This window comes from Ranitomeya variabilis, chromosome 4 (genome assembly GCF_051348905.1).
Source record: "Ranitomeya variabilis isolate aRanVar5 chromosome 4, aRanVar5.hap1, whole genome shotgun sequence".
In the NCBI taxonomy this organism is placed as follows: Eukaryota; Metazoa; Chordata; class Amphibia; order Anura; family Dendrobatidae; genus Ranitomeya; species Ranitomeya variabilis.
In genome coordinates, this window is record NC_135235.1 from 303,036,898 (window position 1) to 303,108,986 (window position 72,089).

The following is a 72,089-nucleotide window of genomic DNA, read 5'->3' on the forward strand; positions in this document are numbered from 1 at the left end:
TCTGCGGGCCTTCATTAGCCTGTCTGCGGTCCCTCCTTGCAATACTCCTCCACTGACCACAATGTTGCCTGTGTATCCATGTAACCGATTTAAAACTGCCTTGAGCCTATTTTTATTTATTTTAGGCCTTCATTAGCCTGTCTGCGGGCCTTCATTAGCCTGTCTGCGGTTCCTCCTTGCAATACTCCTCCACTGACCACAATGCTGCCTGTGTATCCATGTAACCAATTTAAAACTGCCTTGAGCCTATTTTTATTTATTTTAGGCCTTTATTAGCCTGTCTGCGGTCCCTCCTTGCAATACTCCTCCACTGACCACAATGCTGCCTGTGTATCCATGTAACCGATTTAAAACTGCCTTGAGCCTATTTTTTGTTATTTTAGGCCTTCGTTAGCCTGTCTGCGGTCCCTCCTTGCAATACTCCTCCACTGACCACAATGCTGCCTGTGTATCCATGTAACCGATTTAAAACTACCTTGAGCCTATTTTTTGTTATTTTAGGCCTTCATTAGCCTGTCTGCGGGCCTTCATTAGCCTGTCTGCAGTCCCTCCTTGCAATACTCCTCCACTGACCACAATGCTGCCTGTGTATCCATGTAACCTATTTAAAACTGCCATGAGCCTATTTTTTGTTATTTTAGGCCTTCGTTAGCCTGTCTGCGGTCCCTCCTTGCAATCCTCCTCCGCTGACCACACCAATGCTGCCCGTGTACCCCTGGAACCTATTTAAAAGTTCATAGAGCCTATTTATATATTTTATTTAATATTAATAAAGCCATGATGGACTACGCTGTACCACGCTACAAGCTAACCAGTCGACACTTCTTTTGCGAGAAAAGCCATCCCAACCCTCCACCAGCATGTAAAAGACCGCATTGTCCATGCACTCTGGCAATCTGTGAGTACAAAGGTGCACCTGACAACAGACGCATGGACCTGTAGGCATGGCCACGGAAGGTTACGTGTCCATTACGGCGCAATGGGTTAATGTGGTGGATGCATGGTCCACAGGGGACAGCCTACTAAGTCTGTCTGCGGTCCCTAATTCAAATTGTCCTCCACTGTCTAAATCTGAGCTTCAACCTTCTGGCTCTCCTTAAGTGCTTTTTTAAAAAAAATTGGTGTTTGGGGCCTAATACCTCTGTTTGCCGCTCCCTGGTGTTCTCCTCAACTGAATAAATCTGAGCTTTAACCTTCTGGCTCTCATTAAGTGCTTTTTTAAAAAGAAATTGGTGTTTGGGGCCTAATACCTCTGTTTGCCGCTCACTGGTGTTCTCCTCAACTGAATAAATCTGAGCTTTAACCTTCTGGCTCTCATTAAGTGCTTTTTTTAAAAAAAATTGGTGTTTGGGGCCTAATACCTCTGTTTGCCGCTCCCTGTTGTTTGTCCTCAACTGTATAAAGCTGAGCTTCAACCTTCTGGCTCTCATTAAGTGCTGTTTTTTTAAAAAATTGGTGGTTAGGGCCTACTAACGGTGTCTGCCGCTCCCTGGTGTTTGTCCTCAACTGTATAAAGCTGAGCTTCAACCTTCTGGCTCTCATTAAGTGCTGTTTTTTTAAAAATTGGTGGTTAGGGCCTACTAACGGTGTCTGCCGCTCCCTGGTGTTTGTCCTCAACTGTATAAAGCTGAGCTTCAACCTTCTGGCTCTCATTAAGTGCTGTTTTTTAAAAAATTGGTGGTTAGGGCCTACTAACGGTGTCTGCCGCTCCCTGGTGTTTGTCCTCAACTGTATAAAGCTGAGCTTCAACCTTCTGGCTCTCATTAAGTGCTGTTTTTTAAAAAATTGGTGGTTAGGGCCTACTAACAGTCTCTGCCGCTCCCTGGTGTTTGTCCTCAACTGTATAAAGCTGAGCTTCAACCTTCTGGCTCTCATTAAGTGCTGTTTTTTAAAAAATTGGTGGTTAGGGCCTACTAACGGTGTCTGCCGCTCCCTGGTGTTGTCCTCCTCCTGAGTGTTCTCCTCCTCCTTGGTGTTCTCCTCCAGGTTGCCTTGTCTGAGCTTCAACCTTCTGGCTCTCATTAAGTGCTTTTTTAACAAAAAATTGGTGGTTAGGGCCTACTAACGGTGTCTGCCTCTCCATGGTGTTGTCCTCCAGTGTATAAAGCTGAGCTTCAGTCTTTAGGCTTTTGGCCTATAGTAGCAGATATTAAACTGCATTTGGCCTACTAGTGTGGTTGGGCCCTTAAAACAGTGTCTGCTGCTCCTGGGTTTGCTACTCCACTGAACAAAGCAATGCCGCCTGTTTAGTCCTGTTACCAATTTTGAACTGCATTTAGCCTACTTTATTCTTTGGCCCTATATCTGTGTTTCCTCCTCATCCTGCCCATTGCCCAGCCACTGCTAGATGAGTCTGCTGGTACATTGACCTAGACCACTACATTCCCCTTGCACTCTACACAGCCAGAATCTGACCCTGCTGAAAGTAAGGTTCCCCTTCCCGCATGTTATACCACCTTACACAAGGACAAAGAGGAAGGTGCAGATGAAAGTGCAGGTTCCTTCATCAGGTGGGGGGGCATACTCGTTGGCGACGTCACTGGCACAGGGCCCCTCAGAGTACGCAAAAGTGTCGCTGCTGGTGGGAGGCGCCCCCGCCGTGCAAACACACCGCTGTACTTTGAGGGGCCCTGTGCCAGTGCCAATGCCAACGAGTGGGCCCCCCCCTGCTTGCTTAGGATCACAGCACTTGCAAACTTGACATACTTACCTCTCACTGCTCCACCGCCGTGACGTAGTCCACGTTTCCTGGGCCCACTAAAACCTTGAACCAGCCCTACCCCCCACAACTTTTGCCAAATGACCCCCAATTTCCAATGCCCAACTATTATTATAAAGTTAATTAAGATTGACAAGCTTCAGAAACAAGAATGGATGTTTTGGCATTAAAATGGGCACTGTAGGAGTTTTCCTGGCCTCCACTCACTGTCGACTATGCTTCCCCATTGACTTGCATTGGGTTTCGTGTTTCGGTCGATCCCCGACTTTTAGCGATAATCGGCCGACTGCACTCGATTCGACTCTGGACAAAGTCGGGTTTCGCAAAACCCGACTCGATCTTAAAAAAATGAAAGTCGCTCAACCCTAGTTATGAAGTCCTGTTATTGGCCTAGTCATCAAATCTAAGTGTAAACCTTTAATAGTCAGCCTAATGTTATGATTTTCATAATTAGTTCTTAAAGAGTTTTATTTTATTTTTTTCATAAATCAATACGAGACATGCAAATAAGACACTTAGCAGTATGTGCTATTAGAGAAATCTGCTTGGATTGATCTTTTATTGTCAAAATTCTCGATTCTTGGGTAAAACCTGTCTTCAGTGAATATAGAGTTTTCCTTTAGTGAGATAGGAGATGACAGTTGGTGCTCATAACGTTCTATGGAGTACTGTAACTATCAGTAGTATCTGTCTTTGGCTCCTCCATCCATAGGGTTTTATAAGAATCAACTGTCATCTCCGATCTCAGAGGAAAAGAGGAAAAGCTGTCTTCATTGAATACAGGTTTTACAAATTTTATTCATGAATTGATAGTGAAAAATCAATCTCAATCCGGAAGGAGAAAGAAGCAGATTTCTCTTATAAGATATATTTTACATGTACTTTTGATTTATTAAATAAAAGTGAAAACAATGGTTCATCATAAATGAATTAGATGGAAGTTTCATTAATTTTGCGATTTTTCAAAAACGTCTCATTTTCATTATGAAAAATGTACTATTCATAGAAGGAAATGTCCAAAAATTGAGCCTACATGAAATGGCTGTATTTCCTTTAAGGTTTTAAGACAGATTATAAGATCCTACAAAGTGTTCATTTAGAAAAAAACATTTTTTTTTATTCCAATGATGATAATCCATTAGATTTACTGAATTTATTTAGGAGGGGAAAGCATTGGAAATGTGGAGCTCATGGAGCTTTTTCAGCACAGATTCCTGACTGAGCAGAAAGACACACTTGGTAGCAATGTCATGATGGAGCATTTATCAGATTTAGAAGTAGTTGCTGCCGCACCTAGATAATTTCCTTGGAGCTTAGAGGTTCCTCTGAATTGGAAGGTGGAGGTCAGTCACATTGTTAGAAAAACTGTAATCCTACCTAAGCGCGGGCAATCAAATCACACAGCTACAATGTCACCAAAATACACAAGATTTGGCTGGAGTGAGATAAGGAGCTCAGCTTTTATGTAATTCAAGGTTAACAAAACCAGTCGTGTAAGTTTCTGCCCCCCCCCCCCCCCCGTGCTGGACCAGAAAAAAAATGCATCAGCTGAATCAAACTCTAAAAATGGTTCTCTATGAATATTTGAAGAACTTTATTAAGAGAGAGACATGAATGCTGAAAACATAGCAATTGATTAAAGTCAGGGCTCCAGTTTTGAACATTGTTTTAAAAGTTGGATTCATATATAAAGTGGAATTACCGGAAATTATTTTCTATCTACTGTATCAGACAATATCTTTTACTCCATTCACGAAACTATTTTTACCATCATGCAAAGGTTTTTGTTTGTTTGTTTTTTGTCTATAGAACTTTACACTCCCTGCTGGTTCAGTGTCTGATATGTTAAGATATGCAATATGGTCCATTTACATAAAGTAACCACAGCCCTTGGGCTATGTGCACACGTTCAGGAATGTCTGCAGAATTTTCCTGAACAAAACCCGGACATTTTCTGCAGGAAATCCGCATTCTTTTTTTTCGTGTTTTTATATCTATTTTTGCTGATTTTTCGCGCTTTTTACCGGAGCGTCCCTATGCAATAATATAGCTGCAAAAACGCAAAAAATCAGCAAAATTAATGAACATGCTGCGTGTTTTTTTTGCGGAAAAAAATGCAACATGTGCACAAAAATTGCGGAATGCATTAAAAATGATGGGATGCTTATGTATGCATTTTTTAGCATTTTATGTTGCTGTTTTTAATCTGATTAAAATGATACCTGGGGTGAAGAAATCTGTGTTGTGGTTCTTGTGTAATCAGTGTTAGAAGTTTTCAGCTAATGAGATGCTCATGCTTGGGGTGGGACTGTAGGCAGAGTCTTATCTTCCTGCTCTAGGCCATAGAAACCAAGGAAAGACCTGCCCACAGGATGCCCCGAAGCACAGTCTGTCTCTATGGTGAGAAACAAGTTTGTGCATAGGGCCGGCCTGTAGGCAGGTCTTTCCTTGGTTTCTTTGGCTTACAGCAGGAAGATAAGACCCTGCCTACAGTCCTGCCCCTTAGTATAATAGGTGCAAACTTCTAACACTAATAACTCAAGAACCACTAGACAGATTTCTTCACCCCAGGTATCAATTTAATCAGATGAACAACATGACAGTGACTGTAGGTTACTTAGCAAAATCCTGCTGACAGGTTCACTTTAAGTTACCTCCAGGTAGCTATGCTCTAAGGTACGCAAGCTCTAAGGTGGTTTACTGGTGTGCTTCAAAAAGCCAACCAGAATGCACATGTCTGCAAACTGTCATATCTCAATCAATTCACTTTCTCAGGTTGTCATTGTCACATATTAGGAGGGATTTGTGAATTTGTGCAGTCCCAGGAATCCAATGTTAGTAAAGGCCATATAGAACATTTATCAAAGGGGTTGTCTCAGTAAGAATATTAATGGGGTATTACTAGGATATTATCAATGGTGATCGATTAGTAAGGATCCAGCTGCCAGCAATAGAACTAAGTGATTTCTCCTGATGAGATCTTCTGAAGGCCACCTTGTCACATTGATTTGGAGGCCATATATTTAGGCATTGAATACCATATGTCAGCAGTGCAGCCGAGTGGAGTTGATGGGAAATATGTGGTGGAATGCTTTTCTTTAGCAATGTAAGTCAGTTCGAGGGGTTAGCTCAATTATTGATCACTGCCCTTCCCCCAATTTCCAGAATCAGAAAAACTGGTAATGAAAAGGGTTGGCCACTTTATTTTTAGCTCAACAAATGTGTTGATAAATGATGACATAATATTGGGATCCTTCTAAATATCTATAAGCATTAGGTTTTCCGCTGTTTGTGTAGCACCACCAGAGTTCCTCACAGATTGCAGTTCTCTTGTTTCAAAATAGCACATGATAGATGTTTCCAGGCCTGTTCATCAGCCTCCTTCAATTAAAAAACAACTTTCATGCTGTATTTGTAATATTTTTCTACCTTGTACACTGTTAGGAAGTCCTCACTTTAATATATACAACAGCTGCAGGCTTATGCCGTAGGACTATCCTGAATAGACAGCAGATGACACTGTCTGAACTGCTACAGTTTGCTAATACTGTACAGTATGACCTCTCTGTGGTTGTTTGTTTTCTCCTGTAATTTAATGTCATGGTTTCCGTATGTTTAAAATAAAACAGTTCATTCTCCCACAATGTCTGAGTGCTGATGATTCTACTTAAACAAGTAACAGGTTATATTGCCCCAATCCAAGAGCACAGTACAGGTTGGAAAATAGACTGATAAAATTAATCTCCCAAAAGTTCTAATCTCCTGTATACAAGTAAGGAACTCAGTATATACAAAGGCAAGATGGAAAATGGCTATCAACTCAAAGCTTAAAGAGGTGGTCCAAAGGAAAAGTCATTTTGCTCCTAATTCTCTATTTGATGCTATCATCTAAGCTATTTTCTAATATACTTGCTTTAAAAAATCCCTACCGTTTCCCTAACTACACTATCTAAATGCTTGAAAAGCATATAGGGAAGACATAATATGCAAATTGGGGAGTAGATAAATAACTATAGGTCAAACATATTGTGTGTATAGATAATATCCCCAATGTATATATGGACATATGCAGGACTAACTGCTAGATTCAATAAGAAGCAAGCTAGATAAACAAAAACAGCCTTATAGTCCAAGTAGATAAATAACAAAAAATATTTATTGATTAAAATACCGTATATACTCGAGTATAAGCCAAGAATTTCAGCCCATTTTTTTAGGCTGAAATTGCCCCTCTCGGCTTATACTCGAGTCATACCCAGGGGTCGGCAAAGGAGGGGGAATAGCAGCTGTGTTATAATACTCACCTGCTCCTGGCGCAGTCCCTGGTTCCCCCGGCGCCGCAGCTTCTACCTGTAGTGAGCGGTCACATGGTACTGCTCATTACAGTAATGAATATGGACCCCACTCCACTCCCATAGAAGTGGAGCCGCATATTCATTACTGTAATGAGCGGCACCATGTGACCGCTCACTACAGGAAGAAGCTGCGGCGCCGGGGGAACCAGGGACATGCCAGGAGCAGGTGAGTATAACGCAGTGCGCGATATTCACCTGCTCCTTGTTCCACCACCGCTGCCACCAGCAACCGCGTCTTCCCCGTCCTCTGCACTGACGCTCAGGTCAGAGGGCGCGGTGACGCGATTAGTGCGCGACGCCCTCTGCCTGATCGTCAGTGCAAAAGATGGAAGACACAGCGGCGCCCAGCGGCGCTGGAACGAGGAGCAGGTGAATATAGCAAGTGCTGGGGGCCTGAGAGGTGAGTATGTGATTTTTTTTTTTTATCGCAGCAATAGCATATGGGGCAAATGACTATATGGAGCATCTTATGGGGCCATAAGTAACATTTGTGGAGCATTACATTGGGCAAATGACTGTATAGAGCATCTTATGGGGCCATAAGCAACGTTTGTGGACCAGTATACGGGGCAAATGACTGTATAGAGCATCTTATGGGGCCATAAGCAATGTTTGTGGAGCATTACATGGGACAAATATCTTTATAGAGCATCTTATGGGGCCATAATCAACGTTTGTGGAGCTTTATATGGGGCAAATATCTTTATGGAGCATCTTATGGGGCCATAATCCGCATTTGTGCAGCATTATATGGGACATATTTTAATATGGAGCATCTTATGGAGTCCATCATAAACTGTATGGAGCATTATATGGGGTGTATTTTGTATGGAGCATCTTATGGGGCCCATCATAAACTTTATGGAGCATTATATGGGGCTCCTGATTCAATATGGATATTCAAAAACACTTAACCTACTGATGTCTCAATTAATTTCACTTTTATTATTATTATTATTATTATTTATTTATATAGCACCATTAATTCCAAGGTGCTGTACATGAGAAAGGGGTTACATACAGAGTTATAGATATCATTTACAGTAAACAGGTTTACAGTGACACACTGGTACAGAGGGGAGAGGACCCTGTCCTTGCGGACTTACATTCTATGGGTATCTATTTGTATTTTTGACATTTACCAGTAGCTGCTGCATTTTCCACCCTAGGCTTATACTCGAGTCATTAAGTTTTCCCAGTTTTTTGTGGCAAAATTAGGGGTCTCGGCTTATACTCGGGTCGGCTTATACTCAAGTATATACGGTAGGTAAAAGGCATAGCGGGAGTTACACATACAACAAAGCAACATATAGACAAAGGCCAGTGGACGGCGTGAGGGTTGGTATGTGTATAATATCTAATTGGACAAGCCACCATAAATGGTCATAGACCGATTTGGTTTACCGCACACCATACCAATCAAATTAAACATGTATACATATATAGAGTATATATAGAGAGAGAGAGAGAGCAAGCACAGAGCTAATATTGCCCATACAATTAATGATAAAGGATTGAAGGTGAACATACCACCAGGTCAGAGGTTCCAAGCCGCAAGCCGTCCACAGCCCACCCCAACGCGCGTTTCGGGAATTCCTTCCTCAGGGGGCGTGTCTAAGCTCGATAGTCGCGGGAATATATAGTGGCCGCAACAGGAAATAAGGCAGCGTCACCATTCAAACAGATCCGTCGGTTCCAAACTCACCGCCGGTCAGCCAGCACAGACGAACGTGGGGCCCTACGTGATCAAGTGCCAGGTACACCGTGGGAGCGGAAGAGGCAGTGTGAGAGAATAGCGAGGCGGCGCATGCGCAGAAAGGTAATAAAGCGGCACAGACATATTTTGTGGGCAAAACTAAGGGCAAACAAATTGCAGTTTTTTGTCCATCCGTATCCACAATAGAGTATAGAGCAAACAATTATGAATGGACGTCTGGGGCACCTGTACATACAGCACCAAAATAGAGATAACAAAGCATATAAGTCCGATGTATTGTCAACTAAATTATTGCCCCTATACATTTGCATAATAACAAACATATATTGGCAGTCATTATAGCAGAAGGATATTACAAAATTATTAATATTAACTGTTATCATAGCACAAAAATGTATAGATCACTACCACTTACCGACACCAATAATGAATGCACAAATATAGAGCATAGGTACAAATGGAGCGCCCCCAGACGCAGGGCCGCGGGGCACTCGGTACCGGGCCTCTCTGTCTCTGTCCTGGGGTTGTCACGGTGGCTAGACCCGGTCCGTGACCCTGCTAAGGGGCGTCCAATGAAAGATCCGATGATGGTGCGTGGTGCAGGTCGCGATGAATAACGAGGACACAGGGTTGCAGTCTCTTTACCTCTTTACTGAAGGTTTCAGGATCTGCAATCCAGAGTACTGCTAACAGGGCTGGCTGAGACCGGCCGGTCCGAAGGCACATCCAGAGTTCCCTTTGCAGGTGGAAATCGGTGCCTACCTTCTAGCGCCTGTGTGTTGTAGTACCTCCCTGCTGAGCACCACGGGATAGTCCTCACAACTGTTGTGTCTGTTTCTGATGTTCTTTCTCACAACTCTCGTTTCTATTCTGATGTTCTTCTCCGTCCCCCAGATGATATGGATAGGATGCACCCGTATGACGGGTAGGCCTGGAGTTCTTCTGGGACCCTAGTGTCGCCCCTCTCCCACAATTGCCTCCTATGTCTGCTTAGGTGATTTAGGTGAGACAGCTAACCTATAATTAACTGTCCTGCCGTTGGTTTGAAGTAATGCTTGGAGCCTAATACTTCCTCGGCGTTCCGGCCACCGGCTACGCGCCTCAGTAGGATGTTGCCTCGGTCTTACGGCATGACTCCTACTGGTGTTATCTCCTTTTTGCTGTGATCTCGTTTCTCACTTCTCCACAATAAACCTCGTTTCTTGTCCTTTCTTGAGATACCGCCTCAATGTAGTGCAGGCGCGGTTCCTTAACGTTCTGGCTTGTTCGCTAGGCCTCTGTCAGGATCCCACCCCTGACAGGGACCCCCCTGAATCTTCCCCTGCAACACCCTCTGCCACAGGATTTTGCCTGGTTCCAACCCAGTCAGCTTCTGTCTAACTTTCTATCCAACCCCCAGTTTTACCAGATTGTGAGGAGTGGCCTAATAAATAGTACCCTTTGCTTCCCCATGGAGGCCACACTATGAAGTGTATTGGTGCCTGTGATACCTGGTCAGGTGAACTCCTTCAGTGCAATCGGACGTACCATCACTCCCCTTAGTGGCGGAGCAACAGTACTGCAACGACCAGGACTCTGGGGCGCTGCACAAATATAAGAGCATAGATCACAAACAAGGTATATTATGTCCACATAATGTAAATATATAGAGAAAATGCAAATATAAAGAGGAAGAAGAGCAAGGATCCATAAACAGGATATATTATGTCCTCATGATGTAATTCAAGAACATCTTCTTATTTCTTCATATGACAGGCACCATCAGATATCCAAAAACAATAGCACTAGATACAAAATTTAAAAAAAAGAAATATTAAAATCAAAATGAAAGCACATATATGTGGCAAATGTGGCACAATATGGTGCACAGCAAATAGGCGATCACAGAAATGGAACAAAAGAAAGGTTCTTGTTTAAGCCATGAGGCTGGACTGTAAGTAAAATCCAGATCCAGTGTGACTCCAACCTTACTAAACGTTTGGCTAATTGCCCCCCCCTGATATCGATATGGAGGGCATCAATGCCACGCCACTTCAAATCCTTCCATGCATGTGATGGTTCGCTGTTAAAGGTACGTTGATATTTACTGTGTTATGCACAGGTTGGCTGGCTGACATCATGGACTACAGAGCCAAAGAGAAATCCTGGCTCAACCAGATGGATCAGGTGTTTCTTAATGGTGGGAGTGCTGCACAGCATCCGGGCGACCCTAAATGGGATGACAAATTAATTTCTATTAAGACTATGATCAACAAGCGTTCCAGAATATGGTGGAATAGATCATTTATAGAGAAATATGGTACGTCAGTAATAAAATGATCCCTAGGGGTCTAAGAGTTCGGGTCATTCCATCATACCCAGTTGACGATGAGCAGTTTATAAAAAAGTGGGAAGATACTTGTAGTGAATGCTCATTGACACTTATGCAGCTACTTATTAACCTTAACACTACCAGTATTGCTGAACTGGATGCTTTGATTGATACAGCACAAGCAGAGATACGTACTAACTGTCCAACAGATAAAATTCAACAATTTGACACAGAGCTGGATAAATCAATGGAGTAATTGGCTAAAAAAATCCAGGAGTCCCAAATAAATAAATATAATAGAGACCTCAGGAACTACCAGTTGAATAAAGCATATCTCTGGAGAAATATAAACAACCAAGGCCTCCATAGAACTCCATCCAATATCTCTGTATCATCATTGAGTAAAAGGTCTGATATGTCGTCAACTTCCAAAGTGGCAGCAGGGATGATGGCTAGATCAAGACTGATCACTCATATCATCCGTACAAGATATCTGCTGCTTTTTCATCAATGCCCAAAAATAGAGACAATAAGGTGATTAATTTAAGTCATTATAATTTGTCCAACATTGATAATCAACTCTTGGGTAGGGGACTCTCCTTTTCACCTTCGTCTAAATTTGACACTTTCACAGCGGTGAAGGACCTACATATCTTTGTAAGGTCGTTGCTGTTCAATTGGTACTTTTACAATAATGATTTACAACTGTTATTTCCTACAGAGGAGGAACAAGATGAACTTAGGATCTTGGAGATATTAGCTGTCGAGCACGTACACGAAGGAGGTAAGGTTCCTCCCTCCATACGTCCACGGTCCAGGAGGTTTCCCCCGCTATCATCATGTGCCAATGTCGACCCTTTTTTCCAGGTGGTGACGGAGGAATTCTAAAAAATTCCTAGATCAATTTCACATGACAATTTGTCACGGGAAGAGAGGGGGAGATTAAATTTCCTTCGCAATTTACCGGATGTGGTGCTCAAGCCAGCAGACAAGGGTGGTAATGTCGTTCTGCAGCCCACAACTATGTACAAGAGGGAGACTTATCGGCAATTGAACAATGCAACGTGTTATAAGAAGCTGACATATAATCCTTTCTCTGCGTACTGTGCTCAATTGGACACTATCATTAAATGGGCTTTACAGAACGACGTTATCACCAAGGACCTGGCTTCTGCACTGGTGGTATCTGAGCCCACTATTGCAACTCTATACCTCCTTCCCAAGATCCATAAGAACATCACAACGCCACCTGGCAGGCCGATAATCTCAGGTAGTGGAAACTTCCTGGAGCATGTTAATAAATGGATCGACTTCCACCTCCAACCCTTGGTTGTTAATCTTCCTTCCTTCCTCAAAGACAAAGGGGAATTGTTGCGCAAGGTCGATGGATTGTGTCTAGGGGATGACACTCTACTGGTTTCAGTGGACGTTGAGTCCCTCTATACCAATATTAGACATCATGATGGTATCTCTGCTGTGAGATATTTTCTTGGTACATCAACATTATCTTGTGGTATGAGGGAGCTTCTGTTGGAGCTACTGAAGTTCACCCTCACTCACAACTTTTTTGTCTTCAAGGTCCTTCTACCTGCAGATCCAGGGGACGGCCATGGGAGCGGCCTTTGCGCCCTCCTATGATTGTCTTTTCCTGAAGCTGTGGGAGAGGGACCTCTTCCTGTCAGGCAAACAGGCGTCAATGGACCGCGTCCCTCTCTGGACGTGGTACATTGACGATATCTTCTTCGTCAGGCAGGGCACATCTACCGACCTTGTGCAATTTCTTTCTACCTTGAACAGCAACGACTTTAACATCCATCTCACATCTATATGGAGTGTAAAAAAATAGATTTTTTTGGATGTGACTATCTCAAACGATTTTCTAGGTACTGTACAGATGGATATATATAGGAAAACGACAGCCACCAATATACTACTCCATGCTTTATCTAGTCACCCCAATCATATGATTAGGTAAATTCCAGTTGGGCTGTTTCTCTGTTTACACTGCATATGCTCCTCTGAGGAGGATTTTAAAAAGAGGGTGGATGAATTGAGGGTGCGCTTCTTGGCACGCGGCTATAGTGGTAGGGTAATTAAAAGAGCATATAATAAGGCCAAACTTGCCTCTCGTCAGGATTTACTCTGCAGGCCTAGACCAGAGTCGAGACAATCTGATAATGGTAAAATAAGATTCATCACATCATAAGACTCCCAATCTGGTAGGGTAAGGGGGGCACTTGAAAAAGCATGGCCTATCCTTAGGGTAGACCCCATTATTAGTAAATTCCTTCCGGACAGACCATCCACAACCTTTAGACATGCAAAGAATTTAAAAGATCATCTCTCCAGCAGTCACTATACTGCACCCCATTTGCCTACATTTTTGGACAACTTTCATGCCAGGGGTGGTTGTCTTCCATGTGGTAGATGCATTGCCTGTCCCAACATTGACCGCTGTGTTTCCTTTTCCAACTCTAGTGGCAAAAAAACCTTTGAAATTTGAAAACATATCACTTGTACTACGAGATATGTTATATATCATGCCACATGTCCTTGTGGACTAATATATGTTGGCTTGACAACACGCCAACTAAAGGTCCGCATTAGGGAACACATGCTGGGTATCCAGGTGGCCGCTACTCACACGGACATTTCCATCCTAAAAACAATCCCGCGCCACTTGAAATCCTTCCATGCTTGTGATGGTCTGCTGTTGAAGGTACGTGGACTTGATGCCCTCCATATCAATATCAGGGGGGGCAATTAGCCAAACATTTAGGAAGGTTGGAGTCACGCTGGATCTGGACTTTACGGACAGTCCAGCCTCATGGCTTAAACGAGAACCTTTCTTTTGTCCCATTTCTGTGATCGCCCATTTGCTGTGCCCCATATCGTGCCACATTTGCCACATATATGTGTTTTAACCCTTTCACGACATGTGCCATACTATTACTGCGCATGCCGTGTCTCCCCCCTTGATGTGGGCTCCGGCGGTGAGCCCACATCAAAGTCGCGACTAGGGTTGAGCGAAACGGGTCGTTCATTTTCAAAAGTCGCCGACTTTTGGCTAAGTCAGCGTCTCATGAAACCCGATCCGACCCCTGTGCTTGTCGGCCATGCGGTACGCGACTTTCGCGCCAAAGTCGCGTTTCAATGACGCGAAAAGCGCCATTTCTCAGCCAATGAAGGTGAACTGTTGTGATCCGCTTTTTGGGCTCTCCTAGTGGTGGCTGGTGGTACTGGAGACTTGTGTGTTCTTTTCTGCCTCAGCTCACCTGCTTCCATCAGTTTTGGGAGTTCCCTATTTAGCCTTGCTCTCCAGTCACTTCCTTGCCGGTCATCATTGTAACCTGAGTCTTTCAGTTGCATGTTCCTGCTACCAGTCTGCTGATCAGCTAAGTGGACTCTTGTCCTTTTTGTTTTGTATTTTTTGTCCAGTTTACAGTTTGTCATTTCCTGTTACTGGAAGCTCTTGTAGACTGAAATTGCCACTCCTGTGTCATGAGTTGACACAGGAGTCTTAAAGTAATTTCAGGATGGGTTTTTGAAAGGGTTTTTCAGCTGACCGTGAAGTCCTCTTTTGTATCCTTCCTCTATCTAGTAAGTGGACCTCGCTTTGCTAAATCTACCTTCATACTGTGTATGTCTTTTCCTCTGAACTCACCGTTAATATATGTGGGGGCTACTATCATCTTTGGGGAATTTCACTAGAGGTAAGCCAGGTCTGTTCCTTTCTCTTCCAGGCGTAGTTAGTTCTCCGGCTGGCGCATGGCATCTAGGCAGCCGTAGGAATGCTTCCTGGCTACTGTTAGTTGTGTGGTAGATTTAGGTCACGGTCAGCTTGAGTTTCCATCACCCGAGGGCTAGTCTGTTATTTTGTGTTTCTGATGTTCCCATGCCATTGGGGAATCATGACAGTATGACCGGCCACTGTTTAAGTAATTGGCAGAAGAAAGGAGAGTAAAAGAAGTCTGTAGATTTTTTTTTTTTTTTTTCCTCACATGTTTGCTACTTAGTTGGCTCAGTTGTATTTCTGCTCCATTTACAGCCTTGCCTTTCTCTCCTTCTAATCCTTGAATGGCTCTGATCTCTCCGGTTTAAGGATGGACTCTCAGAGTTTGGCTGCAGGTTTAAATAATCTTGCTACGAAGGTTCAGAATTTACAAGATTATGTTATACGTACTCCTATTTCTGAACCTAAGATTCCTACACCAGAGGTATTTTCCGGAGATAGATCTCGGTTTCTGAATTTCAAATGTAATTGTAAATTATTCCTTTCTCTCAGACCTCACTCCTCTGGAGATCCTGTTCAGCAGGTTAAGATTGTGATTTCTTTGCTGCGAGGTGACCCTCAAAATTGGGCATTTTCATTGACACCAGGGGATCCTGCGTTGCTCAATGTGGATGCGTTTTTTCTGGCTTTAGGGTTGCTGTATGAGGAACCTAATTTGGAGATTCAAGCTGAAAAAGCTTTAATAGCCCTGTCTCAAGGGCAAGATGAAGCTGAGATATACTGCCAAAAATTTCGTAAATGGTCTGTGCTTACTCAGTGGAATGAGTGTGCCCTAGCGGCAATTTTCAGAGAAGGCCTTTCTGATGCCGTTAAGGATGTCATGGTGGGGTTTCCTACGCCCACAGGTCTGAATGAGTCCATCACAATGGCGATTCAGATTGATCGGCGTTTGCGGGAGCGCAAACCCGTGCACCATTTGGCGGTATCTTCTGAAGGGACGCCAGAGAAAATGCAATGTGACAGAATTCTGTCAAGAAGCGAGCGGCAGAATTATAGACGCAAAAATGGCTTGTGCTTCTACTGTGGTGATTCCGCGCATGTTATATCAGCATGCTCTAAACGTACTAGGAAGGTTGACAAGTCTGTTTCTATTGGCACTTTACAGTCTAAATTTCTTCTGTCTGTAACTCTGATTTGTTCATTATCAGTTATTACCGTGGATGCCTATGTGGACTCTGGCGCCGCTCTGAGTCTCATGGATTGGTCCTTCGCCAGGCGCTGTGGGTTTGATTTGGAGCCTCTGGAAGTTCCTATACCTCTGAAGGGTATTGATTCTACACCTCTGGCTTGTAATAGACCACAGTTCTGGACACAAGTGACTATGCGTATGACTCCAGACCATCAGGAGATGATTCGCTTCCTCGTGTTGCATAATTTACATGATGTGTTAGTGCTTGGATTACCATGGTTGCAATCTCATAACCCAGTACTGGACTGGAAAACTATGTCTGTGTTAAGCTGGGGATGTCGGGGGGCTCATGGGGACATACCTTTGGTTTCTATCTCGTCATCTATTCCCTCTGAGGTTCCGGCATTTTTGTCGGATTTTGGGGATATTTTTGAAGAGCCTAAAATTGGTTCTCTCCCTCCCCACAGAGAGTGTGATTGCGCCATAGATCTGATTCCAGGCAGTAAATTTCCAAAGGGTCGTTTGTTTAACCTATCTGTACCTGAGCATGCTGCCATGCGAGAGTATGTTAAGGAGTTCCTGGAAAAGGGACATATTCGTCCTTCTTCATCACCTTTAGGAGCTGGGTTTTTCTTTGTCTCTAAAAAGGATGGCTCGCTGAGGCCTTGTATTGATTATCGACTCCTGAATAAAATTACTGTCAAATATCAGTATCCGTTGCCGCTGCTTACTGATTTGTTTGCTCGCATAAGGGGGGCTAAGTGGTTCTCCAAGATTGATCTCCGTGGGGCGTATAATTTGGTGCGAATTAAGCAAGGGGATGAGTGGAAAACCGCATTTAATACGCCTGAGGGCCACTTTGAGTATTTAGTAATGCCTTTCGGCCTTTCTAATGCACCTTCAGTTTTTCAGTCCTTTATGCATGATATTTTCCGTGAATGTCTGGATAAATTTATGATTGTGTATTTGGACGATATTTTGATTTTTTCTGAGGACTGGGAGTCTCATGTTCAGCAGGTCAGGAGGGTTTTTCAGGTCTTGCGGGAGAATTCTCTGTGTGTAAAGGGTTCTAAGTGTGTTTTTGGGGTTCAAAAGATTTCCTTTTTGGGGTACATTTTTTCCCCTTCTTCTGTTGAGATGGACCCTGTCAAGGTTCGGGCTATTTGTGACTGGATGCAGCCTACTTCTCTAAAGGGTCTTCAGAAGATCTTGGGCTTTGCTAATTTTTATCGTCGATTTATAACTGGTTTTTCTGGTGTTGCTAAGCCTCTTACGGATTTGACTAAGAAGGGTGCTGATGTTGCCAATTGGTCCTCTGCCGCTGTGGAGGCCTTTCGGGAACTTAAGCGCCGCTTTTCGTCTGCCCCTGTGTTGCGCCAGCCTGATGTCTCTCTCCCCTTTCAGGTTGAGGTCGATGCTTCCGAGATCGGAGCGGGGGCGGTTTTGTCGCAGAAAAGTTCCGATTGCTCAGTGATGAGACCTTGTGCGTTCTTTTCTCGAAAATTTTCTGCCGCCGAAAGAAATTATGATGTCGGTAATCGGGAGCTTTTGGCCATGAAGTGGGCATTTGAGGAGTGGCGTCATTGGCTTGAGGGTGCTAGACATCAGGTGGTGGTTTTGACTGATCACAAGAATCTGATTTATCTTGAGTCTGCCAGGCGCCTGAATCCTAGACAGGCGCGCTGGTCGTTGTTTTTCTCTCGGTTTAATTTTGTGGTCTCATATCTACCAGGTTCTAAGAATGTGAAGGCAGATGCCCTTTCTAGGAGTTTTGAGCCTGATTCCCCTGGTGATTCGGAACCTACAGGTATCCTTAAGGATGGGGTGATATTATCCGCTATTTCCCCAGATCTGCGACGTGCTTTGCAAGAGTTTCAGGCGGATAGACCTGATCGCTGTCCACCTGGTAGACTGTTTGTTCCTGATGATTGGACCAGTAGAGTCATCTCGGAGGTTCATTCTTCTACGCTGGCAGGTCATCCTGGAATTTTTGGTACCAGGGATTTGGTGGCTAGATCCTTCTGGTGACCATCTCTGTCTCGAGATGTGCGTGTTTTTGTGCAGTCTTGTGATGTGTGTGCTCGGACCAAGCCTTGTTGTTCTAGGGCTAGCGGGTTGTTGTTGCCCTTGCCTATTCCGAAGAGGCCTTGGACGCACATCTCGATGGACTTTATTTCTGATCTTCCTGTCTCTCAGAGGATGTCTGTTATCTGGGTGGTGTGTGACCGTTTTTCTAAGATGGTTCATTTGGTGCCATTGCCGAAGTTGCCTTCCTCGTCTGAGTTGGTTCCTTTGTTTTTTCAAAATGTGGTTCGCTTGCATGGTATTCCTGAAAATATCGTTTCTGATAGGGGTACCCAGTTCGTTTCTAGATTTTGGCGGGCATTCTGTGCCAGGTTGGGCATTGATTTGTCTTTTTCGTCTGCCTTCCATCCTCAGAATAATGGCCAGACGGAGCGAACTAATCAGACTTTGGAGACGTATTTGAGGTGTTTTGTGTCTGCGGATCAGGATGATTGGGTTGCCTTTTTGCCGTTGGCGGAGTTTGCTCTTAATAATCGGGCTAGTTCGGCCACTTTGGTTTCCCCTTTCTTTTGCAATTCGGGGTTTCATCCCCGTTTTTCTTCTGGTTGGGCGGAGTCTTCGGATTGTCCTGGAGTAGATGCTGTGGTGGATCGGTTGTATCGGATTTGGGAACAAGTGGTGGACAATTTGAATTTGTCCCAGGAGAGGACTCAGCTGTTTGCTAACCGCCAGCGTCGGGTTGGTCCTCGCCTTCGTGTTGGGGACTTGGTGTGGTTGTCTTCCCGTTTTGTCCCAATGAGGGTTTCTTCTCCTAAATTTAAGCCTCGGTTCATCGGTCCCTATAGGATTTTGGAGATTATTAACCCTGTTTCCTTTCGTTTGGACCTCCCGGCATCTTTCGCTATCCATAATGTGTTCCATCGGTCGTTGTTGCGGAGATACGAGGTGCCGGTGGTTCCTTCTGCTGAGCCTCCTGCTCCTGTGCTGGTTGAGGGTGAATTGGAGTACATTATAGAGAAGATCTTGGACTCCCGTATTTCCAGGCGGAGACTCCAGTATCTGGTTAAATGGAAGGGCTATGGTCAGGAAGATAATTCTTGGGTAACTGCCTCTGATGTTCATGCCTCGGATTTGGTTCGTGCCTTTCATAGGGCTCATCCAGGTCGCCCTGGCGGTTCTTGTGAGGGTTTGGTGCCCCCTCCTTAAGGGGGGGGTACTGTTGTGATCCGCTTTTTGGGCTCCCCTAGTGGTGGCTGGTGGTACTGGAGACTTGTGTGTTCTTTTCTGCCTCAGCTCACCTGCTTCCATCAGTTTTGGGAGTTCCCTATTTAGCCTTGCTCTCCAGTCACTTCCTTGCCGGTCATCATTGTAACCTGAGTCTTTCAGTTGCATGTTCCTGCTACCAGTCTGCTGATCAGCTAAGTGGACTCTTGTCCTTTTTGTTTTGTATTTTTTGTCCAGTTTACAGTTTGTCATTTCCTGTTACTGGAAGCTCTTGTGGACTGAAATTGCCACTCCTGTGTCATGAGTTGACACAGGAGTCTTAAAGTAATTTCAGGATGGGTTTTTGAAAGGGTTTTTCAGCTGACCGTGAAGTCCTCTTTTGTATCCTTCCTCTATCTAGTAAGTGGACCTCGCTTTGCTAAATCTACCTTCATACTGTGTATGTCTTTTCCTCTGAACTCACCGTTAATATATGTGGGGGCTACTATCATCTTTGGGGAATTTCACTAGAGGTAAGCCAGGTCTGTTCCTTCCTCTTCCAGGCGTAGTTAGTTCTCCGGCTGGCGCATGGCATCTAGGCAGCCGTAGGAATGCTTCCTGGCTACTGTTAGTTGTGTGGTAGATTTAGGTCACGGTCAGCTTGAGTTTCCATCACCCGAGGGCTAGTCTGTTATTTTGTGTTTCTGATGTTCCCATGCCATTGGGGAATCATGACAGTGAACGCAGAGTGTGGGCAGCGTGATGACATAGGTCCTGGTCCCCACCATCTTAGAGAAGGGCATTGCAGTGATTGGCTTGCTGTCTGCGGCGTCACAGGGGCTATAAAGGGGCGTTCCCGCCGACCGCCATCTTACTGCTGCTGATCTGAGCTTAGGGAGAGGTTGCTGCCGCTTCGTCAGAAGCAGGGATAGCGTTAGGCAGGGTCCACTAACCACCAAACCGCTTGTGCTGTAGCGATTTCCACTGTCCAACACCACCTTCGGTGTGCAGGGACAGTGGAAGCTTTTTTTTTTTTTTTTTTCCCTCAGCGCTGTAGCTCATTGGGCTGCCCTAGAAGGCTCCGTGATAGCTGTATTGCTGTGTGTACGCCACTGTGGAAACCAACTGCTTTTTTCAAAGCACATATCCTCTTGTTCCTTCCTTTCTGCACAGCTATCTTTTTTGTTTGTCCACACTTTTTATTTAATTTGTGCATCAGTCCACTCCTATTGCTGCCTGCCATACCTGGCTTACATTACTGCAGGGAGATAGTAATTGTAGGACAGTCCCTGTTTTTTGTTTTGTTTTTTTTTTGTGGAAGATTAAGATTGGCATTTCTGCTACAGTGCCATCCCTGTGTGTGCCATCTCTCACTGAGTGGGCCATAGAAAGCCTATTTATTTTTTTCCTTGATTTGTGTTCTAAAATCTACCTCAACACAAAAACACTACATCAATCAGTGGGAGAAAAATATTGGCCTCAGTCAGGGCTTGTGTGCCACTCCTGTGTGTGCCATCTCTCATTCAGTGGGCCATACAAAGCCTATTTATTTTTTTGTTTTTTTTAATATTATTAGGTTTCTAAAGTCTCCGTGAAAAAAAAAAAATACATAAAAAAACAGTGGGAGAGTAATATTGCCCTTTCAGCTTGTGTGCCAGTCTTGACTCCTGGGTGTGCCACCTCTCTCTCTCTAATTGTGGGCCATAGAAAGCCTATTTATTTTTTTGCTTTTTTTAATATTATTTGGTTTCTAAAGTCTCCCTGAAAAAAAAAAATACATAAAAAAACAGTGGGAGAGTAATATTGCCCTTTCAGCTTGTGTGCCAGTCTTGACTCCTGGGTGTGCCACCTCTCTCTCTCTAATTGTGGGCCATAGAAAGCCTATTTATTTTTTTCCTAGATTTGTGTTCTAAAATCTACCTCAACACAAAAACACTACATCAATCAGTGGGAGAAAAATATTGGCCTCAGTCAGGGCTTGTGTGCCACTCCTGTGTGTGCCATCTCTCATTCAGTGGGCCATACAAAGCCTATTTATTTTTTTGTTTTTTTTAATATTATTGGGTTTCTAAAGTCTCCCTGAAAAAAAAAAATACATAAAAAAACAGTGGGAGAGTAATATTGCCCTTTCAGCTTGTGTGCCAGTCTTGACTCCTGGGTGTGCCACCTCTCTCTCTCTAATTGTGGGCCATAGAAAGCCTATTTATTTTTTTGCTTTTTTTAATATTATTTGGTTTCTAAAGTCTCCCTGAAAAAAAAAAATACATAAAAAAACAGTGGGAGAGTAATATTGCCCTTTCAGCTTGTGTGCCAGTCTTGACTCCTGGGTGTGCCACCTCTCTCTCTCTAATTGTGAGCCATAGAAAGCCTATTTATTTTTTTCCTAGATTTGTGTTCTAAAATCTACCTCAACACAAAAACACTACATCAATCAGTGGGAGAAAAATATTGGCCTCAGTCAGGGCTTGTGTGCCACTCCTGTGTGTGCCATCTCTCATTCAGTGGGCCATACAAAGCCTATTTATTTTTTTGTTTTTTTTAATATTATTGGGTTTCTAAAGTCTCCCTGAAAAAAAAAAATACATAAAAAAACAGTGGGAGAGTAATATTGCCCTTTCAGCTTGTGTGCCAGTCTTGACTCCTGGGTGTGCCACCTCTCTCTCTCTAATTGTGGGCCATAGAAAGCCTATTTATTTTTTTGCTTTTTTTAATATTATTTGGTTTCTAAAGTCTCCCTGAAAAAAAAAAAATACATAAAAAAACAGTGGGAGAGTAATATTGCCCTTTCAGCTTGTGTGCCAGTCTTGACTCCTGGGTGTGCCACCTCTCTCTCTCTAATTGTGGGCCATAGAAAGCCTATTTATTTTTTTCCTAGATTTGTGTTCTAAAATCTACCTCAACACAAAAACACTACATCAATCAGTGGGAGAAAAATATTGGCCTCAGTCAGGGCTTGTGTGCCACTCCTGTGTGTGCCATCTCTCATTCAGTGGGCCATACAAAGCCTATTTATTTTTTTGTTTTTTTTAATATTATTGGGTTTCTAAAGTCTCCCTGAAAAAAAAAAAAAATACATAAAAAAACAGTGGGAGAGTAATATTGCCCTTTCAGCTTGTGTGCCAGTCTTGACTCCTGGGTGTGCCACCTCTCTCTCTCTAATTGTGGGCCATAGAAAGCCTATTTATTTTTTTGCTTTTTTTAATATTATTGGGTTTCTAAAGTCTCCCTGAAAAAAAAAAAAATACATAAAAAAACAGTGGGAGAGTAATATTGCCCTTTCAGCTTGTGTGCCAGTCTTGACTCCTGGGTGTGCCACCTCTCTCTCTCTAATTGTGGGCCATAGAAAGCCTATTTATTTTTTTGTTTTTTTTTAATATTATTGGGTTTCTAAAGTCTCCGTGAAAAAAAAAAAATACATAAAAAAACAGTGGGAGAGTAATATTGCCCTTTCAGCTTGTGTGCCAGTCTTGACTCCTGGGTGTGCCACCTCTCTCTCTCTAATTGTGGGCCATAGAAAGCCTATTTATTTTTTTGCTTTGTTTAATATTATTTGGTTTCTAAAGTCTCCCTGAAAAAAAAAAAATACATAAAAAAATAGTGGGAGAGTAATATTGCCCTTTCAGCTTGTGTGCCAGTCTTGACTCCTGGGTGTGCCACCTCTCTCTCTCTAATTGTGGGCCATAGAAAGCCTATTTTTTTTTTATTTTTTTTTTATTAGTATTTGGTTTCTAAATTGTCCCTGAAAAAAACATTTTATCTTATTTGGTTTCTAAAGTCTCCCTGAGAAAAAAAAATAAAAAAATTAGGTGGGAGAATAATATTGACATTAGTGCTTGAGTGACAGTCCTGCGTGTGTGTCATCTCTGTGATTTTGTGCCACAGAAAACAGAGTGTGTAACATTGTGCCTGATTTTCCTTGTGGTCTCACCAACCTGTTAAGGGATATAGAAATCATACTGAAGTTATAGCTCACCGTGTAAGTTGTTTGACAGCAACAAATAAAGTTACTTTGGTTAATTTTTTAAAACAATGAGGAAGTCTGGTGCAAGAGGTCGTGGCCGTGGGCGTTCATTGTCAGCTGGTAATGATGGTAGTGGTAGTGGAGCATCAGGTGGTCGTGGGGATAAAAATATTCCACCTAAGTCTGGAGCTGTGGAGCCAGTTTCGTCGTCTGGCTACACAAGGCCTCGAACGCTCTCTTTTCTGGGAGTAGGAAAAACGCTTTTAAAGCCAGAGCAGCAACAGCAAGTTTTGGCTTACATTGCAGACTCAGCCTGTCGCTCTTTTGCCTCCTCTTCTGAAACTGGTAAATGTAAAAGCAGCGCGTCGCTTGTGGATGTTCACGGTCAGGGACAAGTCGCTTCCTTGTCCTCCTCAGCAAAAACTACAACAAGAGAGAAGGATGCAGCAGGCGACACAACGGGTCACTCCATGGAGCTCTTTACACATACCGTCCCTGGCTTAGAAAGTGAAACACTTAACAGGCCATGCCCATTACAAGTAGATTCTGACATGGAGTGCACTGATGCACAGCCACAGCCAGAGTACTATGCTGCTCCTTTGACTCAGACCACCACATTGCCCTCTCAGGGTACAGATCCACAATCAGACCCTGATGAGACTATGTTGCCCCGCCACGAACGCTATACCACAGACCGACACAGTGACACAGACGAAGTTGCACACGAGCTCGAAGAGGAGGTAATAGATGACCCGGTTGTTGACCCCGATTGGCAGCCATTGGGGGAACAGGGTGCAGGCAGCAGTAGTTCAGAAGCGGAGGTGGAGGAGGGGCCGCAGCAGGCATCAACATCGCAACAGGTTCCATCTGCCGGGCCCCTATCTGGCCCAAAACGCGTGTCAAAGCCAAAACCTGTTGGAGCACAGCATTGCCATCCGGTTAAAGCTCAGTCTGCAATCCCTGAAAAGGGATCCGATGCTAGGAAGAGTGCAGTCTGGCATTTTTTTAAACAACATCCAATTGATCAGCGCAAAGTCATCTGTCAAAAATGTTCTACTAGCTTAAGCAGAGGTCAGAATCGGAAAAGTCTCAATACTAGTTGCATGCATAGACACTTAACCACCATGCATTTTCAACCTGGACTAACTACCAAACGTCCCTTAAGGTTGTAGCACCCTCGGCCAATGATGCTAGTCATCAACGCAACATCCCTTCCGTCACTGTAAGGCCACCATTTTCCGCACCACCGGCAGTATCTGTGCAGGTTTCTTTGCCAGCCAAAAGCAGTCAGGGTCAGGGAATCACCAGTTTTGTAGGCGGAAATATTGCATCTAGGGCACCGGCGGAAACAATACCGTCTCCAACCGTCTCTCAGTCTGCCATGTCCACCGGCACACCCGCAAGTTCCACGATCTCCATCTCTCCAGTTCAGCTCACACTACATGAGACTCTGGTTAGAAAAAGGAAGTACTTATCCTCGCATCCGCGTACACAGGGTTTTAACGCCCACATAGCTAGACTAATCTCGTTAGAGATGATGCCCTACCGGTTAGTTGAAAGCGAAGCTTTCAAAGCCCTGATGGAGTACGCTGAACCATGATACGAGCTACCCAGTCGACACTTTTTTTCCAGAAAAGCCATCCCAGCCCTGCACCAGCATGTTAAACAGCGCATCGTCCATGCACTCAGGCAATCTGTGAGTACAAAGGTGCACCTGACTACAGATGCATGGACCAGTAGGCATGGCCAGGGACGTTATGTGTCCATCACGGCACACTGGGTGAATGTGGTGGATGCAGGGTCCACAGGGGACATCAATTTAGGGACAGTTGTGCCTAGCCCACGGTCTAGGAAACAGTTGGCTGTAGGCGTTCGCACCCCCTCCTCCTCCTCCTCCTCGTCCTCCTGCAGAAGCTACAGCTCTTCCACAGACCGCAGTCGGCCAACCACTCCATCGGCAGATGACACTGTTGCACACCAGTTGTCCCATTATGGGCCAGCTACTGGCAAGCGTCAGCAGGCTGTATTGGCTATGAAGTGTTTGGGCGACAACAGACACACCGCGGAAGTTCTGTCCGAGTTCTTGCAACAAGAAACGCAGTCGTGGCTGGTAGATCTTGAGGCAGGCAAGGTAGTTAGTGATAACGGAAGGAATTTCATGGCTGCCATCTCCCTTTCCCAACTGAAACACATTCCTTGCCTGGCTCACACCTTAAACCTGGTGGTGCAGTGCTTATTGAAAACTTATCCTGGGTTCTCCGACCTGCTCCTCAAAGTGCGTGGACTTTGCTCACATATCCGACGTTCGCCTGTACACGCCAGCCGTATGCAGACCTATCAGCGGTCTTTGAACCTTCCCCAGCATCGCCTAATCATAGACGTTGCAACAAGGTGGAACTCAACACTGCACATGCTTCAGAGACTGTGCCAACAGAGGCGGGCTGTTATGTTTTTGTGGGAGGATACACATACATGGGCAGGCAGTAGGATGGCAGACATGGAGTTGTCAGGTGTGCAGTGGTCGAAGATACAAGACATGTGTCAAGTCCTTCAGTGTTTTGAGGAATGCACATGGCTGGTTAGTGCAGACAACGCCGTAATAAGCATGAGCATCCCCCTAATGCGTCTGCTGATGCAAAGTTTGACACACATAAAGGAGCAGGCGTCTGCACCAGAGGAAGAGGAAAGCCTTGATGACAGTCAGCCATTGTCTGGTCAGGGCAGTGTACAGGACGAGGTAGCGGGCGAAGAGGAGGTGGAGGACGAGGAGGATGATGGGGATGAGTATATTTTTAATGCGGAACCTTTCCCGGGGGCACTGGAAATTGGTTGCATGTCAAGGCCGGGTTCTGGTTTTTTGAGGGACACAAGTGACGTAGATTTGCCTGCAACTGCCCCTCACCCAATCACAACCGGAGATTTGACAACTGGAACTTTGGCCCACATGGCGGATTATGCCTTACGTATCCTAAAAAGGGACACACGCATTACGAAAATGATGAACGATGACGATTACTGGTTGGCCTGCCTCGTTGATCCACGCTATAAAGGCAAATTGCAAAATATTATGCCACATGAGAACTTGGAACTAATATTAGCAACCAAACAATCAACTCTTGTTGACTGTTTGCTTCAGGCATTCCCAGCACACAGCGCACGTGATCGTTCTCACACGAGCTCAAGGGGGCAACAGACTAGGAGTGTTAGGGGTGCACACATCAGAAGTGGCGTTGGACAGAGGGGTTTTCTGACCAGGTTGTGGAGTGATTTTGCTATGACCGCAGACAGGACAGGTACTGCTGCATCAATTGAAAGTGACAGGAGACAACATTTGTCCAGTATGGTTACTAACTATTTTTCATCCCTTATCGATGTTCTCCCTCAACCGTCATTCCCATTTGATTACTGGGCATCAAAATTAGACACCTGGCCAGAATTGGCAGAATATGCATTGCAGGAGCTTGCTTGCCCGGCAGCAAGTGTCCTATCAGAAAGAGTATTTAGTGCTGCAGGTTCAATATTAACCGAAAAAAGGACTCGTCTGGCTACCCAAAATGTTGACGATCTAACATTCATTAAAATGAACCACAACTGGATTTCGAAATCTTTTGCCCCACCTTGCCTGGCCGACACCTAGCTTTCCTATGAAAAGCTCTTGCCTGTGGACTACTGTGAATTACTTTTCTAATGTCTAATTTGCTGCAGCTGATTGTCCAGCATACGACATGTTTACACCTCCCTAAATGGCCAAACTCCCCACACGGGGCCGTGGTATCGCGACTTGGCGCAAGCATCCGTGAGACTGCTGTTTGTCTGAAGAGGTGGGTGTACTCGCTTTTGGTCGACGGCATTGCTACTGGGTTCCTCATAGTACAATAAAGTGTCTCTGGCGGCGGTGGTGCGCACCCAACGTCAGACACACTGTTGTAACATGAGGGGCCTTGAGCCTGTAACGCCGGCCACAAGAGAGTTCACCCACCCCCAGGTCAAACATTGCTCTACCACTTCCACAGTTATCTCTCACACTTCCACCAATGTTAAGTCTATGCGCTGACATCCTTCCATACCTGCCACTGACAATACCATTGTGTTGACATGTATGATGGTACTTAACATAGTCAGGGGCAGTGTCCTCTATTTACCACAGTAAATACTTTGCGCAAAATTAGTAGGTCTGAAACAACGCAGAGGATCCCACCCCTGAACCTAATGATTGCACCCTTTAGTGTTTTTGTTTTGTTTTAATGCGAGACATTCACATTTAGTTGTTGTTTTGGACTACTAACTGGCAGACACTCATTACAATCGGCCTCCGTTGACCAGACCACTGCTGCCCGTGTACCCCTGTAACTAATAATAAAGTGCCTACAGCCAGCCCAATTTAATTATATTAGGCCTTCGAAGCCTGTCTGCGGTCCCTCCTTCCACTAGGCCTCCACTGACCAGACCACTGCTGCCCGTGTACCCCTGTAGCTAATAATAAAGTGCCTACAGCCAGCCCAATTTAATTATATTAGGCCTTCGAAGCCTGTCTGCGGTCCCTCCTTCCACTAGGCCTCCACTGACCAGACCACTGCTGCCCGTGTACCCCTGTAACTAATAATAAAGTGCCTACAGCCAGCCCAATTTAATTATGTTAGGCCTTTGAAGCCTGTCTGCGGTCCCTCCTTCCACTAGGCCTCCACTGACCAGACCACTGCTGCCCGTGTACCCCTGTAACTAATAATAAAGTGCCTACAGCCAGCCCAATTTAATTATGTTAGGCCTTCGAAGCCTGTCTGCGGTCCCTGCTTCCACTAGGCCTCCACTGACCAGACCACTGCTGCCCGTGTACCCCTGTAACTAATAATAAAGTGCCTACAGCCAGCCCAATTTAATTATGTTAGGCCTTCGAAGCCTGTCTGCGGTCCCTCCTTCCACTAGGCCTCCACTGACCAGACCACTGCTGCCCGTGTACCCCTGTAACTAATAATAAAGTGCCTACAGCCAGCCCAATTTAATTATATTAGGCCTTCGAAGCCTGTCTGCGGTCCCTCCTTCCACTAGGCCTCCACTGACCAGACCACTGCTGCCCGTGTACCCCTGTAACTAATAATAAAGTGCCTACAGCCAGCCCAATTTAATTATGTTAGGCCTTCGAAGCCTGTCTGCGATCCCTCCTTCCACTAGGCCTCCACTGACCAGACCACTGCTGCCCGTGTACCCCTGTAACTAATAATAAAGTGCCTACAGCCAGCCCAATTTAATTATGTTAGGCCTTCGAAGCCTGTCTGCGGTCCCTCCTTCCACTAGGCCTCCACTGACCAGACCACTGCTGCCCGTGTACCCCTGTAACTAATAATAAAGTGCCTACAGCCAGCCCAATTTAATTATGTTAGGCCTTCGAAGCCTTTCTGCGCTCCCTCCTTCCACTAGGCCTCCACTGACCAGACCACTGCTGCCCGTGTACCCCTGTAACTAATAATAAAGTGCCTACAGCCAGCCCAATTTAATTATGTTAGGCCTTTGAAGCCTGTCTGCGGTCCCTCCTTCCACTAGGCCTCCACTGACCAGACCACTGCTGCCCGTGTACCCCTGTAACTAATAATAAAGTGCCTACAGCCAGCCCAATTTAATTATGTTAGGCCTTCGAAGCCTTTCTGCGCTCCCTCCTTCCACTAGGCCTCCACTGACCAGACCACTGCTGCCCGTGTACCCCTGGAACCAATTATAAAGTGCATAGAGCCTATTTTTTAATTTAATTTAATATTAATAAAGCCAGGATGAACTACGATATACCACGCTATGAGCTACCCAGTTGACAATTCTTTTGCGAGAAAAGCCATCCCACCCCTCCACCTGCATGTTAAAGACCGCATTGTCCTTGCATTCTGTCAATTTGTCAGTCCAAAGGTATACCTGACAACAGACACATGGACCTGTAGGCCTGGCCACGGAAGGTTACGTGTCCTTTGTGGCTCAATGGGTTAATGTATTGGATGCATGGTCCACACAGGGGACAGCCTGCAAAGTCTGTCTGCAGTCCCTAATTCAAGTTGGCCTCAACTGAATAAAGCTGAGCTTCTACCTTCTGGCTCTGATTAACTGCTGTTTTTAAAAAAATTGGCTTTTCCGTCCTTCTAAAGGTGTCTGCCCCTGCCTGGTGTTGTCCTCAACTGAATAAAGCTGAGCTTCAACCTTCAGTTCCAAACATACAACAAAAAACTGGTACAATACAAAAAGTGGCCTCCAGCTACAAAAACTTTCTCCTACAAGTAGTTAACTGACAGTTTTTTTTCCAGTGAAAACACAGATATGGCATCCAACGAGTGTTGTCCTGTCTCGTCTTCTTTATATTATTGCCAAGAAGCTGCAACTGAATAAAGCTGTGCTTCAACCTTCAGTTCCAAATTACCATTTTTAAAAATGCAATTGGCTGTTCCGGCCTACTAAAGATGTCTGTCTGCCCCTGCCTGGTGTTGTCCTCAACTGAATAAAGCTGAGCTTCAACCTTCAGTTCCAAACATACAACAAAAAACTGGTACAATACAAAAAGTGGCCTCCAGCTACAAAAACTTTCTCCTACAAGTAGTTAACTGACAGTTTTTTTTCCAGTGAAAACACAGATATGGCATCCAACGAGTGTTGTCCTGTCTCGTCTTCTTTATATTATTGCCAAGAAGCTGCAACTGAATAAAGCTGTGCTTCAACCTTCTGTTCCAAATTACCATTTTTAAAAATGCAATTGGCTGTTCCGGCCTACTAAAGGTGTCTGTCTGCCCCTGCCTGGTGTTGACCTCAACTGAATAAAGCTGAGCTTCAACCTTCAGTTCCAAATTACCATTTTTAAAAATGCAATTGGCTGTTCCGGCCTACTAAAGGTGTCTGTCTGCCCCTGCCTGGTGTTGTCCTCAACTGAATAAAGCTGTGCTTCAACCTTCTGTTCCAAACATACAACAAAAAACTGGTACAATACAAAAAGTGGCCTCCAGCTACAAAAACTTTCTCCTACAAGTAGTTAACTGACAGTTTTTTTTCCAGTGAAAACACAGATATGGCATCCAACGAGTGTTGTCCTGTCTCGTCTTCTTTATATTATTGCCAAGAAGCTGCAACTGAATAAAGCTGTGCTTCAACCTTCTGTTCCAAATTACCATTTTTAAAAATGCAATTGGCTGTTCCGGCCTACTAAAGATGTCTGTCTGCCCCTGCCTGGTGTTGTCCTCAACTGAATAAAGCTGAGCTTCAACCTTCAGTTCCAAATTACCATTTTTAAAAATGCAATTGGCTGTTCCGGCCTACTAAAGGTGTCTGTCTGCCCCTGCCTGGTGTTGTCCTCAACTGAATAAAGCTGTGCTTCAACCTTCAGTTCCAAACATACAACAAAAAACTGGTACAATACAAAAAGTGGCCTCCAGCTACAAAAACTTTCTCCTACAAGTAGTTAACTGACAGTTTTTTTTCCAGTGAAAACACAGATATGGCATCCAATGAGTGTTGTCCTGTCTCGTCTTCTTTATATTATTGCCAAGAAGCTGCAACTGAATAAAGCTGTGCTTCAACCTTCTGTTCCAAATTACCATTTTTAAAAATGCAATTGGCTGTTCCGGCCTACTAAAGGTGTCTGTCTGCCCCTGCCTGGTGTTGTCCTCAACTGAATAAAGCTGTGCTTCAACCTTCTGTTCCAAATTACCATTTTTAAAAATGCAATTGGCTGTTCCGGCCTACTAAAGGGGTCTGCCCCTGCCTGGTGTTGTCCTCAACTGAATAAAGCTGAGCTTCAACCTTCAGTTCCAAACATACAACAAAAAACTGGTACAATACAAAAAGTGGCCTCCAGCTACAAAAACTTTCTCCTACAAGTAGTTAACTGACAGTTTTTTTTCCAGTGAAAACACAGATATGGCATCCAACGAGTGTTGTCCTGTCTCGTCTTCTTTATATTATTGCCAAGAAGCTGCAACTGAATAAAGCTGTGCTTCAACCTTCTGTTCCAAATTACCATTTTTAAAAATGCAATTGGCTGTTCCGGCCTACTAAAGATGTCTGTCTGCCCCTGCCTGGTGTTGTCCTCAACTGAATAAAGCTGAGCTTCAACCTTCAGTTCCAAACATACAACAAAAAACTGGTACAATACAAAAAGTGGCCTCCAGCTACAAAAACTTTCTCCTACAAGTAGTTAACTGACAGGTTTTTTTCCAGTGAAAACACAGATATGGCATCCAACGAGTGTTGTCCTGTCTCGTCTTCTTTATATTATTGCCAAGAAGCTGCAACTGAATAAAGCTGTGCTTCAACCTTCTGTTCCAAATTACCATTTTTAAAAATGCAATTGGCTGTTCCGGCCTACTAAAGGTGTCTGTCTGCCCCTGCCTGGTGTTGTCCTCAACTGAATAAAGCTGAGCTTCAACCTTCAGTTCCAAACATACAACAAAAAACTGGTACAATACAAAAAGTGGCCTCCAGCTACAAAAACTTTCTCCTACAAGTAGTTAACTGACAGTTTTTTTTCCAGTGAAAACACAGATATGGCATCCAACGAGTGTTGTCCTGTCTCGTCTTCTTTATATTATTGCCAAGAAGCTGCAACTGAATAAAGCTGTGCTTCAACCTTCTGTTCCAAATTACCATTTTTAAAAATGCAATTGGCTGTTCCGGCCTACTAAAGATGTCTGTCTGCCCCTGCCTGGTGTTGTCCTCAACTGAATAAAGCTGAGCTTCAACCTTCAGTTCCAAACATACAACAAAAAACTGGTACAATACAAAAAGTGGCCTCCAGCTACAAAAACTTTCTCCTACAAGTAGTTAACTGACAGTTTTTTTTCCAGTGAAAACACAGATATGGCATCCAACGAGTGTTGTCCTGTCTCGTCTTCTTTATATTATTGCCAAGAAGCTGCAACTGAATAAAGCTGTGCTTCAACCTTCTGTTCCAAATTACCATTTTTAAAAATGCAATTGGCTGTTCCGGCCTACTAAAGGTGTCTGTCTGCCCCTGCCTGGTGTTGTCCTCAACTGAATAAAGCTGAGCTTCAACCTTCAGTTCCAAATTACCATTTTTAAAAATGCAATTGGCTGTTCCGGCCTACTAAAGGTGTCTGTCTGCCCCTGCCTGGTGTTGTCCTCAACTGAATAAAGCTGTGCTTCAACCTTCTGTTCCAAACATACAACAAAAAACTGGTACAATACAAAAAGTGGCCTCCAGCTACAAAAACTTTCTCCTACAAGTAGTTAACTGACAGTTTTTTTTCCAGTGAAAACACAGATATGGCATCCAACGAGTGTTGTCCTGTCTCGTCTTCTTTATATTATTGCCAAGAAGCTGCAACTGAATAAAGCTGTGCTTCAACCTTCTGTTCCAAATTACCATTTTTAAAAATGCAATTGGCTGTTCCGGCCTACTAAAGATGTCTGTCTGCCCCTGCCTGGTGTTGTCCTCAACTGAATAAAGCTGAGCTTCAACCTTCAGTTCCAAATTACCATTTTTAAAAATGCAATTGGCTGTTCCGGCCTACTAAAGGTGTCTGTCTGCCCCTGCCTGGTGTTGTCCTCAACTGAATAAAGCTGTGCTTCAACCTTCAGTTCCAAACATACAACAAAAAACTGGTACAATACAAAAAGTGGCCTCCAGCTACAAAAACTTTCTCCTACAAGTAGTTAACTGACAGTTTTTTTTCCAGTGAAAACACAGATATGGCATCCAACGAGTGTTGTCCTGTCTCGTCTTCTTTATATTATTGCCAAGAAGCTGCAACTGAATAAAGCTGTGCTTCAACCTTCTGTTCCAAATTACCATTTTTAAAAATGCAATTGGCTGTTCCGGCCTACTAAAGGTGTCTGTCTGCCCCTGCCTGGTGTTGTCCTCAACTGAATAAAGCTGAGCTTCAACCTTCAGTTCCAAATTACCATTTTTAAAAATGCAATTGGCTGTTCCGGCCTACTAAAGGTGTCTGTCTGCCCCTGCCTGGTGTTGTCCTCAACTGAATAAAGCTGTGCTTCAACCTTCTGTTCCAAATTACCATTTTTAAAAATGCAATTGGCTGTTCCGGCCTACTAAAGGGGTCTGCCCCTGCCTGGTGTTGTCCTCAACTGAATAAAGCTGAGCTTCAACCTTCAGTTCCAAACATACAACAAAAAACTGGTACAATACAAAAAGTGGCCTCCAGCTACAAAAACTTTCTCCTACAAGTAGTTAACTGACAGTTTTTTTTCCAGTGAAAACAGATATGGCATCCAACGAGTGTTGTCCTGTCTCGTCTTCTTTATATTATTGCCAAGAAGCTGCAACTGAATAAAGCTGTGCTTCAACCTTCTGTTCCAAATTACCATTTTTAAAAATGCAATTGGCTGTTCCGGCCTACTAAAGATGTCTGTCTGCCCCTGCCTGGTGTTGTCCTCAACTGAATAAAGCTGAGCTTCAACCTTCAGTTCCAAACATACAACAAAAAACTGGTACAATACAAAAAGTGGCCTCCAGCTACAAAAACTTTCTCCTACAAGTAGTTAACTGACAGGTTTTTTTCCAGTGAAAACACAGATATGGCATCCAACGAGTGTTGTCCTGTCTCGTCTTCTTTATATTATTGCCAAGAAGCTGCAACTGAATAAAGCTGTGCTTCAACCTTCTGTTCCAAATTACCATTTTTAAAAATGCAATTGGCTGTTCCGGCCTACTAAAGGTGTCTGTCTGCCCCTGCCTGGTGTTGTCCTCAACTGAATAAAGCTGAGCTTCAACCTTCAGTTCCAAACATACAACAAAAAACTGGTACAATACAAAAAGTGGCCTCCAGCTACAAAAACTTTCTCCTACAAGTAGTTAACTGACAGTTTTTTTTCCAGTGAAAACACAGATATGGCATCCAACGAGTGTTGTCCTGTCTCGTCTTCTTTATATTATTGCCAAGAAGCTGCAACTGAATAAAGCTGTGCTTCAACCTTCTGTTCCAAATTACCATTTTTAAAAATGCAATTGGCTGTTCCGGCCTACTAAAGATGTCTGTCTGCCCCTGCCTGGTGTTGTCCTCAACTGAATAAAGCTGAGCTTCAACCTTCAGTTCCAAACATACAACAAAAAACTGGTACAATACAAAAAGTGGCCTCCAGCTACAAAAACTTTCTCCTACAAGTAGTTAACTGACAGTTTTTTTTCCAGTGAAAACACAGATATGGCATCCAACGAGTGTTGTCCTGTCTCGTCTTCTTTATATTATTGCCAAGAAGCTGCAACTGAATAAAGCTGTGCTTCAACCTTCTGTTCCAAATTACCATTTTTAAAAATGCAATTGGCTGTTCCGGCCTACTAAAGGTGTCTGTCTGCCCCTGCCTGGTGTTGTCCTCAACTGAATAAAGCTGAGCTTCAACCTTCAGTTCCAAATTACCATTTTTAAAAATGCAATTGGCTGTTCCGGCCTACTAAAGGTGTCTGTCTGCCCCTGCCTGGTGTTGTCCTCAACTGAATAAAGCTGTGCTTCAACCTTCTGTTCCAAACATACAACAAAAAACTGGTACAATACAAAAAGTGGCCTCCAGCTACAAAAACTTTCTCCTACAAGTAGTTAACTGACAGTTTTTTTTCCAGTGAAAACACAGATATGGCATCCAACGAGTGTTGTCCTGTCTCGTCTTCTTTATATTATTGCCAAGAAGCTGCAACTGAATAAAGCTGTGCTTCAACCTTCTGTTCCAAATTACCATTTTTAAAAATGCAATTGGCTGTTCCGGCCTACTAAAGATGTCTGTCTGCCCCTGCCTGGTGTTGTCCTCAACTGAATAAAGCTGAGCTTCAACCTTCAGTTCCAAACATACAACAAAAAACTGGTACAATACAAAAAGTGGCCTCCAGCTACAAAAACTTTCTCCTACAAGTAGTTAACTGACAGGTTTTTTTCCAGTGAAAACACAGATATGGCATCCAACGAGTGTTGTCCTGTCTCGTCTTCTTTATATTATTGCCAAGAAGCTGCAACTGAATAAAGCTGTGCTTCAACCTTCTGTTCCAAATTACCATTTTTAAAAATGCAATTGGCTGTTCCGGCCTACTAAAGGTGTCTGTCTGCCCCTGCCTGGTGTTGTCCTCAACTGAATAAAGCTGAGCTTCAACCTTCAGTTCCAAACATACAACAAAAAACTGGTACAATACAAAAAGTGGCCTCCAGCTACAAAAACTTTCTCCTACAAGTAGTTAACTGACAGTTTTTTTTCCAGTGAAAACACAGATATGGCATCCAACGAGTGTTGTCCTGTCTCGTCTTCTTTATATTATTGCCAAGAAGCTGCAACTGAATAAAGCTGTGCTTCAACCTTCTGTTCCAAATTACCATTTTTAAAAATGCAATTGGCTGTTCCGGCCTACTAAAGATGTCTGTCTGCCCCTGCCTGGTGTTGTCCTCAACTGAATAAAGCTGAGCTTCAACCTTCAGTTCCAAACATACAACAAAAAACTGGTACAATACAAAAAGTGGCCTCCAGCTACAAAAACTTTCTCCTACAAGTAGTTAACTGACAGTTTTTTTTCCAGTGAAAACACAGATATGGCATCCAACGAGTGTTGTCCTGTCTCGTCTTCTTTATATTATTGCCAAGAAGCTGCAACTGAATAAAGCTGTGCTTCAACCTTCTGTTCCAAATTACCATTTTTAAAAATGCAATTGGCTGTTCCGGCCTACTAAAGGTGTCTGTCTGCCCCTGCCTGGTGTTGTCCTCAACTGAATAAAGCTGAGCTTCAACCTTCAGTTCCAAATTACCATTTTTAAAAATGCAATTGGCTGTTCCGGCCTACTAAAGGTGTCTGTCTGCCCCTGCCTGGTGTTGTCCTCAACTGAATAAAGCTGTGCTTCAACCTTCTGTTCCAAACATACAACAAAAAACTGGTACAATACAAAAAGTGGCCTCCAGCTACAAAAACTTTCTCCTACAAGTAGTTAACTGACAGTTTTTTTTCCAGTGAAAACACAGATATGGCATCCAACGAGTGTTGTCCTGTCTCGTCTTCTTTATATTATTGCCAAGAAGCTGCAACTGAATAAAGCTGTGCTTCAACCTTCTGTTCCAAATTACCATTTTTAAAAATGCAATTGGCTGTTCCGGCCTACTAAAGATGTCTGTCTGCCCCTGCCTGGTGTTGTCCTCAACTGAATAAAGCTGAGCTTCAACCTTCAGTTCCAAATTACCATTTTTAAAAATGCAATTGGCTGTTCCGGCCTACTAAAGGTGTCTGTCTGCCCCTGCCTGGTGTTGTCCTCAACTGAATAAAGCTGTGCTTCAACCTTCAGTTCCAAACATACAACAAAAAACTGGTACAATACAAAAAGTGGCCTCCAGCTACAAAAACTTTCTCCTACAAGTAGTTAACTGACAGTTTTTTTTCCAGTGAAAACACAGATATGGCATCCAACGAGTGTTGTCCTGTCTCGTCTTCTTTATATTATTGCCAAGAAGCTGCAACTGAATAAAGCTGTGCTTCAACCTTCTGTTCCAAATTACCATTTTTAAAAATGCAATTGGCTGTTCCGGCCTACTAAAGGTGTCTGTCTGCCCCTGCCTGGTGTTGTCCTCAACTGAATAAAGCTGAGCTTCAACCTTCAGTTCCAAATTACCATTTTTAAAAATGCAATTGGCTGTTCCGGCCTACTAAAGGTGTCTGTCTGCCCCTGCCTGGTGTTGTCCTCAACTGAATAAAGCTGTGCTTCAACCTTCTGTTCCAAATTACCATTTTTAAAAATGCAATTGGCTGTTCCGGCCTACTAAAGGGGTCTGCCCCTGCCTGGTGTTGTCCTCAACTGAATAAAGCTGAGCTTCAACCTTCAGTTCCAAACATACAACAAAAAACTGGTACAATACAAAAAGTGGCCTCCAGCTACAAAAACTTTCTCCTACAAGTAGTTAACTGACAGTTTTTTTTCCAGTGAAAACAGATATGGCATCCAACGAGTGTTGTCCTGTCTCGTCTTCTTTATATTATTGCCAAGAAGCTGCAACTGAATAAAGCTGTGCTTCAACCTTCTGTTCCAAATTACCATTTTTAAAAATGCAATTGGCTGTTCCGGCCTACTAAAGATGTCTGTCTGCCCCTGCCTGGTGTTGTCCTCAACTGAATAAAGCTGAGCTTCAACCTTCAGTTCCAAACATACAACAAAAAACTGGTACAATACAAAAAGTGGCCTCCAGCTACAAAAACTTTCTCCTACAAGTAGTTAACTGACAGGTTTTTTTCCAGTGAAAACACAGATATGGCATCCAACGAGTGTTGTCCTGTCTCGTCTTCTTTATATTATTGCCAAGAAGCTGCAACTGAATAAAGCTGTGCTTCAACCTTCTGTTCCAAATTACCATTTTTAAAAATGCAATTGGCTGTTCCGGCCTACTAAAGGTGTCTGTCTGCCCCTGCCTGGTGTTGTCCTCAACTGAATAAAGCTGAGCTTCAACCTTCAGTTCCAAACATACAACAAAAAACTGGTACAATACAAAAAGTGGCCTCCAGCTACAAAAACTTTCTCCTACAAGTAGTTAACTGACAGTTTTTTTTCCAGTGAAAACACAGATATGGCATCCAACGAGTGTTGTCCTGTCTCGTCTTCTTTATATTATTGCCAAGAAGCTGCAACTGAATAAAGCTGTGCTTCAACCTTCTGTTCCAAATTACCATTTTTAAAAATGCAATTGGCTGTTCCGGCCTACTAAAGATGTCTGTCTGCCCCTGCCTGGTGTTGTCCTCAACTGAATAAAGCTGAGCTTCAACCTTCAGTTCCAAACATACAACAAAAAACTGGTACAATACAAAAAGTGGCCTCCAGCTACAAAAACTTTCTCCTACAAGTAGTTAACTGACAGTTTTTTTTCCAGTGAAAACACAGATATGGCATCCAACGAGTGTTGTCCTGTCTCGTCTTCTTTATATTATTGCCAAGAAGCTGCAACTGAATAAAGCTGTGCTTCAACCTTCTGTTCCAAATTACCATTTTTAAAAATGCAATTGGCTGTTCCGGCCTACTAAAGGTGTCTGTCTGCCCCTGCCTGGTGTTGTCCTCAACTGAATAAAGCTGAGCTTCAACCTTCAGTTCCAAATTACCATTTTTAAAAATGCAATTGGCTGTTCCGGCCTACTAAAGGTGTCTGTCTGCCCCTGCCTGGTGTTGTCCTCAACTGAATAAAGCTGTGCTTCAACCTTCTGTTCCAAACATACAACAAAAAACTGGTACAATACAAAAAGTGGCCTCCAGCTACAAAAACTTTCTCCTACAAGTAGTTAACTGACAGTTTTTTTTCCAGTGAAAACACAGATATGGCATCCAACGAGTGTTGTCCTGTCTCGTCTTCTTTATATTATTGCCAAGAAGCTGCAACTGAATAAAGCTGTGCTTCAACCTTCTGTTCCAAATTACCATTTTTAAAAATGCAATTGGCTGTTCCGGCCTACTAAAGATGTCTGTCTGCCCCTGCCTGGTGTTGTCCTCAACTGAATAAAGCTGAGCTTCAACCTTCAGTTCCAAATTACCATTTTTAAAAATGCAATTGGCTGTTCCGGCCTACTAAAGGTGTCTGTCTGCCCCTGCCTGGTGTTGTCCTCAACTGAATAAAGCTGTGCTTCAACCTTCAGTTCCAAACATACAACAAAAAACTGGTACAATACAAAAAGTGGCCTCCAGCTACAAAAACTTTCTCCTACAAGTAGTTAACTGACAGTTTTTTTTCCAGTGAAAACACAGATATGGCATCCAACGAGTGTTGTCCTGTCTCGTCTTCTTTATATTATTGCCAAGAAGCTGCAACTGAATAAAGCTGTGCTTCAACCTTCTGTTCCAAATTACCATTTTTAAAAATGCAATTGGCTGTTCCGGCCTACTAAAGGTGTCTGTCTGCCCCTGCCTGGTGTTGTCCTCAACTGAATAAAGCTGAGCTTCAACCTTCAGTTCCAAATTACCATTTTTAAAAATGCAATTGGCTGTTCCGGCCTACTAAAGGTGTCTGTCTGCCCCTGCCTGGTGTTGTCCTCAACTGAATAAAGCTGTGCTTCAACCTTCTGTTCCAAATTACCATTTTTAAAAATGCAATTGGCTGTTCCGGCCTACTAAAGGGGTCTGCCCCTGCCTGGTGTTGTCCTCAACTGAATAAAGCTGAGCTTCAACCTTCAGTTCCAAACATACAACAAAAAACTGGTACAATACAAAAAGTGGCCTCCAGCTACAAAAACTTTCTCCTACAAGTAGTTAACTGACAGTTTTTTTTCCAGTGAAAACACAGATATGGCATCCAACGAGTGTTGTCCTGTCTCGTCTTCTTTATATTATTGCCAAGAAGCTGCAACTGAATAAAGCTGTGCTTCAACCTTCTGTTCCAAATTACCATTTTTAAAAATGCAATTGGCTGTTCCGGCCTACTAAAGATGTCTGTCTGCCCCTGCCTGGTGTTGTCCTCAACTGAATAAAGCTGAGCTTCAACCTTCAGTTCCAAACATACAACAAAAAACTGGTACAATACAAAAAGTGGCCTCCAGCTACAAAAACTTTCTCCTACAAGTAGTTAACTGACAGTTTTTTTTCCAGTGAAAACAGATATGGCATCCAACGAGTGTTGTCCTGTCTCGTCTTCTTTATATTATTGCCAAGAAGCTGCAACTGAATAAAGCTGTGCTTCAACCTTCTGTTCCAAATTACCATTTTTAAAAATGCAATTGGCTGTTCCGGCCTACTAAAGGTGTCTGTCTGCCCATGCCTGGTGTTGTCCTCAACTGAATAAAGCTGAGCTTCAACCTTCAGTTCCAAATTACCATTTTTAAAAATCCAATTGGCTGTTCCGGCCTACTAAAGGTGTCTGTCTGCCCCTGCCTGGTGTTGTCCTCAACTGAATAAAGCTGTGCTTCAACCTTCTGTTCCAAATTACCATTTTTAAAAATGCAATTGGCTGTTCCGGCCTACTAAAGGGGTCTGCCCCTGCCTGGTGTTGTCCTCAACTGAATAAAGCTGAGCTTCAACCTTCAGTTCCAAACATACAACAAAAAACTGGTACAATACAAAAAGTGGCCTCCAGCTACAAAAACTTTCTCCTACAAGTAGTTAACTGACAGTTTTTTTTCCAGTGAAAACACAGATATGGCATCCAACGAGTGTTGTCCTGTCTCGTCTTCTTTATATTATTGCCAAGAAGCTGCAACTGAATAAAGCTGTGCTTCAACCTTCTGTTCCAAATTACCATTTTTAAAAATGCAATTGGCTGTTCCGGCCTACTAAAGGTGTCTGTCTGCCCCTGCCTGGTGTTGTCCTCAACTGAATAAAGCTGTGCTTCAACCTTCAGTTCCAAACATACAACAAAAAACTGGTACAATACAAAAAGTGGCCTCCAGCTACAAAAACTTTCTCCTACAAGTAGTTAACTGACAGTTTTTTTTCCAGTGAAAACACAGATATGGCATCCAACGAGTGTTGTCCTGTCTCGTCTTCTTTATATTATTGCCAAGAAGCTGCAACTGAATAAAGCTGTGCTTCAACCTTCTGTTCCAAATTACCATTTTTAAAAATGCAATTGGCTGTTCCGGCCTACTAAAGGTGTCTGTCTGCCCCTGCCTGGTGTTGTCCTCAACTGAATAAAGCTGAGCTTCAACCTTCAGTTCCAAATTACCATTTTTAAAAATGCAATTGGCTGTTCCGGCCTACTAAAGGTGTCTGTCTGCCCCTGCCTGGTGTTGTCCTCAACTGAATAAAGCTGAGCTTCAACCTTCAGTTCCAAATTACCATGTTTAAAAATGCAATTGGCTGTTCCGGCCTACTAAAGGTGTCTGTCTGCCCCTGCCTGGTGTTGTCCTCAACTGAATAAAGCTGAGCTTCAACCTTCAGTTCCAAATTACCATTTTTAAAAATGCAATTGGCTGTTCCGGCCTACTAAAGGTGTCTGTCTGCCCCTGCCTGGTGTTGTCCTCAACTGAATAAAGCTGTGCTTCAACCTTCAGTTCCAAACATACAACAAAAAACTGGTACAATACAAAAAGTGGCCTCCAGCTACAAAAACTTTCTCCTACAAGTAGTTAACTGACAGTTTTTTTTCCAGTGAAAACACAGATATGGCATCCAACGAGTGTTGTCCTGTCTCGTCTTCTTTATATTATTGCCAAGAAGCTGCAACTGAATAAAGCTGTGCTTCAACCTTCTGTTCCAAATTACCATTTTTAAAAATGCAATTGGCTGTTCCGGCCTACTAAAGGTGTCTGTCTGCCCCTGCCTGGTGTTGTCCTCAACTGAATAAAGCTGAGCTTCAACCTTCAGTTCCAAATTACCATTTTTAAAAATGCAATTGGCTGTTCCGGCCTACTAAAGGTGTCTGTCTGCCCCTGCCTGGTGTTGTCCTCAACTGAATAAAGCTGTGCTTCAACCTTCTGTTCCAAATTACCATTTTTAAAAATGCAATTGGCTGTTCCGGCCTACTAAAGGGGTCTGCCCCTGCCTGGTGTTGTCCTCAACTGAATAAAGCTGAGCTTCAACCTTCAGTTCCAAACATACAACAAAAAACTGGTACAATACAAAAAGTGGCCTCCAGCTACAAAAACTTTCTCCTACAAGTAGTTAACTGACAGTTTTTTTTCCAGTGAAAACACAGATATGGCATCCAACGAGTGTTGTCCTGTCTCGTCTTCTTTATATTATTGCCAAGAAGCTGCAACTGAATAAAGCTGTGCTTCAACCTTCTGTTCCAAATTACCATTTTTAAAAATGCAATTGGCTGTTCCGGCCTACTAAAGATGTCTGTCTGCCCCTGCCTGGTGTTGTCCTCAACTGAATAAAGCTGAGCTTCAACCTTCAGTTCCAAACATACAACAAAAAACTGGTACAATACAAAAAGTGGCCTCCAGCTACAAAAACTTTCTCCTACAAGTAGTTAACTGACAGTTTTTTTTCCAGTGAAAACAGATATGGCATCCAACGAGTGTTGTCCTGTCTCGTCTTCTTTATATTATTGCCAAGAAGCTGCAACTGAATAAAGCTGTGCTTCAACCTTCTGTTCCAAATTACCATTTTTAAAAATGCAATTGGCTGTTCCGGCCTACTAAAGGTGTCTGTCTGCCCATGCCTGGTGTTGTCCTCAACTGAATAAAGCTGAGCTTCAACCTTCAGTTCCAAATTACCATTTTTAAAAATCCAATTGGCTGTTCCGGCCTACTAAAGGTGTCTGTCTGCCCCTGCCTGGTGTTGTCCTCAACTGAATAAAGCTGTGCTTCAACCTTCTGTTCCAAATTACCATTTTTAAAAATGCAATTGGCTGTTCCGGCCTACTAAAGGGGTCTGCCCCTGCCTGGTGTTGTCCTCAACTGAATAAAGCTGAGCTTCAACCTTCAGTTCCAAACATACAACAAAAAACTGGTACAATACAAAAAGTGGCCTCCAGCTACAAAAACTTTCTCCTACAAGTAGTTAACTGACAGTTTTTTTTCCAGTGAAAACACAGATATGGCATCCAACGAGTGTTGTCCTGTCTCGTCTTCTTTATATTATTGCCAAGAAGCTGCAACTGAATAAAGCTGTGCTTCAACCTTCTGTTCCAAATTACCATTTTTAAAAATGCAATTGGCTGTTCCGGCCTACTAAAGGTGTCTGTCTGCCCCTGCCTGGTGTTGTCCTCAACTGAATAAAGCTGTGCTTCAACCTTCAGTTCCAAACATACAACAAAAAACTGGTACAATACAAAAAGTGGCCTCCAGCTACAAAAACTTTCTCCTACAAGTAGTTAACTGACAGTTTTTTTTCCAGTGAAAACACAGATATGGCATCCAACGAGTGTTGTCCTGTCTCGTCTTCTTTATATTATTGCCAAGAAGCTGCAACTGAATAAAGCTGTGCTTCAACCTTCTGTTCCAAATTACCATTTTTAAAAATGCAATTGGCTGTTCCGGCCTACTAAAGGTGTCTGTCTGCCCCTGCCTGGTGTTGTCCTCAACTGAATAAAGCTGAGCTTCAACCTTCAGTTCCAAATTACCATTTTTAAAAATGCAATTGGCTGTTCCGGCCTACTAAAGGTGTCTGTCTGCCCCTGCCTGGTGTTGTCCTCAACTGAATAAAGCTGAGCTTCAACCTTCAGTTCCAAATTACCATGTTTAAAAATGCAATTGGCTGTTCCGGCCTACTAAAGGTGTCTGTCTGCCCCTGCCTGGTGTTGTCCTCAACTGAATAAAGCTGAGCTTCAACCTTCAGTTCCAAATTACCATTTTTAAAAATGCAATTGGCTGTTCCGGCCTACTAAAGGTGTCTGTCTGCCCCTGCCTGGTGTTGTCCTCAACTGAATAAAGCTGAGCTTCAACCTTCAGTTCCAAATTACCATTTTTAAAAATGCAATTGGCTGTTCCGGCCTACTAAAGGGGTCTGCCCCTGCCTGGTGTTGTCCTCAACTGAATAAAGCTGAGCTTCAACCTTCAGTTCCAAACATACAACAAAAAACTGGTACAATACAAAAAGTGGCCTCCAGCTACAAAAACTTTCTCCTACAAGTAGTTAACTGACAGTTTTTTTTCCAGTGAAAACACAGATATGGCATCCAACGAGTGTTGTCCTGTCTCGTCTTCTTTATATTATTGCCAAGAAGCTGCAACTGAATAAAGCTGTGCTTCAACCTTCTGTTCCAAATTACCATTTTTAAAAATGCAATTGGCTGTTCCGGCCTAATAAAGGGGTCTGCCCCTGCCTGGTGTTGTCCTCAACTGAATAAAGCTGAGCTTCAACCTTCAGTTCCAAACATACAACAAAAAACTGGTACAATACAAAAAGTGGCCTCCAGCTACAAAAACTTTCTCCTACAAGTAGTTAACTGACAGTTTTTTTTCCAGTGAAAACACAGATATGGCATCCAACGAGTGTTGTCCTGTCTCGTCTTCTTTATATTATTGCCAAGAAGCTGCAACTGAATAAAGCTGTGCTTCAACCTTCTGTTCCAAATTACCATTTTTAAAAATGCAATTGGCTGTTCCGGCCTAATAAAGGGGTCTGCCCCTGCCTGGTGTTGTCCTCAACTGAATAAAGCTGAGCTTCTACCTTCTGCCTCTTATTAACTGCTGTTTTTTAAAAAAATTGGCTGTTCCGGCCTACTAAAGGTGTCTGTCTGCCCCTGCCTGGTGTTGTCCTCAACTGAACAAAGCTGAGCTTCCACATTCTGGCTTTCGCCCTATACTATCAGATATTAAACTGCATTTGGCCTACTAGTGTGGTTAGGCCCTTGAAACAGTGTCTGTTGCTCTTGGGTTTGCTACTCCACTGAACAAAGCAATGCCGCCTGTTTAGTCCTGTTACCAATTTTGAACTGCATTTAGCCTACTTTATTCTTTGGCCCTATATCTGTTTCCTCCTCATCCTGCCCATTGCCCAGCCGCTGCTAGATGAGTCTGCTGGTACATTGACCTAGACCACTACATTCCCCTTATACTCTACACAGCCAGAATCTGACCCTGCTGAAAGTAAGGTTCCCCTTCCCGCATGTTATACCACCTTACACAGGGACAGAGAGGAAGGTGCAGATGAAAGTGCAGGTTCCTTCATCAGGTGGGGGGGCATACTCGTTGGCGACGTCACTGGCACAAGGCCCCTCAGAGTACGCAAAAGTGTCGCTGCTGGTGGGAGGCGCCCCCGCCATGCAAACACACCGCCGTACTTTGAGGGGCCCTGTGCCAGTGCCAATGCGAACGAGTGGGCCCCCCCTGCTTGCTCAGGATCACAGCACTTGCAACGTTGAAATACTTACCTTTCCCTGCAACACCGCCGTGACGTAGTCCGCATTTCCTGGGCCCACAAAAAACTTGAGCCAGCCCTACTCCCCCCACAACTTTTGCCAAATGACCCCCAATTCCCTATGCCCAACTATTATTATAAAGTTAATTAAGATTGACAAGCTTCAGAAACAAGAATGGATGTTTTTGGCATTAAAATGGGCACTGTAGGTGTTTTCCTGGCCTCCACTCACTGCCGACTATGCTTCCCCATTGACTTGCATTGGGTTTCGTGTTTCGGTCGATCCCCGACTTTTAGCGATAATCGGCCGACTGCACTCGACTCGACTCTGGACAAAATCGGGTTTCACAAAACCCGACTCGATCTTAAAAAAATGAAAGTCGCTCAACTCTAGTCGCGACATGTCAGCTGTTTTGTACAGCTGACATGTGCGCGCAATAGCGGCGGGTGAAATTGCTATTCACACCCGCCGCTATTAACCTGTTAAATGCCACTGTCAAACGCTGACAGCGGCATTTAACTACCGCTTCCAGCCGCACGGCCGGAAATGAGCGCATCGCCGACCCCTGTCACATGATCGGGGGTCGGCGATGTGTCAGGACAGTAACTATAGAGGTCCTTGAGACCTCTATGGTTACTGATGCAGGCCTGCTGTGAGCGCCCCCCTGTGGTCGGCGCTCACAGCACACCTGCATTTCAGCTACATAGCAGCGATCTGATGATCGCTGCTATGTAGCTGAGCCGATAAATAACATATAATAAATATCAATAAAAAATAAGCATTAACCTGATCGCTAAACAGCGTAGCGAGAAAAAAATTTGAAACGCCAGAATTACGTTTTTTTGGTCGCCGCGACATTAAAATGCAATAACGGGCGATCAAAAGAACGTATCTGCACAAAAGTGATATTATTATTAAAAACGTCAGCTCAGCATGCAAAAAATAAGCCCTCACCCGACCCCAGATCACGAAAATTGGAGACGCTTCGGATATCGGAAAATGGCACTTTTTTTTCTTTCTTTTTTTAAGCAAAGTTTAGAATTTTTTTTTCACCACTTGGATAAAAAATAACCTTGTCATGTTAGGTGTCTATGAACTCATAATGACCTAGAGAATCACAATGGCAGGTCAGTTTTAGCATTTATATGTAGGATAGCTGCGGAGACACCATCACGTGTTTCTCGACGCAAGCAGTGAATAGCCAGACCTTTCCCCGGGAGGGAACAACCACGGGAAGGGCAGCATCCAATAAAGGAAACATCCAATACTGGAAAACCACCTATGCCAAGCATGGTATCCATCCACAGACAGCTGTTTCGGGGTGTTTGCCCCTCATCAGTGTGGAGTAGGAATCTGGCTATTAGGAGCAGTGCCTAGTAAAAGGCTGTGAAGGAACAGATGATTGGCCTCGGGGAGACCAAAACATCCAACACCGCGGAGACACCATCACGTGTTTCTCAACGCAGTGATCCAGAACAATGCCCCCATCCCTTATGGGAAATATGCAAATGCATGTAGGATAGCTGCGGAGACACCATCACGTGTTTCTCGACGCAAGCAGTGAATAGCCAGACCTTTCCCCGGGAGGGAACAACCACGGGAAGGGCAGCATCCAATAAAGGAAACATCCAATACTGGAAAACCACCTATGCCAAGCATGGTATCCATCCACAGACAGCTGTTTCGGGGTGTTTGCCCCTCATCAGTGTGGAGTAGGAATCTGGCTATTAGGAGCAGTGCCTAGTAAAAGGCTGTGAAGGAACAGATGATTGGCCTCGGGGAGACCAAAACATCCAACACCGCGGAGACACCATCACGTGTTTCTCAATGCAGTGATCCAGAACACTGCCCCCATCCCTTATGGGAAATATGCAAATGCATGTAGGATAGCTGCGGAGACACCATCACGTGTTTCTCGACGCAAGCAGTGAATAGCCAGACCTTTCCCCGGGAGGGAACAACCACGGGAAGGGCAGCATCCAATAAAGGAAACATCCAATACTGGAAAACCACCTATGCCAAGCATGGTATCCATCCACAGACAGCTGTTTCGGGGTGTTTGCCCCTCATCAGTGTGGAGTAGGAATCTGGCTATTAGGAGCAGTGCCTAGTAAAAGGCTGTGAAGGAACAGATGATTGGCCTCGGGGAGACCAAAACATCCAACACCGCGGAGACACCATCACGTGTTTCTCAACGCAGTGATCCAGAACACTGCCCCCATCCCTTATGGGAAATATGCAAATGCATGTAGGATAGCTGCGGAGACACCATCACGTGTTTCTCGACGCAAGCAGTGAATAGCCAGACCTTTCGCCGGGAGGGAACAACCACGGGAAGGGCAGCATCCAATAAAGGAAACATCCAATACTGGAAAACCACCTATGCCAAGCATGGTATCCATCCACAGACAGCTGTTTCGGGGTGTTTGCCCCTCATCAGTGTGGAGTAGGAATCTGGCTATTAGGAGCAGTGCCTAGTAAAAGGCTGTGAAGGAACAGATGATTGGCCTCGGGGAGACCAAAACATCCAACACCGCGGAGACACCATCACGTGTTTCTCAACGCAGTGATCCAGAACACTGCCCCCATCCCTTATGGGAAATATGCAAATGCATGTAGGATAGCTGCGGAGACACCATCACGTGTTTCTCGACGCAAGCAGTGAATAGCCAGACCTTTCCCCGGGAGGGAACAACCACGGGAAGGGCAGCATCCAATAAAGGAAACATCCAATACTGGAAAACCACCTATGCCAAGCATGGTATCCATCCACAGACAGCTGTTTCGGGGTGTTTGCCCCTCATCAGTGTGGAGTAGGAATCTGGCTATTAGGAGCAGTGCCTAGTAAAAGGCTGTGAAGGAACAGATGATTGGCCTCGGGGAGACCAAAACATCCAACACCGCGGAGACACCATCACGTGTTTCTCAACGCAGTGATCCAGAACAATGCCCCCATCCCTTATGGGAAATATGCAAATGCATGTAGGATAGCTGCGGAGACACCATCACGTGTTTCTCGACGCAAGCAGTGAATAGCCAGACCTTTCCCCGGGAGGTTTTGGTCTCCCCGAGGCCAATCATCTGTTCCTTCACAGCCTTTTACTAGGCACTGCTCCTAATAGCCAGATTCCTACTCCACACTGATGAGGGGCAAACACCCCGAAACAGCTGTCTGTGGATGGATACCATGCTTGGCATAAGTGGTTTTCCAGTATTGGATGTTTCCTTTATTGGATGCTGCCCTTCCCGTGGTTGTTCCCTCCCGGGGAAAGGTCTGGCTATTCACTGCTTGCGTCGAGAAACACGTGATGGTGTCTCCGCAGCTATCCTACATGCATTTGCATATTTCCCATAAGGGATGGGGGCAGTGTTCTGGATCACTGCGTTGAGAAACACGTGATGGTGTCTCCGCGGTGTTGGATGTTTTGGTCTCCCCGAGGCCAATCATCTGTTCCTTCACAGCCTTTTACTAGGCACTGCTCCTAATAGCCAGATTCCTACTCCACACTGATGAGGGACAAACACCCCGAAACAGCTGTCTGTGGATGGATACCATGCTTGGCATAGGTGGTTTTCCAGTATTGGACGTTTCCTTTATTGGATGCTGCCCTTCCCGTAGTTGTTCCCTCCCGGGGAAAGGTCTGGCTATTCACTGCTTGCGTCGATAAACACGTGATGGTGTCTCCGCAGCTATCCTACATGCATTTGCATATTTCCCATAAGGGATGGGGGCAGTGTTCTGGATCACTGCGTTGAGAAACACGTGATGGTGTCTCCGCGGTGTTGGATGTTTTGGTCTCCCCGAGGCCAATCATCTGTTCCTTCACAGCCTTTTACTAGGCACTGCTCCTAATAGCCAGATTCCTACTCCACACTGATGAGGGGCAAACACCCCGAAACAGCTGTCTGTGGATGGATACCATGCTTGGCATAGGTGGTTTTCCAGTATTGGATGTTTCCTTTATTGGATGCTGCCCTTCCCGTGGTTGTTCCCTCCCGGGGAAAGGTCTGGCTATTCACTGCTTGCGTCGAGAAACACGTGATGGTGTCTCCGCAGCTATCCTACATGCATTTGCATATTTCCCATAAGGGATGGGGGCAGTGTTCTGGATCACTGCGTTGAGAAACACGTGATGGTGTCTCCGCGGTGTTGGATGTTTTGGTCTCCCCGAGGCCAATCATCTGTTCCTTCACAGCCTTTTACTAGGCACTGCTCCTAATAGCCAGATTCCTACTCCACACTGATGAGGGGCAAACACCCCGAAACAGCTGTCTGTGGATGGATACCATGCTTGGCATAGGTGGTTTTCCAGTATTGGATGTTTCCTTTATTGGATGCTGCCCTTCCCGTGGTTGTTCCCTCCCGGGGAAAGGTCTGGCTATTCACTGCTTGCGTCGAGAAACACGTGATGGTGTCTCCGCAGCTATCCTACATGCATTTGCATATTTCCCATAAGGGATGGGGGCAGTGTTCTGGATCACTGCGTTGAGAAACACGTGATGGTGTCTCCGCGGTGTTGGATGTTTTGGTCTCCCCGAGGCCAATCATCTGTTCCTTCACAGTTTTAGCATTTAGTGAACCTAGCAAAAAAGCCAAACAAAAAACAAGTGTGGGATTGCACTTTTTTTGCAACTTCACCGCACTTGGAATTTTTTTTTCCTGTTTTCTAGTAAAAGACATGGTAAAACCAATGGTTTCGTTCAAAAGTACAACTCGTACCGCAAAAAATAAGCCCTCACATGACCATATTGACAGAAAAATAAAAAAGTTATGGCTCTGGGAAGGAGGGAAGTGAAAAACAAAAACGCAAAAACTAAAAAGGGCCGCGACTTGAAGGGGTTAATTTTTATTTTAATTTTTTTTTTTTTTGCATTTTGTATCTAGTGCTATTGTTTTTGGATATCTGATGGTGCCTGTCATATGAAGAAATAAGAAGATGTTACTCTCCTTGAATTACATCATGAGGACATAATATATCCTGTTTATGGATCCTTGCTCTTCTTCCTCTTTATATTTGCATTTGCCCTATATATTTACATTATGAGGACATAATATACCTTGTTTGTGATCTCTGTTTGCTCTTATATTTGTATCTATGCTCTATATTTGTGCATTCATTATTGGTGTCCGTATGTGGTAGTGATCTATACATTTTTGTGCTATGATAACAGTTAATATTAATAATTTTGTAATATCCTTCTGCTATAATGACTGCCAATATATGTTTGTTATTATGCAAATGTGTAGGGGCAATAATTTAGTCCACAATACATAGGACTTATATGCTTTGCTATCTCTATTTTGGTGCTGTATGTACAGGTGCCCCAGACGTCCATTCATAATTGTTTGGTCTATACTCTATTGCGGATACGGATGGACAAAAAACTGCAATTTGTTTGCCCTTAGTTTTGCCCACAATAAATATGTCTGTGCCACTTTATTACCTTTCTGCACATGCGCCGCCTCGCCATTCTCTCACACTGCTGCTTCTGCTCCCACGGTGTACCTGGCACTTGATCACATGGGGCCCCACGTTCGACTTTGCTGGCTGCCCGGGCGGTGAGTTTGGAACTGACGGATCTGTTTGTATGGTGACACTGCCTTATTTCCTGTTGCGGCCACTATATACAGTATTTCTGCGACTATCGAGCTTAGACACGCCCCCTGAGGAAGGAATTCCCAAAACGCGCGTTGGGGTGGGCTGTGAACGGCTTGCGGCTTGGAACCTCTGACCTGGTGGTATGTTCACCTTCAATCCTTTATCATTAATTGTATGGGCAATATTAGCTCTGTGCTTGCTCTCTCTCTCTCTCTCTCTCTCTATATATATATATATATATACATGTTTCATTTGATTGATATGGTGTGCGGTAAACTAAATCGGTCTATGACCATTTATGGTGGCTTGTCCCATTAGATATTATACAAATACCAACCCTCACGCTGTCCACTGACCTTTGTCTATGTGTAGCTTTGTTGCAAGTGCAGCGCCCCAGAGTCTGGTCGTTGCAGTAACGTCGCTCTTCCACCAGGGGGAGTGATGGTACGTCTGATTGTACTAAAAGAGTTCACCTTGCCAGGTATCACAGTCACACATTACACTTCACACTCCGGCCACCAGGGGGAGCAAAAGGTCCTATCTACTAGGCCACTCCTCACACTTGGGTAAAACTGGGGGTTTGATAGGAAGTTAGGGAGAAAGCTGCCTGGGAGAGTTCCAGGGAGGACCTGTCAGGTGTGGGATCCTGACAGAGGCCTAGCGAGAGACAGATCATTACGGAGCCGCGCCTGCACTTCATTGCGGCGGTATCTTAAGAAAGGACAAGAAGCGGAGTATATTGTGGAGAAGTGAGAAACGAGATCACAGCACTAGGAGATAATACCGGGAGGAGTCGTGCCCTAAGATCGTGGCAACATCCTTCTGAGGTGCGTAGCAGGTGGCCGGAACACCGAGGGAGTACTGACTACACGCTTTACTTCAATCACGGCAGGGGCAGCTAATTCCAAGTTGGCTGCCCACCCTTTACACCTACGAAGACAAAGGAGGCAAATTGTGGGAGAGGGGTGTCTCTAGGGTCCCTATAAAATAGCTCCAGGCCTACCCCCGTCATACGGGTGTGTCCTATCCAAACTGGGGGATGGAGAGAGAGAACATCAGAAACAGATACAAGAGTTGTGAGGACTATCCCGTGGTGCTCAAAGGGAGGTACTACAACACACAGGCGCAAGTAGGAAGGCTACTGATTTCCATCTGTAAAGGGAACTCTGGATGTGCCTTCGGACCGGCCGGTCTCAGCAAGCCCTGTTAGCAGTGCTCTGGACTGTGGATGCCGAAGTCCCATCAGTGACGCTCATTTCAGGGGCAGTGCTGTCGCAGCTGTCTCCCCCATGTGCAGTTTAGTCTGTGCAATGTGCGTAGCATGCTGTCTCTCCTGTGTGCGCTCTGTCGTCGGCTTAGATGGTAATAAGCCAGGAACACAGCGGTGTCAGAATACCCAGCAGAGACCAGTGACGTCACTTCGGTGCTAGTCTCCTGCATGCTGGGAATTTTTCCTTTTCACAAGGATAACAGGAGATAAGTGGCCACACAATTTGTTGTGCAATTTCTCCTGAATATGCCGATACCCCATATGTGGTGAAAAACTATTGTTTGGGCACACGCAAGAGCTCGGAAGGGAAGTAGCTATAACTGAATTCAATTTTGGTTGGAATTGATTGAAGACGCCATGTCACATTTGAAGAGCCGCTGAGATTCCAAAACAGCAGAAACCCCCACAAATGACCCTCTTTTAGAAACTATACCTCTAGAGGAATTCATCTAGGGATGTAGATGAACCTTCACAGAGTTGTACAATAATAGGCTGAATAAATGGAAAATTACCATTTTTTCCACCAAAATGTTGCTTTGGCCCCAAGTTTTTAATTTTCAAAATGGATAATAGAAAAAAAAGAAAGGTACAATTTATTGTGCAATTTCTCATAAGTAAGACAATACCCCATATGTGGTCAGAAACTACCTTTGAGGCATATGCAACGCCCCCACTGCCGCAGGGCCGAGGGGTACCCGGTACCGGGCCTCTGAGTCTCTGCTCTGGGGTTGTCACGGTGGCTAGGCCCGGTCCGTGACCCTGTCGAGGGGCGTACGGTGATAGGTATGACGGATGGTGGTGGTGGTGAGGCTGTAGTGGTGCGGTGCAGTAAATAACGAGGACACCAGGTTGCAGTCTCTTTACCTCTTTACTGAAGATCTCTGGGTCCTCAGTCCAGAATCTGGATAACCAGGCAGCGCAAGTCCGGCCGGTCCAATGACACCTCCAGAGTTCTCTTAGCAGGTGGAAATCTGTGCCTTCCTTCTAGCGCTATGTGTTGCGGTCCTTCCCTGCTGTGCTTACGGAAAGTCCCCACAACTGTTGTGTCTGTTTCTTAAGTTCCCTCACAACTCGATTAGATGATGTTCTGCTAATCCTCCGTCCCTCCCTGATGTTACAGTTGGGACGGCACCCGTTTGACGGGTAGGCTCGGAGCTCTTCCGGGACCCTAGAGTCGCCCCTCTCCACAAGTTGCCCCCCAAGACTGCATAGGTGATTTAAGTGAGACAGCCCGCCTTAGACTGACTGTCCTGCCGCTGTTTAGAGTATCGCTTGAAGCTGGATGTTGTAATACTCCCTCGGCGTTCCGGCCACCGGTAGTGCGCCTCAGTAGGGTGTTGCCTCGGTCTTACGGCACGACCCCTACTGGTATTCTCCTTATTGCCTTGATCTCGTTTCTCACTCAGCACAATCTATCTCGCTTCTGATCCTTCCTTGGGTACCGCCGCTATCCTGAGCAGGCACGGTCCCGTTACGTTCGCTCAAGTTGCCAAGCCTCTGTCAGGATCCCACCCCTGACGGAGACCCTACTGTATCTTCCCCCCACAACACCCTCTGCCACAAGGTGTTGCCTGGTTCCAACCCAGTCAGCTTTCTGATCTAACTTCCTGCCTGACCCCCAGTTTACCCACTATGGTGGGGAGTGGCCTAGTGAATAGAACCCTTAGCTCCCCCCGGAGGCCCGACTGTGAAATGTCTTGGTGTCTGTGATACCTGATCAGATGAACTCCTTCAGTGCCATCAGACGTACCATAGCTCCCCTTCGTGGCGGAGCCACAGTACTGCAACGACCAGGACTCTGGGGCGCTGCACATAGTGCAAAGCTCAGAAGGGAAGCAGCGCCATATTGGAGTTCAGAATTTGCTGAAATGGTTGATGAGTGACATGCCACATTGGCAGAGCCAGAGGTTCCAGGACAGCAGAAACCCTCCATAAGTGAACCCATTTTACAAATTACACCCCCAATAAATTCATCTAAGGGTGCAGTGATCATGTTGACACCACATGTGCCTACAGATATGTATACCATCAGACGGTGAAAAAAGAATAATTACAGTTTTCCCACTAAATTGTTCTTTTGGCCCCAAGTTTTTATTTCTCATAAGGGCTAATAAGAAAAAATGGACCTCTCAGTTTGTTGTTCACTTTCTCCTGAGCCCCCTGCATTCATTTACTGGTCCTGCAAAGAAATACAGTAGTTTTTTGGCTATTCACCATATTCCTAGACATGTCAGTATCTTTCTACAAGTTACTGTCCAATAATAACAAAACAAGGCATAATCAGACAATGGGGCAATCAAGACACTCAATCGTGCTCAAAAGACCCACTACCAAGAGAGCAAACCAGCTCCATATAAATCACTTGAAAAAGAAGGAGTACCAGCGGAGCCAAAATATAGTGCAAAAGTTCAAAAGTTTATTAATTAATCATAATAAAGTGCATAAGTACAAGACATATTTTAAGAAAAGGGATGGTTAAAACATGGATCACTGCCAGTTCCCCCACCGTGATCTCCCACACCTGAGTACTAATCCGGAAGCAGCCAAATGTGTTGAAATAGAAACCGTGGGAGACAATGCAGACACCACAGTACAAGTAAAGTGCTTGAGCGATGCTTACCACTGGAGAGGAGCAAGGTGGGGTATACTGGATAGGAACCGGTCCGTACGAGACCCCCCGCCACGCGAATGTTCTGGCTTTCTCAAGGGGAGGTGCCCCGGAACAGGTCAGGACAGTTCAAATAGTGCGGTAACCCACCCATGTGATCATACCACATGGGGAGCGCGGACCAATGATCGCCACATATTCGGCGCATGCGCACCCGCGGCGCCCCGTCCCACGTCAGAGCCGGCGTCAGGCGTTGCTGCGGGCGTCGCTGGAAACAAGGTCCAGCGGCGCCTGCGCAAGACCAACATGACACCGTCCTGACTGGGAGCAGATGGAGCCGCGAGCAGCGCACGCGCACTGTGGCAGTCCCAGGCCGCGGTAGATAAAAATAGATATTATTGCCTGAATATATCTACATGCCAATAAGCCCGTATATATACCAGGGAAAATCACAACTGTATCAAAGAGACATATTGTATAAAATACATATACAATTGTGTAAACTGCAGTGCCAGGCTACAAAAATATTTTCCTTTCTACACATAATACATATATATCTTTATCATATCTGTATAGGTCGTGCTTGAGCTGGATGTAACGGCATGTTGATGTCATGATCTTCAGACGAAGTCCACATACGCGAAGTGTCCTGAGAGCCGGAGCAGAACGCAGGTAAGGAATAGCTATAAGATAACACAAAACAATAATAAAATGAATAAAAACAATAAAAAACGAAACGGATACCCTATACGGGATCCACTTATGTGAGGACCAAAAAGGATGCGCTGGGCAGGAGCATATAAGCAAGAATAAATAAGACATTGGAATATATAATAGTCATGGGGCTGGTGGGTATACTGTTCAATTACTAGCCCAGAAAGGAGGAAAAACTGAGGGATTCATTGAGTCCCTTAGGGGTCAGGGTGTCAAGGCGGACAATCCACGCCGCCTCTCGTTGTGCCAGTATTTTCTTATAATTTCCACCCCTGACCCCAAGATGGACGCATTCAATGCCTCTGAATCGAATGTGGACTTCGTCTGAAGATCATGACATCAACATGCCGTTACATCCAGCTCAAGCACGACCTATACAGATATGATAAAGATATATATGTATTATGTGTAGAAAGGAAAATATTTTTGTAGCCTGGCACTGCAGTTTACACAATTGTATATGTATTTTATACAATATGTCTCTTTGATACAGTTGTGATTTTCCCTGGTATATATACGGGCTTATTGGCATGTAGATATATTCAGGCAATAATATCTATTTTTATCTACCGCGGCCTGGGACTGCCACAGTGCGCGTGCGCTGCTCGCGGCTCCATCTGCTCCCAGTCAGGACGGTGTCATGTTGGTCTTGCGCAGGCGCCGCTGGACCTTGTTTCCAGCGACGCCCGCAGCAACGCCTGACGCCGGCTCTGACGTGGGACGGGGCGCCGCGGGTGCGCATGCGCCGAATATGTGGCGATCATTGGTCCGCGCTCCCCATGTGGTATGATCACATGGGTGGGTTACCGCACTATTTGAACTGTCCTGACCTGTTCCGGGGCACCTCCCCTTGAGAAAGCCAGAACATTCGCGTGGCGGGGGGTCTCGTACGGACCGGTTCCTATCCAGTATACCCCACCTTGCTCCTCTCCAGTGGTAAAGCATCGCTCAAGCACTTTACTTGTACTGTGGTGTCTGCATTGTCTCCCACGGTTTCTATTTCAACACATTTGGCTGCTTCCGGATTAGTACTCAGGTGTGGGAGATCACGGTGGGGGAACTGGCAGTGATCCATGTTTTAACCATCCCTTTTCTTAAAATATGTCTTGTACTTATGCACTTTATTATGATTAATTAATAAACTTTTGAACTTTTGCACTATATTTTGGCTCCGCTGGTACTCCTTCTTTTTCAAGTTACTGTCCAAGGAACGTTTTTTTGTTTTACTTGTCCTTCACCTACACCGGCACACATTTATCTGTCCCCCTTTTGTATCTAAGGTGATCTAGGGTTAATAGGGACAGCCACCGAGGAGCGGGGCGCCATTATCGAACCCCCCTAGGGTACCAACCTCCGCTGGCAGGCAGGTAACAGGATAGGTAACAGGATAGGGTGTAGGTAGCAAATTCTTTCTTATATATATATATATATACAGTATTACTTATTCTTTTTGTATGTATGTCTGTTTTTAATGTGACCCATCCTTTTAAGGTATATCTAATAAATACTAAGTTTTAGGGTTTTCTTTCTTTTACAGTATAAGGTCCCTCATCCCCGACTTTCCTAAAGTCACAGAGTGACACATACCTTGTACAGTGGTGGTCAGTACCTGGGTCACTAGAGTGTAAGTTCTTATGGTCAGCAGGGGTCATGTATCTTTCTCTTGCCTATAAAGTGTAAAGGCCCCGTCACACTTAGCGACGCTAAAGCGATCCCGACAACGATACGACCTGTCAGGGATCGTTGCTGCGTCGCTATGTGGTCGCTGGTGAGATGTCAAACAGTGAGATCTTCCCAACGACGCAGCAGCGATGCGGCGACCTGTAGCGACCTGTACAACGATGTCGTTGGTCGTTGTGACCCTGTCACATGGCAGCTATTATGAGGATTCAGACCTCGATGAGGGACGTCCTGTGTGACGTTGTTGTCACACAGGCGTGCATTTGTGTTGCCTTTTCCGCACCCATTCAGTTCCGATTGGTGGTCGCTACTGCGTTCTGATTGGTGGCGGCCTTGCCTTATGAGGCGACACATGTCGCCTTCTGTTGAAGGCATGACCGCCAATCAGAACGCAGTAGCGGGGTGCGGAAAAGGCAACGCAAATGCACGCCTATGTGTTGGTGTCTGAGTCGTCAACGAGGTCGTTGGTAAGGTGTCAAACACAGCGATGTGTGCTACCCAGCGGGACCTCAACGATCAAAAAAAGGTCCAGGCCATTCCGACACGACCAGCGATCTCACAGCAGGGGCCTGGTCGCTGCTACGTGTCAAACATAGCGAGATCGCTACTGAGGTCACTGTTGCGTCACAAAACTTGTGACTCAGCAGCGATCTCGCTAGCGATCTCGCTTAGTGAGACGGGGGCTTTAGCTCTTATGGTTAGTGGGGTCCTCTATCTCTCCTGTGGAGGGTAAGCTCTTGTGATCAGGGGGGTCCTCTCTCTCCTCTGTAAAGTGTTATCTCTTATGATCAGCGGGGTCCTCGATTTATCTCTCTCCTGCAGAGTGTAAGCTTTTATGGTCAGCAGGGTCTTGTCTTTCTCGCCTGTAATGTGTAATCTCTTATGGACAGCAGGTTCTTCTTTCTCCTGTAGAGAGTAAGCTCTTATTGTCAGTGGATTTCTCTTTCTCCTTTTCTCCATATGTAATTGATGAACAATTAAAATATTTTCAATATTGAAATTTGTGCAAATTTATCCAATTTTGGGGGAAAATTCGGTGAAATCGGCAAAAATATTTCTAATCTCTAATGACAACCAAGGATTTCCAGAACCCCTGAAAATGAAAAGAGTTAACAAAAGAAATGAGCATATCAATGGAAAGTTTCTTTTTCTGATGATTCTTCAGGAACGAGGATTTTTGTTATTATTATGCTTTGCTTATATAGCGCCATCATATTCAGTAGCACTTTACATACATTATCATCACTGTCCCCAATGGGGCTCACAATCTAAATTCCCTATCAGTATGTATTTAAAAGAAAACCAGAGAACCTGGAGTAAATGCAGCGCCCCAGAGTCCTGGTCGTTGCAGCACTGTGGCTCCGCCACTAAGGGGAGCTACGGTGCGTCCGATGGCACTGAAGGAGTTCAACTGATCAGGTATCACAGACACCAATACATTTCACAGCCGGGCCTCCGGGGGGAGCTAAGGGTTCTATTCATTAGGCCACTCCCCACCATAGTGGGTAAACTGGGGGTCAGGCAGGAAGTTAGATCAGAAAGCTGACTGGATTGGACGAAGCAACACCTGGTGGCAGAGGGTGTTGTGGAGGAAGAGACAGTAGGGTCTCTGTCAGGGGTGGGATCCTGACAGAGGCTTGGCATTGAAAAGAACGTAACGGGTCCGCGCCAGCTCCGGGAAGCGGCGGGACCCAAGAAAGGACTAGAAGCGAGATAGATTGTGCTGAGTGAGAAACGAGATCAAGCAATAGGAGAATACCAGTAGGGGTCATGCTGTAAGACCGGAGCAACACCCTACTGAGGCACATTACCGGTGGCCGGAACGCCGAGGGAGTGGAATAACATTCAGCTTCAAGCAATACTCCAAACAGCGGCAGGGCAGTCAGTCTCAGGCGGGCTGTCTCACCTAAATCACCTATGAAGTCTTGGGAGGCAATTGCGGGAGAGGGGCGACTCTAGGGTCCCGGAAGAACTCCAGGCCTACCCGACAAACGGGTGCCGTTCTAACTGTGACATCAGGAAAGGACGGATGATTAGCAGAAGATCAGTTAATTGAGTTGTTGTGAGGGAACTTAAGAAACAGACACAACAGTTGTGGGGTACTTTCCGTAAGCATAGCAGGGAAGGACTACAACACATAGCGCTAAGAAGGAAGGCACCGATTTCCACCTGTGAAGAGAACTCTGGAGGTGCCATTGGACCGGCCGGACTTGCGCAGCCTGGTGAACCGTATTCTGGACTGAGGACCCAGAGATCTTCAGTAAAGAGGTAAAGAGACTGCAACCTGGTGTCCTCGTTATTTACCGCGACCTGCACCCCACAACTGCACCGTTACAACACCACTTATTGCACCGGACGTCCCCCACTGACAGACAGGGCCACGGACTGGGTCTAGCCACCGTGACAACCCCAGAACTGATAACTCAGAGGCCCGGCTCCGGGTACCCCTCGGCCCTGCGGCGGTGTGGGGGCGCTCCATAAACATATGCAAACACATGGGAGAACATACCAACTCCTTATAGATGTTGTCCTTCTGGACTTACACTAGTGAGGACATGACTTTATATATGTTTGCTAAACCATTGACAACAAAGAGAGATGTTCCAGGCTGATGAAGAGGCTGGACCTAATGGACAAAGCCTTAGGTGTTGTGATTTTGCTTTTTGCGCCCTCTAGTGGTCATTAGTGATTTGACTCTGGAGCTTCTGTCTTTTCCTATATCCTCACCTGGGCCGTTAGTTCAGGGGCGTTGCTATATAAGCTCCCTGGACCTTCAGTTCAATGCCTGGCATCGTTGAAATCAGAGCTAATCTGTTGTGCTCTTGTCCTATGATCCGGGTTCCTGTATTTCAAGCTAAGTCTGCTTCCTTGCTTTTTGCTTTTGTTTTGTTTGGTATTTTTGTCCAGCTTGTTCCAATCTGTATCCTGACCTTTGCTGGAAGCTCTAGGGGGCTGGTGTTCTCCCCCCGGACCGTTAGACGGTTCGGGGGTTCTTGAATCTCCAGCGTGGATTTTTATAGGGTTTTTGTTGACCAGATAAGTTATCTTGCTATATTCTGCTATTAGTAAGCTGGCCTCTCTTTGCTGAACCTGGTTCATTTCTGTGTTTGTCATTTCCTCTTACCTCACCGTTATTATTTGTGGGGGGCTAGTATCTTGCTTTGGGGTCCCTTTCTCTGGAGGCAAGAGAGGTCTTTGTTTTCTTCTCCTAGGGGTAGTTAGATTCTCCGGCTGGCGCGAGTCATCTAGCGATCACCGTAGGCATGATCCCCGGCTACTTCTAGTGTTGGCGTTAGGAGTAGCTATTTGGTCAACCCAGTTACCACAGCCCTATGAGCTGGATTTTTGAATCTCGCAGACTTACACGTTCCTCTGAGACCCTGTCCACTGGGGTCATAACAGTATGCCAGGCCAGTATTAAATGTTTAATGCATTGCAGAAGTGGGATTATAAGAAAGAAAATTTTGAGTTTTTTTTTTCCCTCTCTCATTTTTTTTTTTCTTTTCCCCTTTACCTCAGAGTGGCTTAAGCTTGCTGCAGACATGAATGTCCAGACCTTGATTACAAGTGTGGACCAGCTTGCCGCTCGTGTGCAGGGTATACAAGATTATGTTACCAGAAATCCTAGGTCTGAACCCAAGATTCCGATTCCTGAACTGTTTTCAGGAGACCGATTTAAGTTTAGGAATTTCAGGAATAATTGTAAATTGTTTTTGTCCCTGAAACCTTGTTCGTCTGGAGACTCTGCTCAACAAGTAAAAATTGTTATTTCATTCTTACGGGGTGACCCTCAAGATTGGGCTTTTTCGTTGGCGCCAGGAGATCCGGCATTGGCTGATATTGATGCGTTTTTTCTGGCGCTCGGTTTACTTTATGAGGAACCCAATCTTGAGATTCAGGCAGAGAAAGCCTTGCTGGCTATGTCTCAGGGCCAGGACGAGGCTGAGGTGTATTGCCAAAAATTTCGGAAATGGTCCGTGCTGACACATTGGAACGAGTGTGCACTGGCCGCTAATTTTAGAAATGGCCTTTCTGAGGCCATTAAGAATGTTATGGTGGGTTTTCCCATTCCCACAGGTCTGAATGATACCATGTCCCTGGCTATTCAAATTGACCGGCGGTTGCGGGAGCGCAAAACCGCAAATTCCCTCATGTTGTCTGAACAGACACCTGATGTGATGCAATGTGATAGAAAAACCGCAAATTCCCTCATGGTGTTGTCTGAACGGACACCTGATTTGATGCAATGTGATAGAATCCTGACTAGAAATGAGAGGAAAATTCATAGACGCCGGAATGGCTTGTGCTACTACTGTGGTGATTCTACACATGTTATCTCAGCATGCTCTAAACGTATATCTAAGGTTGTTAGTCCTGTCACCGTTGGTAATTTGCATCCTAAGTTTATTCTGTCTGTAACTTTGATTTGCTCACTGTCATCTTATCCTGTCATGGCGTTTGTAGATTCAGGTGCTGCCCTGAGTCTTATGGATCTCTCATTTGCTAAGCGCTGTGGTTTTATTCTTGAACCATTAGAAAATCCTATCCCTCTTAGGGGTATTGATGCTACGCCATTAGCAGAAAATAAACCGCAGTATTGGACACAGGTTACCATGTGCATGACTCCTGAACACCGCGAGGGGATACGTTTTCTCGTTCTACATAAAATGCATGATTTGGTTGTTTTGGGGCTGCCATGGTTACAGACCCATAATCCAGTCCTTGACTGGAAGGCTATGTCAGTGTCTAGTTGGGGCTGTCGTGGTATTCATGAGGATTCCCTGCCTGTGTCTATTGCTTCTTCTACGCCTTCGGAAGTTCCTGAGTATTTGTCTGATTATCAGGATGTCTTTAGCGAGTCCAGGTCCAGTGCATTGCCTCCTCATAGGGAATGTGACTGTGCAATAGATTTGATTCCAGGCAGTAAATTTCCTAAGGGAAGACTGTTTAATCTGTCGATACCTGAACATACCGCTATGCGTTCATATATCAAGGAGTCTCTGGAGAAAGGACACATCCGTCCGTCTTCTTCCCCTCTTGGTGCGGGATTCTTTTTTGTGGCTAAAAAGGACGGATCTTTGAGGCCTTGTATTGACTATCGGCTTTTAAATAAGATCACTGTCAAATTTCAGTATCCTTTGCCGCTGTTGTCTGACTTGTTTGCCCGGATTAAAGGTGCCAAGTGGTTTACCAAGATAGACCTTCGTGGTGCGTACAACCTTGTGCGCATTAAGCAAGGGGATGAATGGAAAACCGCATTCAATACGCCCGAAGGTCATTTTGAGTACTTGGTGATGCCTTTTGGGCTCTCTAATGCCCCTTCAGTTTTTCAGTCCTTTATGCATGACATTTTCCGGAACTATCTGGATAAATTTTTGATCGTTTATCTGGATGATATTCTGTTTTTTTCTGATAATTGGGACTCGCATGTGGAGCAGGTCAGGATGGTCTTTAAAATTTTGCGTGAAAATTCTTTGTTTGTCAAGGGCTCAAAGTGTCTTTTTGGTGTACAGAAGGTTCCCTTTTTGGGGTTCATTTTTTCCCCTTTTGCTGTGGAGATGGACCCAGTCAAGGTCCGAGCTATTCTTGATTGGACTCAGCCCTCGTCAGTTAAGAGTCTTCAGAAGTTCTTGGGTTTCGCTAACTTCTACCGTCGTTTTATCGCTAACTTTTCTAGCATTGTGAAACCTTTGACGGATATGACCAAGAAGGGCTCCGATGTGGTTAATTGGGCTCCTGCTGCCGTGGAGGCTTTCCAGGAGTTGAAACGTCGGTTTACTTCGGCGCCTGTTTTGTGCCAGCCTGATGTCTCGCTTCCCTTTCAAGTTGAGGTGGATGCTTCAGAGATTGGAGCAGGGGCCGTTTTGTCGCAGAGAGGCCCTGGTTGCTCTGTTATGAGACCTTGCGCCTTTTTCTCTAGGAAGTTTTCACCTGCGGAGCGAAATTATGATGTGGGCAATCGGGAGTTGTTGGCCATGAAATGGGCATTTGAGGAGTGGCGTCATTGGCTCGAGGGTGCTAAGCATCGTGTGGTGGTCTTGACTGATCACAAAAATCTGATGTATCTCGAGTCTGCTAAACGCCTGAATCCTAGACAGGCCCGCTGGTCATTGTTTTTCTCCCGTTTTGACTTTGTTGTCTCGTATTTACCAGGTTCAAAAAATGTGAAGGCCGATGCTCTTTCCAGGAGCTTTGTGCCTGATGCTCCTGGAGTCGCTGAACCTGTTGGTATTCTTAAGGATGGTATTATCTTGTCAGCTGTTTCTCCAGATCTGCGACGTGTGTTGCAAAGATTTCAGGCTGATAGGCCTGATTCTTGTCCACCTGACAGACTGTTTGTGCCTGATAAGTGGACCAGCAGAGTCATTTCCGAGGTTCATTCCTCGGTGTTGGCAGGTCACCCAGGAATTTTTGGCACCAGAGATCTGGTGGCCAGATCCTTTTGGTGGCCTTCCTTGTCTAGGGATGTGCGGTCATTTGTACAGTCCTGTGGGACTTGTGCTCGAGCTAAGCCTTGCTGTTCTCGTGCCAGCGGGTTGCTCTTGCCCTTGCCTGTCCCTAAGAGACCTTGGACACATATCTCCATGGATTTCATTTCTGATCTTCCGGTGTCTCAAGGCATGTCTGTTATCTGGGTGATATGTGATCGCTTCTCCAAGATGGTCCATTTGGTTCCTTTGCCTAAGCTGCCTTCCTCTTCCGATCTGGTTCCTGTGTTTTTCCAGAACGTGGTTCGTTTGCACGGCATCCCTGAGAATATTGTGTCAGACAGAGGATCCCAGTTCGTTTCCAGATTCTGGCGATCCTTTTGTAGTAGGATGGGCATTGACTTGTCGTTTTCGTCTGCTTTCCATCCTCAGACTAATGGACAGACGGAGCGAACTAATCAGACTTTGGAGGCTTATTTGAGGTGTTTTGTCTCTGCTGATCAGGACGATTGGGTGACCTTCTTGCCGTTGGCTGAGTTTGCCCTTAATAATCGGGCTAGTTCCGCCACCTTGGTTTCGCCATTTTTCTGCAACTCTGGTTTCCACCCTCGTTTTTCTTCAGGTCATGTGGAACCTTCTGACTGCCCTGGGGTGGATTCTGTGGTGGATAGGTTGCAGCGGATCTGGAATCTTGTGGTGGACAACTTGAAGTTGTCACAGGAGAGGGCTCAGCGCTTTGCCAACCGCCGCCGCGGTGTGGGTCCCCGACTACGTGTTGGGGATTTGGTGTGGCTTTCTTCCCGCTTTGTTCCTATGAAGGTTTCCTCTCCCAAATTTAAACCTCATTTTATTGGTCCTTACAAGATATTGGAAATCCTTAATCCTGTATCCTTTCGCCTGGATCTTCCTGTGTCGTTTGCTATCCACAACGTGTTTCATAGGTCCTTGTTGCGGCGGTACGTTGTGCCTGTGGTTCCTTCTGCTGAGCCTCCTGCTCCGGTGTTGGTTGAGGGCGAGTTGGAGTACGTGGTGGAGAAGATCTTGGATTCTCGTCTCTCCAGGCGGAGGCTTCAGTACCTGGTCAAGTGGAAGGGCTATGGTCAGGAAGATAATTCCTGGGTGGTCGCCTCTGATGTTCATGCGGCCGATTTAGTTCGTGCCTTTCACGCCGCTCGTCCTGATTGCCCTGGTGGTCGTGGTGAGGGTTCGGTGACCCCTCACTAAGGGGGGGGTACTGTTGTGATTTTGCTTTTTGCGCCCTCTAGTGGTCATTAGTGATTTGACTCTGGAGCTTCTGTCTTTTCCTATATCCTCACCTGGGCCGTTAGTTCAGGGGCGTTGCTATATAAGCTCCCTGGACCTTCAGTTCAATGCCTGGCATCGTTGAAATCAGAGCTAATCTGTTGTGCTCTTGTCCTATGATCCGGGTTCCTGTATTTCAAGCTAAGTCTGCTTCCTTGCTTTTTGCTTTTGTTTTGTTTGGTATTTTTGTCCAGCTTGTTCCAATCTGTATCCTGACCTTTGCTGGAAGCTCTAGGGGGCTGGTGTTCTCCCCCCGGACCGTTAGACGGTTCGGGGGTTCTTGAATCTCCAGCGTGGATTTTTATAGGGTTTTTGTTGACCAGATAAGTTATCTTGCTATATTCTGCTATTAGTAAGCTGGCCTCTCTTTGCTGAACCTGGTTCATTTCTGTGTTTGTCATTTCCTCTTACCTCACCGTTATTATTTGTGGGGGGCTAGTATCTTGCTTTGGGGTCCCTTTCTCTGGAGGCAAGAGAGGTCTTTGTTTTCTTCTCCTAGGGGTAGTTAGATTCTCCGGCTGGCGCGAGTCATCTAGCGATCACCGTAGGCATGATCCCCGGCTACTTCTAGTGTTGGCGTTAGGAGTAGCTATTTGGTCAACCCAGTTACCACAGCCCTATGAGCTGGATTTTTGAATCTCGCAGACTTACACGTTCCTCTGAGACCCTGTCCACTGGGGTCATAACACTTAGGGTACTGTCACACTCTGCAACTTTCCAACGATCACGACCAGCGATACGACCTGGCCGTGATCGTTGGAAAGTCGTTGTGTGGTCGCTGGGGAGCTGTCACGCAGACAGCTCTCCAGCGACCAACGATGCCGAGGTCCCGGGTAACCAGGGTAAATATCGGGTTACTAAGCGCAGGGCCGCGCTTAGTAACCCGATGTTTACCCTGGTTACCAGCGTAAAAGTTAAAAAAAAAAAACGTACATACTCACATTCCGGTGTCCTTCAGGTCACTTGCAGTCTGCTTCCCGCTCTGACTGAGTGCCGCCGTAAAGTGAAAGCAGATCACAGCGGTGACGTCACCGCTGTGCTCTGTACTGCCTTACGGCCAGGAGTCAGTCAGAGCGGGAAGCAGACGGCAAGGGACCTGAAGGACACCGTAATGTGAGTATGTACGTTTTTTTTTTTTTTACTTTTACGCTGGTAACCACGGTAAACATCGGGTTACTAAGCGCGGCCCTGCGCTTAGTAACCCGATGTTTACCCTGGTTACAAGTGAACGCATCGCTGGATCGCTGTCACACACAACGATCCAGCGATGACCGCGGGAGATCCAGCGACGAAATAAAGTTCCAAACGATCTGCTACGACGTACGATTCTCTGCAGGGTCCCTGATCGCAGTAGCGTGTCAGACACTGCGATATCGTATGGATATCGCTGGAACGTCACGGATCGTACCGTCGTAGCGATCAAAGTGCCACTGTGTGACAGTACCCTTAGATTTTGAGAAAGGGTGTTGGAGCATAAAATAGCTTCAGGCTTATGCTGTGGGACTATCCTTAGCAGACAGCAGATGGTGGTGTCCGAACTTCTAGAGTTTGTTAACACTGTATAAACTTAATTGTTTGTGTCAGTTTTTCTTTTATAATCCTCATTCTTGCAATGATGCAAATAACACTTGTTGTATGTTCCAAATAAAACAGTTCATTTCCCCATGTCTAATTCTGATGATTTGTCTCGAAAGCTGAAGTCTGAAAGCTAACATCTGCAGAAGGAGAATCTGTAATACTTATATATTAGTAAGTGCCATTAACGCATTTGTTAAAATATAGTGGTCAAACCTCAGGTGGATGTAAATCAGTAAAAAGGTAAAGTAAAAAAAAATACAGCTTAGCTGATATAATTAAGAATTATGATATGTTATGCCACTTTTATAATTTGTAAGTCATTTAAATGGTTTAATGACAAATTCAGCCCTGCCACATTGGAACCTTATTTTTTCATTTAGTTTGGAAAAGTCTATTTTCTCAAGCAGATTAAGTTAGCCCAACCCTCTTGAGACTGGTATCCCCTGAGGCCTCAGGGTCTTATCATGGCTGACAGACTTCTTGGATGCCTCCTAGAGCTAGTTTTAACGATTATGTCTTATCATAAGAATCACTGTAGCGCAATGTTGTATTAGGTTGAGATAATTGCCTATCAGCATCGCCTGGCATTGTGTGGCTGTGATAAGATACATATTTGACATTATCTACAGTAGGCGATATCTTATGTAAATTCAACATGTTTCTGCGTAAGAGCAGCCAAGCAGCGTGGAATAGACACAAGGTGTGAGCCAGGGCCGGACTGGGACTAAAATTCAGCCCTGGCATTTGAAGTTACACAGGCCCACTTGTCACATGGTGACTGTATAGTATCTTTGTACACTTGTAGGTTACAAGAAATGAGGGGAGTGTAGCACGACTATATAACATATAATCACATCTGAATCCAGCATTACAGCTCAGTCCTATTTATGGCTTTTAGTTGCAGTACCAAGAAAAGCCGCTACTTTACCTACATAACTGGATCTCGTACATAATGAAGGGATGAGACGACCAAAGGCTATGGAACCTCATTCTGATGCTCCATAAACGTTGCCTACAGCTACCTTTGGTTCCGCTGCACAGCACGAGACCCGGTGACTCTGAAGAGCGGTGACATCAGTAACTCAGTAACGTCACTGCTCTTCAGATATTCTGGGTCTTGCGCTGAGCTTGGCGACTGTGAAGAGCGGTATTGTTAATTACATACACCAGGGATTGATAGCAGCTGACATTACGCAGCTGACATCAACCCTAAAAATCATTACACATACCAGAATTAAATGCTTTGGCGGCTGGGAAAAGCAGTAGAGTTAGCGCTATTCCCAGGCGCCGGGTGCTAACTACAACTGTCATCATCCTTGCCTGGTCTCCCTGCGAAGCATTTCTGCTGTATTTACATGCACTGATCTCAGGCCGCTAAACGAGTGTAATCGACAATACTGAAGTCGTTCACTTGTTTCCTGGCCTCTTTACAGCAACTGAGAAAGAATGAAGGGAACAGAACAATCACAATTAGATCAATCTGTCTCCAAACAGCATCATGTCATCAGCAGCACATCTACAATTTACACCGCCGATGTGCTGCTGAGAACAAGAATTTCTGTTACCACATAAACAATCCAATCACTTAATGAATAGGCAGCATTTTGCTTGTTTAGTATAATGCACCCCATAGTCCTCCATATATTATAATGTGCACCTCAGTCCTCCATATAGTATAATACACTCCTCAGTTCTCCAAATAGTATAATACATTCCTCATAGTGCTCCATATAGTATAATGCCCCGCCATTATCATCCATGTAGTGCAATTCTCTTTCCATAGTATAATGCACCCCATAGTTCTTCATATAGTATAATGTATTCCCCATAGTCCTCGATACAGTATAATGCAGCCCACATATTGTTATGAGCTGGTGGTTTAGGAGCAACATGGGACGTGCTATGGAGGAGGTGGTACCTGTACTGACCGCAGTTCCTGAGCTTAACACAACACTAGAAGTAGCCGTGGGATGTTCCTGTCACTCCCTAGACACCTCGTCACAGCCGGAGGACTAACTACCCCTAAAGATAGAAACAGGAAAGCTATCTTGCCTCAGAGAAAATCCCCAAAGGATAGGACAGCCCCCCACAAATATTGACTGTGAGTGGAGAGGGAAATGACATACGCAGAATGAAACCAGGATGTAGCAAAGGAGGCCAGTCTAACTAGATAAATAGAACAGGAAAGAATACTGTGCGGTCAGTATTAAAAGCTAGAAAAATACACCACAGAGTTTACAAAAATCTCCACACCTGACTGTTGTGAGTTTGGTTTCTGGGCTCCCCCGGTGGTTACTGGTGGTACTGAACTTGTGTGCTTCATCTCCTCTGTTCACCTGTTTCCATCAGGATGTGGGAGTTTCTATTTAGCCTTGCTCCTCAGTCATTTCTATGCCGGCCAACAATGTTACCAGAAGCCTTTCTGTTGCATGTTCCTGCTCCTAGACTACTATCAGCTAAGTTGGACTTGTAGTCCTAAGATTGTTTTGCATTTTTGTTCCAGTTCTCTGTTTTTGAATATTTCTGAGGCTGGAAGCTCTTGTGAGCTGAAATTGCCACTCTGGTGTCATGAGTTGATATTAGAGTCTTAAAGTAATTTCAGGATGGTGTTTTAAAAGGGTTTTCAGCTGACTGTGAAGTTCCCTTTTCTGTCTTCCTACTATCTAGTAAGCGGACCTCAATTTGCTAAACCTATCTTCATACTTCGTATGTCATTTTCCTCTAAAATCACCGACAATATATGTGGGGGCTACTGTCTGCCTTTTGGGGAAAATTTCTCTAGAGGTAAGCCAGGTCTGTATTTTCCTCTGCTGGGGTCAGTCAGTCCTCCGGCTGGCGCTGGGCGTCTAGGGATAAAACGTAGGCACGCTACCCGGCCACTGTTAGTTGTGCGGTAGGTTTAGCTCACAGTCAGCTCGAGTTCCCATCTTCCAAGAGCTAGTCCTTTTGTATGCTTTACTACGGTCTCTTGCCATTGAGAACCATGACAGTTTGGCCGGCCAAGAGTTAAAATAATTGGCAGAAGAAAGGAGAGAAAAGAAGTCTGCAGAGAATTTTTTTTTTTTTTCTGAGTTTGCTCATTAGTTGATTCACTTGCATCTCTGCTTACTGCAGCCTTCGTCTCTCTCTCCTTCTAATCCTTGAATGGTTCTGATTTCACCTGATTAAAATGGATCCTCAGAGTTTAGCTATTGGTTTGGATAACCTCGCTATGAAGGTTCAAAGTTTACAGGATTTTGTAATTCATGCTCCTATATCTGAACCTAGAATTCCTTTACCTGAATTTTTCTCCGGGGATAGATCTCGCTTCCAGAATTTCAAACATAATTGTAAATTATTTTTGTCTCTGAGATCTCGCTCCGCTGGAGATCCTGCACAGCAGGTCAGGATTGTAATTTCCTTGCTCCGGGGCGACCCTCAGGATTGGGCATTTGCTTTGGCACCAGGGGATACTGCGTTGCTCAATGTGGATGCGTTTTTCCTGGCTTTGGGGTTGCTTTATGAGGAACCTCATTTAGAGATTCAGGCTGAAAAAGCCTTGATGGCCCTGTCTCAAGGGCAAGATGAGGTTGAAATATACTGCCAAAAATTTCGTAAGTGGTCTGTGCTTACTCAGTGGAATGAGTGCGCCCTGGTGGCGAATTTCAGAGAGGGTCTCTCTGATGCCATTAAAGATGTTATGGTGGGGTTCCCTGTGCCTACAGGTCTGAATGAGTCCATGACAATGGCTATTCAGATTGATCGGCGTTTGCGGGAGCGCAAACCTGTGCACCATTTGGCGGTGTCTACTGAGAAGGCGCCAGAGATTATGCAATGTGATAGAATTCTGTCCAGAAGCGAACGACAGAATTTTAGGCAAAAAAATGGGTTATGCTTCTATTGTGGTGATTCTACTCATGTTATATCAGCATGCTCTAAACGTACTAAGAAGGTTGATAAGTCTGTTTCAATTGGCACTTTACAGTCTAAGTTTATTCTATCTGTGACCCTGATTTGCTCTTTATCGTCTATTACCGCGGACGCCTATGTCGACTCTGGCGCCGCTTTGAGTCTTATGGATTGGTCCTTTGCCAAACGCTGTGGGTTTAATTTAGAGCCTCTGGAAGTTCCTATACCTCTGAAGGGTATTGATTCCACGCCATTGGCTAGTAATAAACCACAATACTGGACACAAGTAACTATGCGTATTAATCCGGATCACCAGGAGATTATTCGCTTCCTTGTGTTGTATAATCTACATGATGTGTTGGTGCTTGGATTGCCATGGCTGCAATCTCATAACCCAGTCCTCGACTGGAAAGCAATGTCTGTGTTAAGCTGGGGATGTCAGGGGACTCATGGGGACGTACCTTTGGTTTCCATTTCGTCATCTATTCCCTCTGAGATTCCGGAATTTTTATCTGATTATCGTGACGTTTTTGAGGAGCCTAAACTTGGTTCACTACCTCCGCACAGAGATTGCGATTGTACTATAGATCTGATTCCGGGCAGTAAGTTTCCAAAGGGTCGTTTATTTAATCTATCTGTGCCTGAACATGCTGCTATGCGGGAATATATTAAGGAGTCCTTGGAAAAGGGACATATTCGTCCTTCGTCATCTCCCTTAGGAGCCGGTTTTTTCTTTGTATCTAAAAAAGATGGCTCTTTGAGGCCGTGTATTGATTATCGGCTTTTGAATAAAATCACGGTTAAATATCAGTATCCTTTGCCACTGCTTACTGATTTGTTTGCTCGAATAAAGGGGGCCAAGTGGTTCTCTAAGATTGATCTTCGTGGGGCGTATAATTTAGTGCGAAGTAAGCAGGGGGATGAGTGGAAAACCGCATTTAATACGCCTGAGGGCCATTTTGAGTATTTAGTAATGCCTTTTGGTCTTTCAAATGCCCCTTCAGTCTTTCAGTCTTTTATGCATGACATTTTCCGTGAATATTTGGATAAATTTATGATTGTGTATCTGGATGATATTTTGATTTTTTCGGATGACTGGGACTCTCATGTCCAACAGGTCAGGAGGGTTTTTCAGGTTTTGCGCTCTAATTCCTTGTGTGTAAAGGGTTCTAAGTGTGTTTTTGGGGTTCAAAAGATTTCGTTTTTGGGGTACATTTTTTCCCCCTCTTCCATTGAGATGGACCCTGTCAAGGTTCAGGCTATTTGTGATTGGACGCAACCCTCTTCTCTTAAGAGCCTTCAGAAGTTTTTGGGCTTTGCTAATTTTTATCGTCGATTTATAACTGGTTTTTCTGATGTTGCTAAGCCGTTGACTGATTTGACTAAGAAGGGTGCTGATGTTGCTGATTGGTCCCCTGCTGCTGTGGAGGCCTTTCGGGAGCTTAAGCGCCGCTTTTCTTCCGCCCCTGTATTGCGTCAGCCTGATGTTACTCTTCCTTTTCAGGTTGAGGTCGACGCTTCAGAAATCGGAGCTGGGGCGGTTTTGTCGCAGAAAAGTTCCGACTGCTCCATGATGAGACCTTGCGCGTTCTTTTCTCGTAAATTTTCGCCCGCTGAGCGAAATTATGATATTGGTAATCGGGAGCTCTTGGCAATGAAGTGGGCTTTTGAGGAGTGGCGTCATTGGCTTGAGGGGGCTAGACATCAGGTGGTGGTATTGACCGACCACAAGAATTTGATTTATCTTGAGTCTGCCAGGCGCCTGAATCCTAGACAGGCGCGCTGGTCGTTATTTTTCTCTCGGTTTAATTTTGTGGTTTCTTACCTACCGGGTTCTAAAAATGTGAAGGCGGATGCCCTTTCTAGGAGTTTTGAGCCTGATTCCCCTGGTAATTCTGAACCTACAGGTATCCTTAAGGATGGAGTGATATTATCTGCTGTTTCCCCAGACTTGCGACGGGTCTTGCAGGAGTTTCAGGCGGATAGACCTGATCGTTGCCCGCCTGGTAGACTGTTTGTTCCGGATGATTGGACCAGTAGAGTCATCTCGGAGGTCCATTCTTCTGCGTTAGCTGGTCATCCTGGAATCTTTGGTACCAGGGATTTGGTGGCTAGGTCCTTCTGGTGGCC